The 66,698-nt window shown below is 61.8% G+C and overlaps 6 protein-coding genes across 6 annotated transcripts in view; 2 read left to right on the top strand and 4 right to left on the bottom strand.

Moving 5' to 3' along the window:
- CADM4 (cell adhesion molecule 4) overlaps positions 1 to 489 on the top strand; it is an 8,716-nt gene extending 8,227 nt beyond the window's left edge. Inside the window, exon 9 of the mRNA XM_065419962.1 lies at positions 380 to 489. Within this exon, the coding sequence (XP_065276034.1) occupies positions 380 to 489 (110 nt within the window). The remainder of the gene's footprint in view (positions 1 to 379) is intronic.
- Positions 490 to 3,287: 2,798 nt separating this feature from the next.
- On the bottom strand, positions 3,288 to 7,692 carry LOC135892839 (cell surface glycoprotein MUC18-like). Its single transcript, XM_065420634.1, has 7 exons — positions 7,620 to 7,692; positions 6,779 to 6,906; positions 6,110 to 6,311; positions 5,487 to 5,629; positions 4,738 to 4,903; positions 4,516 to 4,648; positions 3,288 to 3,378 (listed from the first exon to the last, which is right to left on the bottom strand). Exons 1-7 carry the CDS (start codon positions 7,678 to 7,680, stop codon positions 3,288 to 3,290), a joined length of 924 nt encoding a protein of 307 aa, XP_065276706.1. The 5' UTR covers positions 7,681 to 7,692.
- A 14,844-nt stretch (positions 7,693 to 22,536) lies between these two features.
- LOC135892524 (guanylate-binding protein 1-like) lies at positions 22,537 to 31,896 on the bottom strand. The gene is made up of 9 exons (XM_065420317.1): positions 31,713 to 31,896; positions 31,478 to 31,605; positions 30,636 to 30,745; positions 30,286 to 30,479; positions 28,520 to 28,762; positions 27,657 to 27,931; positions 26,866 to 27,078; positions 24,199 to 24,301; positions 22,537 to 23,637 (listed from the first exon to the last, which is right to left on the bottom strand). The coding sequence occupies exons 1-9, from the start codon at positions 31,885 to 31,887 to the stop codon at positions 23,207 to 23,209; spliced, it is 1,872 nt and encodes a 623-aa protein (XP_065276389.1). The 5' UTR covers positions 31,888 to 31,896; the 3' UTR covers positions 22,537 to 23,206.
- A 10,531-nt stretch (positions 31,897 to 42,427) lies between these two features.
- On the bottom strand, positions 42,428 to 49,465 carry LOC135892523 (guanylate-binding protein 1-like). Its single transcript, XM_065420316.1, has 10 exons — positions 49,279 to 49,465; positions 48,906 to 49,033; positions 47,347 to 47,456; positions 46,767 to 46,969; positions 46,147 to 46,389; positions 44,338 to 44,618; positions 43,846 to 44,058; positions 43,184 to 43,286; positions 42,870 to 43,063; positions 42,428 to 42,643 (listed from the first exon to the last, which is right to left on the bottom strand). Exons 1-10 carry the CDS (start codon positions 49,463 to 49,465, stop codon positions 42,428 to 42,430), a joined length of 1,878 nt encoding a protein of 625 aa, XP_065276388.1.
- Positions 49,466 to 56,602: 7,137 nt separating this feature from the next.
- On the top strand, positions 56,603 to 59,706 carry ZNF428 (zinc finger protein 428). The gene is made up of 4 exons (XM_065419961.1): positions 56,603 to 56,654; positions 57,790 to 57,886; positions 58,708 to 58,806; positions 59,129 to 59,706. The coding sequence occupies exons 2-4, from the start codon at positions 57,805 to 57,807 to the stop codon at positions 59,704 to 59,706; spliced, it is 759 nt and encodes a 252-aa protein (XP_065276033.1). The 5' UTR covers positions 56,603 to 56,654; positions 57,790 to 57,804.
- A 4,134-nt stretch (positions 59,707 to 63,840) lies between these two features.
- On the bottom strand, positions 63,841 to 65,970 carry ZNF576 (zinc finger protein 576). Its single transcript, XM_065419960.1, has 3 exons — positions 65,877 to 65,970; positions 64,678 to 64,895; positions 63,841 to 64,358 (listed from the first exon to the last, which is right to left on the bottom strand). The coding sequence occupies exons 2-3, from the start codon at positions 64,886 to 64,888 to the stop codon at positions 63,841 to 63,843; spliced, it is 729 nt and encodes a 242-aa protein (XP_065276032.1). The 5' UTR covers positions 64,889 to 64,895; positions 65,877 to 65,970.
- Between the last annotated feature and the right edge of the window lie 728 nt (positions 65,971 to 66,698).

The raw sequence follows: 66,698 nt of genomic DNA, 5'->3' as shown, positions 1-66,698 counted from the left end.
GGGGAGGATGAAGGGAGAGGGGACGGGGACAGGATGGGCGATGGGACAGGGTACAGTGGGTGGGGTGGGTTGGGGAGGGGAAGGGGACAGGGCCAGAGGGGGGGGCGGGGCAGTGGGGGAGAGGACTGGGCTGGAGGGGGCGGGGGAGAGGACTGGGCTGGAGGGGGCGGGGCAGTGGGGGAGGGGACAGGGCCAGAGGGGGCGGGGCAGCAGGGAAGAGGACAGGGCCGCAGGGGGCGGAGCAGCAGGGGAGGGGACAGGGCTGCAGGGGGCGGGGCAGGGCAGTGGGGGAGTGGACAGGGCAGCGGGGGGAAGGGAGGGGGTGGGGCAGGGCCGCAGGGGGCGGGGCAGCCCCTCACCTCTCCCCGCCCCCCCGCAGGCTCATACCTGACGCATGAGGCCAGTGGGCTGGACGAGCACGGCGAGGCGCGGGAGGCGTTTCTCAACGGCGGGGACGGCCACAAGCGCAAGGAGGAATTCTTCATCTGAGCTGGAGGGGGGGGGAATGGGGGCGGAGCCGGGGGAGAGTTTGGACCAACCCATCGAGCCGCGGCCGAACCACGGGATTTTGGGGGTGGGTGGGTTTGGTTTCATTTTTGAAACCAAGGCCTATGTGCCAGCAGCCTGGGGTTCAAGCCCCGCCCCTGGGCTGTGAGGCCCTGCCTCCTACAAGAAGCCCCGCCCCTATGCAGTAAGACCACGCCCTTGTGTTGAGGCCACGCCCACCCTGTGTGAAAGTCCCTGCTCCAGGGACCCCAGGTGCCCTTTGCCCAGGCAGATAGAGGGTGCGGGGGGCAGAACCAGGGGATTCTGGCCTCACCCACAATACAATTGGGGTGGCCACGCCCCTCTGATGGGGGCGGGGCTCCAGGGAAACAGGCAGGGGTGGGGTGGAGACCATGAGGTGCTTTTGTAAACAGCTTAACTGGGCTGTGACTGGATGGGGGCTGGAGCCCCTCCCCCCTGTGGGGCCTGGACCCCTGGGTTCTATCCCGGCTCCAGGAGGGCGGTGGGGGGTTACCGGGGTGGAGGGGGGTGGCTGGAGCCAGGACTCCTGGGTTCCATCCAGGGCTCCCATATTCCTGCTGTGGGCCTTAAAAGCAGGTTGGACTCTCTTTAAAGCCATGATTGTTGGGGTGGGGGGCGGGGGGTGTCTCTCTGTCCATCAGTGTCTGTCCGTCCTCGTCATGTGACGTCCTCACCAAGCACAAGAGCCTGAGACGGGGCCGGGGGGCTGGAGGGGGGGCATCTTCCCCCCCAGGAACTCCCCTGCCATGGGGCACCCATGGGGCCAGAGGGGGTGAATGGGGCAAATCCGATTTCACCCTCCTGCCCCCAATGCACCAGCCCCTCGGCTGCCCCCAGCGCTGGGGGTGCTGCCGGGGTGGGGGTGGGGCTCGCTGGCTCCCCCAGTCAGTGCCACGCCCCACACCTCCACCCCGGGCACTGAAATTCCCCCGGTTACACTGGGAAAGAGCTTCCCCGTCACGGCCCCCCATTCCCCTCCCAGCGCCAGGCCAGGGGTCCCCCCCATAACCCGCCCCCCCACCCCAGAGGGGCCGTGTCCTGCGCCGGGCGAGGGGTCCTCGTATAACCTGCCCCTGCCCCGCCCCACCCCAGAGGGGCCGTGTCCTGCGCCGGGCGAGGGGTCCCTGTATAACCGCCCCCCCCATGCCCCACCCCACAGGGGCTGCGTCTCCAGTGTGGGCATCTCCTCCCCAATCCCCTCTGAGCCCCCACGTCCCTGACTGCCCCCCAGCCCCCCCTCTGTCCAGAAGAACCCCCCGGGGGGTCCCAGCCCCGTCTCTGGCTCGAGGTTAGTTTCTAGCGTGTGTGTCGCGGGAGGGGAGAGGGGAAACGAATGGGAGATATAATTATTAATATATAACCGGGGTGCGGGGAGGGGGCTCTGTGGGGGGGCCAGCCCCCCCACCCCGAGACTGTTCCCCCGCCCCCACCGCAGCCTGAACGTTAATATATATGTAAATATCTGTCGCCTTTTAACCGCCTTTGATACTTCAATAAACTCCCCGATTAATTCTTTTAACCTGAGTGGGGGCAGAGACCTGGTCTGTGGGGTCCGTCCCGGGGGGGCCCCCTGTCACCCCCCCTTTCAGAAAGTGTCAGTCAGGGGCCTAAAAGTCACAGCTTGGGGTTGAGTGAGATCCTGAGATTCTTCGAGGCAAAATCCCAAGGGGACTGAAGAAAAATCACGCCCCCCCCGCCCCCCCCAATCACAGGACCTCCCTCCAGACTCGCAGCTGAGAACAGGAGCAGTGGGACCCACACCCCCGCAACCTCCCCATGGCTGGGACACAGGGCAGGGCCCCAGATAGCAAGGGGGGGGGGCTGGGAGCCAGGACTCCTGGGATCTCTCCCCTGCTCTGGGAGGGGAGTGGGGTTTAGGGGCAATGACAGACTCCAAGGCTGCCCCACAGCCCTGCTGGTGCCCCTCAATCCCGACCCCCAGCCCCATGGCAGGGAGGAGGTTATTCAAACGGCAGCACTCGGGTCCAGAGTTTTAAAGTATCATTTTAATCCCGTTTAAGCTGGGGGGCTGGCCCATGCTCCCCCCCCCATTTAAAGGGCCAGCCCCCCCCCCCCCACAGAACTACAATACCCAGATTTTAAGCAATAGCCCTAAGAAATCAACCCCCCCACCCCCGCCCGGAAATAACACTACAGCCCCCGGCCCCACAAGGATTTACACACGCAGGGGAGATGAAAGCAAAGGGGTGAGAGCAGATTGCAGGGAATCGGCATTGGGGGGTCCCAGTTTGGGGGACCCCCCTCAGGCTGCCCTAGCCCCTCCCCCAGCACATTGATTACAGTCTCCCCATTAAAAAAGCAAATTAACTCAGTTTAGCTGTTGGGGGGGAACCAGGCCTCTGGGAGCTGGGCTGGTCACACTGCCCCAGCCCCCCCAAGATCCACCCCACCCCCAAAATAATGATATCAGCCCCCTCCATCCAGAGCATCTCCCCCCCCATACTAGCTCTACCTGCATCAACGAAGTATAGAAACCACCCCATAACAATCCCCCCCCTCAGAAAACGCAGCTGAGCCCCCAGTAATTTCCTGCCCCCCATAACCCCTCCCCCCGCTGATTATAGAAGTGGCTGAATCTCGTCGGCGACGGCTGGTGCGGTTCTGCCTGGGGGGGGAGAAGAGAGATTTCAATGGGGGGGGGGGTGAGAAATCGGGGTCCCGTGGGGGGTGGAGCTGCAGTCCCCAAAGGATCATGGGAGGAGCGAATCCCGTACCTGTTCCAGGCGGCAGGGCCCAGCTCACAGCACCAGGGGCTGCTGGTCCCCCGCGGCCGAGGGCACCGACTCCAGGCTGCCTTTGTAGATCGGGGTGCGCTGGCCGGGCTCCTCCCTGAACGGGGGACAGACAGCCCGGGTGAGTGACACCCCCAAAACCAGCCCCCAGGATCCCATCCCCCATTCCACCTTCTCTGCGGGGAGACCCCCATTAGCTCCCCCCACGCCCCCCAAATTTTCCTGGGACCGAGCTGGGGGAGGGGAAATGAAGAGCGAAGAACCCCCCTCCTGTGAACCCCCGGATCCCCCCCCCGTCCCTTCGCCACGAACTACTGAGGCGCCGAAGTCGGGCGCCAGCGGCCGGGGATTCAATAAATCAAAGGGCCCAAAGAGATGGGGAGATTCAGCCCCATGTCACATTCCCTGTCCCTCCCCCCAGCCCCCGCTATGGGGCTGGATCAGTCCCGGCGCCCCCTGGTGGACAGACCCCATGCCCGGCCCCGTGGGCGGATCTGGCCCGGCACCCCTGGAGGGCAGAACCCATGTCCAGATTAGACCCGGCGCCCCCTGGTGGACAGACCCCGCGCCCAGCCCCATGGGCAGATCTGGCCCGGCGCCCCCTGGAGGGCAGACCCCGCGCCTGGCCCCGTGGGCAGATCTGGCCCGGCGCCCCCTGGTGGACACACCCCGTGCCCGGCCCCGTGGGCGGATCTGGCCCGGCGCCCCCTGGAGGGCAGACCCCGCACCCGGCCCCGTGGGCGGATCTGGCCCGGCGCCCCCTGGAGGGCAGACCCCGCACCCGGCCCCGTGGGCGGATCTGGCCCGGCGCCCCCTGGAGGGCAGACCCCGCGCCCGGCCCCGTGGGCGGATCTGGCCCGGCGCCCCCTGGAGGGCAGACCCCGCGCCCGGCCCCGTGGGCGGATCTGGCCCGGCGCCCCCTGGAGGGCAGACCCCGCGCCCGGCCCCGTGGGCGGTTCTGGCCCGGCGCCCCCTGGAGGGCAGACCCCGCGCCCGGCCCCGTGGGCGGATCTGGCCCGGCGCCCCCTGGAGGGCAGACCCCGCGCCCGGCCCCGTGGGCGGTTCTGGCCCGGCGCCCCCTGGAGGGCAGACCCCGCGCCCGGCCCCGTGGGCGGATCTGGCCCGGCGCCCCCTGGAGGGCAGACCCCGCGCCCAGCCCCGTGGGTGGATCTGGCCCGGCGCCCCCTGGAGGGCAGACCCCACGCCCGGCCCCACACCCGGCCCCCCGACTCACCCGGCCGGGATCTTGGTGGCCTGGCGGCGCCGCAGGACGAAGACGCCGAGCGCCAGCACCAGCAGCAGGAGCAGCAGGGCCGGCAGCCCCACGGCCAGCAGCAGCATGGGGGCGCTCAGCCCCAGGCCCGGCTCTGGGGGCAGAGAGAGGGGTCAGCGTGGGGCGGGCGAGACAGAGACCGCGGGGGGGGGGGGGGCGTGGCGGGGGGACCCCCCGACTCACCCAGCCGGTAGCTGCTCTGCGCCCCCTCCACGTCCAGCCGCACGGCCCGGCTGCGCGCCAGGTGGGGCAGGCTGGGGTGCTGGGCCCGGCACACGTAGGTTCCGGCCTGCTCCCGGCTCACGTGGGGCAGGGGCAGCGTGCTGGACGCCACCACCCAGTCGTCCCCCTGCAACGAGGGCAGCCGCTTAGGGGGCAGGGACCCACACGGCACCCCTGCTGACCCCCTGCCCCACGGTGCTCCCTACTGAGCCCCCCGTTCCCTGCCCCACAGCGTCCCTGCTGACCCCCTGCCCCACGGTGCTCCCTACTGAACCCCCCATTCCCTGCCCCACAGCGTCCCTGTTGACCCTCCGCCCGCTCCCTGCCCCATGGTGCTCCCTACTGAGCCCCCCGTTCCCTGCTCCACAGCGTCCCTGCTGACCCCCTGCCCCACGGTGTTCCCTACTGAGCCCCCCGTTCCCTGCCCCACAGCATCCCTGCTGACCCTCCGCCCTGCTCCCTGCCCCACGGCACCCCTGCTGACCCCCTGCCCCACGGTGCTCCTTACTGAGCCCCCTGTTCCCTTCCCCATGGCACCGGCTACTGACCCTCCGCCCCACTCCCTGCCCCACAGCGCCCCCTGCTGAGCCCCCCGCTTCCTGCCCGCTGGCACCTCCTGCTGGGTCTACTGTGTGACACCCCACATCCATCCTTGATATTTTGGGGTATGATCCCCCCCCCATTGCTTGGGGGTCTGCCCAGCCCCTCACCTGGCGGCTCCACTCATACTGGGGGGGCTGGGAGGCGTCGGCCGAGCACTGCAGCTCCAGGTCCTCGCCCTCCAGCACGGTCACGGCGTCGCCCACGGTCCCGCACCACGTGTGGACACGGGTCACGAAGACGCTCCGGAGATCTGGGGAGGGACACATTGCTTCAGGCCCCGCTGGTGCCGCGCCCCGAAATCCTTGACCCCTCCCACCCGCCCAGCTGGCGGAGTGTAACCCGGGTTACAATTGGGGTGTCCCTCTGTACCCCACTTCTAGCTGTGGGGAGCAGACACCCCCCATCAAACTGCCCCCTCCACGCTGGGCACTGTACCCCTCTCCCGCCTGCCCCATAGATGCACCCCCAAACTGATGCCATTTCCCCACTCTGGGCTCCCTGCTGCACCCGTGACCCCCCCCGTCCATCTCCTCCCACCCAGCCTGGGGGGGCAAGGGGCAAATTGGGGGGGTGTTATGCTCAAATATAACCAGAGGTAACCCCCCATGGCCCCCCAAGAGACAGACACGTTTGTCCCCCAGATTCATTTGTGTAACGAGGGGCCAGGTCTCAGCGACAGCGGGTGGATCTGGGGGACGGGCGTAGGGGCCACGGGGCGGGCGCTACCCACACTCCACGTGCAGGCGGAGCTCGGCGGAGGCGGTGGCGTTGCCGGTGCTGTTGGCGGCCACACAGCGGTAGGCCCCGGCGTGCCAGGACTGCAGGGCGCCGATGGCCAGCAGGAGGCGCCCGTCCGCCCGCGTCACGTTCACGTCGAAGAACCAGCAACGCAGCCGGTCGGGATTGTCCAGGGAGACCCAGGACTGGAGCCACTGTGGAGAGACGCCCCGGTGTCACCGTTAAACCCCGATAGGCTGCCCCCCACGGCGCCCCCATGGACCCCCCGGCCTGCCCCACGGCGCCCCCTGGACCCCCAGCTTGTCCCACGGTGCCCCCATGGACCCCCTGCCTGCCCCACGGACCCCCTGCCCTGCCCCCCACAGCACGGACCCCCAGCCTGCCCCACGGTGCCCCCTACAGACCCCCTGCCCCCCATGGCACAGACCCCCGGCCTGCCCCAGGGCACCCCCTGCTGACCCCCTGCCCTGCCCCCCATGGCACAGACCCCCGGCCTGCCCCATGGCAGCCCCTGCTGACCTCCTGCCCTCCCCCTGCGGCACAGACCCCCGGCCTGCTGACCCCCCGCCACACCCCCTGCAGCTTGGCACCCCTTAGTGTTGGGTGAGGGGCAGGTTCGTCCCTGGCGGGGCAGGGCTGGAGTGGGGGGGGACATCCTGACCCGACTGTATTTCTGGAAGGTGAATTGGCTCATGTCAGCTCCGGCCTCGTCCGTCAGACACTCCAGGGTCACGTAGCTGCCCTCCAGGATCGGGCCCTCTTGGTCAATCAGGCGGACGGTGGGTATCTCTGGAACAGTCCATGGGGCACAGTCTAAGCGCCCCCCAGAGGGGAAAGGCCCCATTCCCTGCCCCCCTGAGCTGGCCAGTCCCTGCCCTGGGGCCGGATGAGAGCCGGCGCCCCCTAGAGGGGACAGGCCCCATGTCCCGTTCCCCACCCCCCGGGGACAGCCAGTCCCCGCCCTGGGGCCGAGGGGGGGAGCCAGCACCCCCTAGAGGGGACAGGCCCCATGTCCCGTTCCCCACCACCCGGGGACAGCCAGTCCCCGCCCTGGGGCCGAGGGGGGGAGCCAGCACCCCCTAGAGGGGACAGGCCCCATGTCCCGTTCCCCACCCCCCCGGGGACAGCCAGTCCCCGCCCTGGGGCCGAGGGGGGGAGCCAGCACCCCCTAGAGGGGACAGGCCCCATGTCCCGTTCCCCACCCCCCGGGGACAGCCAGTCCCCGCCCTGGGGCCGAGGGGGGGAGCCAGCACCCCCTAGAGGGGACAGGCCCCATGTCCCGTTCCCCACCCCCCGGGGACAGCCAGTCCCCGCCCTGGGGCTGAGGGGGGGAGCCAGCACCCCCTAGAGGGGACAGCTCCCCCAATCGCGGTGGGCTCGCCTGCCCCGACTGGGCCCGTTTGGTAGAACAGGCCTAACGGGGTGGGTGTTGGGGGGGAAGGAGCCCCAGCCCCCCGCGAGGAAGGGAGGCCGCAGGCGGGGCGCGGCTCTGCCCCACTCACCCCCGTGGGCCCAGCGCAGGGCGAGGGCGGCCAGCAGGAGCAGGGGGCCTGGCAGGGCCATGGCAGCAGGCTCCGGGCAGACTCTGGCGTCCGGCTTCCGTGTCGCAGCAGAAGCAGGAAGGCCGGGGGGGGGGAGCCGGGGTTCCGCCTGCCTCGAACCCTGCCCCCAGTGCACCTGCGGGGAGAGGGGGGGGGACCGAGCAGAGACGCCAGGGCCCAGGCCCCTCCCGGGGGCGGAAAGTCAATAAAAAACCGCCTGTAACTGACTCCCAGCAACTGCACCCGATGGTGCAATTCCAACACACATTTGTGGGGGGGGGGGGGGGAGCCCAGGGCTGGGCTGGCAGGGGCTGCGGGTCGGGAGTGAGGGGCACCGGCAGAGCTGGGGGGGTCAGGGCTGGCAGGGGGCTGCAGGTCGGGAGTGAGGGGCACCAGCAGGGCTGGGGGGGGCAGGGCTGGGCTAGCAGGGGCTGCGGGTCGAGAGTGAGGGGCACCGGCAGAGCTGGGGGGGGGTCAGGGCTGGGCTAGCAGGGGCTGCGGGTCGAGAGTGAGGGGCACCGGCAGGGCTGGGGGGGGTCAGGGCTGGGCTAGCAGGGGCTGCGGGTCGAGAGTGAGGGGCACCGGCAGGGCTGGGGGGGGGTCAGGGCTGGGCTAACAGGGGGCTGCGGGTCACCGGCAGAGCTGGGGGGGGGCAGGGCTGGGCTAGCAGGGGCTGCGGGTCGGGAGTGATGGGCACCGGCAGAGCTGTGTGTGGGGGGGGGGGGACAGGCTGACCCAGGCATTTGGGGCAATCCTACGACCCCCCCCCCCATGGGAATTTCTGTGCCGGGGGTGACCCAGGGGAAACCGCTGTTGCAAAAATCACGCCCCCCCCCCCGTGGGGAAGGGGAAGCGGCAGCTGCGGTCACCTCCTGCTGAGAACTGGCGCTGGGGGGGGGGGTGCGTGTGTAAATCATCCCCTCCCCCCAGCCACCTCCGTCGCGGGCGGGGCCCCGGCTGGGCCGGTCCGGCCGGTTCCGGGCCCCACGGGGAGCGTTGGGGGCGGGGCGCTGGGGAGGGGGGGGCTGCGGGCAGAGTCCGGACAAGCCGGGAGCTGCTTAAACAAGAGACCGGGCGGGGGGGGGCGCTGGCCTGGGGAGCACTGGGCGGAGGGGGGGGGTAATCTGGGGGGCGCCGGGCGGGGGGGGTAGGGAGACACCAGGCGGGGGGGGGGCTGAGCTGGGGGGCGCCGGGTGGGGCAGGGAGAGGGGACGGGACACCCAGCTATTGGGGGGGTTCTATCTGCAACTCTCGCCCCCCCCCCCCGATTTCACACTCGCTCTCTGGGCACCTAGTGGGGCAGCAGGGACCGGGGGGGCGGGGCCAGAGGAGGGGACACTCTCAAGGCCCCCCCAGCCCGTTGCGGTCCCTGGAACGTCGCCCCCCGCCCGCTGATTGGCTGAGCGCCCTTCCGCTCGGAAACAGTGTAGCAATGGGGGCCAGGTGACCCCCCCCCCCCCGCCGGGATGAGGTCATGCCCCGCCCCAGGGCCCCGCCCCCGCCTTAAAGTGACAAGAGCAAAGAGGGAAAGGGGCGGGGGGGTTCCCATGGGGCTGGGGAAGAGGGTGAAACTCACTATAGGGGACTTGGATGCGGTGGTGGGGGCTGGGAGCCAGGACTCCTGGGTTCTCTCCCCGGCTCTGGGAGGGGAGTGGGGGCTGGTGGGTTAGAGCAGGGGGGTTGGCTCCCAGGACTCCTGGGTTCTCTCCCGGGCTCTGAGGGGGGAGTGGGGTCGAGTGGTTAGAGCTGGGCTAAATTAAGAGATTGGGGATTCTCTCCATCCTCTGGCAAACTGTCATGTTTCTGTTAAACGCCCCCGCGCCCCACCCCAGAGGTGGCTGCATCTCGGCTCTGTACGTTTCCCTGGGATCGTGAGGCAGGAGCGAGCTGTGGGAATGTTTGTCTCGGTTATGAAGACAAACGCCTGGACATCTAATGAGTGAAGCTTTTCTCCTGTCCTCCGCGTCACGCCTCATCACCGGCCGCTTACAGCCCGGCCGAGGAATTGATCGTTTAAGGCTAATAGAGCAAATGGGAAATTAAAAGCTGATCCATTGAGTGGGTTGAAGTGTCGCTGGGCTGGACTGGAGCCAGGGCTCCCCATACGCTGCCCTGCGGCAGGGACCCCCCCCCCCAAGGATCTCCCCGGGGAGTGGGAAGGGGAAGGCCGGAGCTGGGTGGATGCAGGGCCGGATTAACCCTTTGTGGACCTGGCACCACACATATTTGTGGGCCCCCCGCCCCATGGGGCACTGGAGCCTGGTGTGGGGATGTCGGTCCCCAGAGCGAGGGGCTGGCCAGAGGCATTGGGGCGGGGGCGGGTGGCCCCACTCCGCCCAGCCCAGCCCAGCCCAGCCCAGCCCAGGGTACTAGTAACAAACCGGCAGTTGTCAGACGCACACTGGCCCACCCAGCCCTGTGCTGCCAGCCTGTCCCTTCCCCTCAGGGGCGGGCCCATGCCGCACCACACAGCCCCCCCCACCGGAACACCCCCCCCAATTCCCTATAGCCAGAGCCCCCCCAGACCCACTATGCCCAGTACCCCCGCCCCCCCGCCCACAAATGCACAGCGCCTTGCACAACACCACTCCTGCCCTGCACCCCCTGCCTACAGCCCCACCACAACTGCCCAGCATCCCCCACAGAACCCCCACTCCCTAGTGCCCCAACACCCAGATCTCCCCCCCCCCAGCCTAGCACCCCCCAGAGACCCACTCCCAACCCCCTGCCGCCCAGCCGCACTCACCGGCCCTGCTGGGAGGCGACTGTCTGTCGGGCTGAGCCGGCAGCGCAGCCAGGGCTGGTCCTGGGGCCGGGAATCGCTCCGGCCCCTCAGGAGTGGTGTGATCAGCCAGGCCAGAGCCTGCCCCGCCCCCCTCAGGACCCACCTGCCTAGAGGGGCCCAGCCAAGCCCCCCACACTGCCTCCCCCCCCCCCCCCCAGCTGAGACTGGCCAGGCTTCTGCACCAGTCCCAGGCGGCTCAGCTCCGGGGAGACAGGCAGGGCCCCACAGGTGGTGGGAAGCAGAGACTGCCCGGAGCCGGGGGGGCACTGGGGTCCGGCCAGGAGGCTGAGAGGAGCAGAGGGTGGGGCCAGGGTGCGGAGAGGAGCCCTCGGTGGGCAGGCCGAGAGGAGCAAGCGATGGGCGGGAGGAGCCAGTGGGGTCTCGGGGCGCAGGGCAAGCGGAGGAGGCCGGACCCTTCTGGGCATGGGCCCGGCTCCATGGCGCCACTGGAGTGTAAACCTGGCACTGGGTGGATGCAAGACATTCCTAGGAAGCCCCCTTGAAACACCACCACTCCAACCCACCCAGACTTCACCCCCCACCTCCCAGAGCCCAGGAGTCCTGGCTCCCAGCCCCCCCATCTCTAACCACTAGACCCCACTCCCCTCCCAGACCTTGGGAGAGAACCCAGGAGTCCTGGCTCCCAGCCCCCCCATCTCTAACCACTAGACCCCCCTCCCCTCCCCTCCCAGAGCCGGGGAGAGAACCCAGGAGTCCTAGCTCCCAGCCCCCACTGCTCCCTAATTTACCCTAATTGTGAGCTGAACTGTCCAAGGGAAGTGAAAGTTCGTCACCCCAAGCTCCGTTGATGGGGAAGGAGCCCCAGGGAGGCCAAGCCGGAATGAGTAGCAGTCAGGTGGCAAGTCGCCGCTAACGCTCTGGCCGGACCTGCCTTGTCCCGTTGGCTGTTGGGGTCCAGCCCTTTCGCCTTTCCCCGTCTGTCGGGACAGACCCGCGTGGTGTTTCCAAGGTGCGACGCTGTCTGACGTCTGCCTCCCAGCGCTCGCCTTTAGCCCCCTTGGAAGTTGGACGGTTTTGGGCTTGTGTGAACCCCTGGAACGTGGGGAGGCTGCTGGCCAGCAAGGGGGGTTCTGCCCCCCCCCCGCCCCCGGCCGCACGGGTCCAAGGAGCAGTCTCAGCGGCTGGTGTCCGGCCTATGGGCAGTCGGGTGAGCTCCAGCAGCCGAGCGGCCGCCCTGGCGCTGCCAATGTACCCGGGTCGGCTAACGCGAGAACACGGCCACGCAGCTGCGCTCGGGGGCTGGGCTACAGCCAGGGTGCTGGCCTGGAGCTGTCTCCGCTGAGTGCCCCGGATAACGGAGCCGCCTCGAAATGGGGACTCGGCCTGAGCGGGGTGTTTCCAGTGGAGCCGGGCTGGGCCCTTCGCTGGTTACCATCTCAGGGAATGCCCTGAAAACACACAGAGTTGGCAGCGAACCCCAAAACTGGGGGAGTGGGAAACCTTGACGAGGACACGGCCCCGAACCCGAGCCAGGCAGGTCACTTGGGAGGGAAACGGGGCGCAAGGGCTGATGGGAAGGAAACCAGCATCATCCTGTCTTTAGCACCAGCGGTTCCCCCGCTCCCAACAACCCACCCAAGGGCTTTGGAGACCCCCCACCACCACCTCCAAAGCCTGGGGCCCGATCCCTTAAAACCCCACCCCTGCCGGAAGCTGTCAGCTCCCGTAAGACCCTCCCCCACCCCCTCCGAAGACCCACGGCACAGGGGGACCGAGCTCAGACAAAGCCAAAGGCTCAGGGCTGGCAAGGGGCTGGGGGGCTGGACAAAGAAGGGGGCTGGGTCACAGCGGCAGCTGCCGATCTGGCCTTGCCCAGCTGGTGTGTGTGAAAGAGTCGCTGTCGCTGGAGCAGCAGGTCCTGTGGTCACTGTGGCGAACGGAGAGTCTGGCACGGTGAATATTGAAGACGGGAGGACAGGGGCTGTAGATACGGATGGGAGGAAAGATCCCGAAGGGCGGCCCAGGGGGAAATGGGTCAGGGGCACGGAAGGGAACTATGGGGCCACTGGCACGGGAGGCGTTGGCTGAACGTATCTCTTCCCTGAGGTCCGAGATCTCGTCCTCGATCAGCCTGGCTTTCTCCACAAAGTCCTTCTGCATCATGGCCTCCTGCTCCTTCAGCTAATAGCCATTGATGGACCCGTCCTCCAGGAACTGATCTAGTTCTTTTCTGAACCCTGTTATACTTCTGCTCTTCACAACATCCCCTCGCAGTGAGTTCCACAGGTTGACTGTGCGTTGTGTGAAGAAATACTTCCTGTTGTTTGTTTTAAACCGGCTGCCTGTTAATTTCATTGGGTGACCCCTGTTCTTGTGTTACATGAAGGGGTAAATAGCACTTCCCTAGTCACTTTCTCCACACCCGTCAGGATTTTATAGACCTCAATTCTATCCCCCCTAATCGTCTCTTTTCCAAACAGAACAGTTCCAGTCTTTTCCTCGCATGGAAACTGTTCCATCCCCCTCATCACTTAAGTTGCCTTTCAGTGCACTTTTCCCAGTTCTAATAGATCTTGTCATCGACCAGAATGAGTTGCCACAAATTGACCTAAATTACCAATAGCTTTGGTTGCCCTGAATCTGTGGAAAAAAACGTTGCACAAAACATTTCTTCCACCTCTACTAATGTCTGTTAGCAAGAGCGGGGGTTTCCCTGGTTGCCGGTGACAGGAGATCGGCTGCTGTAGGGAGTTCGACACGGAGAGTGGAGAGATTTTCTTGGGCACAGAGCCTGCCGGAGAGGCAGGCGTGGGGATTTCGGAGGAAGGGAACTTCCTGCTGCTGTACTGGCCCCTGTGCAAATCCTTTATAAATAAGCAAGATGACACCAAAGAATACCCCTGCAAGGTCGGGAATTCTGGTGAACCCCTGGGCCCAAAGGGGCGACAATCTCTAACCTAGCTCCAGAGATCCTCCTGTGTGGAGCTAAACATTGATGTGTTATCGCTGAGGCGTGACCGGGGGTTCAGACTATGTACAATGATGATGTAGCACATGGGACTAAGCCCCAAGACCTACCTGCGCGGGGCATGTTACCTGTGGTTGTTTGATGGAATGGCAGTTGCCGGTTGGCTGGAGTTTATCAGACTCTGGGCTGGGGTTATCAAAATAGGCCCCTAAATCATTTAGATGCTTTTGAAAAATCTTACCCCAGAGCTAATTCTGGTTTTGATTTTTTCCCCTGTACAAGTATCAGAGGGGTAGCTGTGTTAGTCTGGATCTGTAAAAAGCAACAGAGAGTCCTGTGGCACCTTTAAGACTAACAGATGTATTGGAGCATAAGCTTTCGTGGGTGAATGCCCACTTCGTCGGATGCATGCTGTACAAGTGAGCAGTGTTTTGAAGTTGCGACGGGAATCTCGCACCATTATATTAGTTCCTGTGGGGCCTTACATTAAACAAGGATATTTTTTCCCCGATTTTTCTTTTAAATTCTCCTGAGGTTTGCTTCTCCTTCACGGTATTTGAGTCTATGCCCCACAGTTCACACACGCTAGACTGCCTTGTGACAGACAGCAAATAATTCAAGGATGAAGAGGTATTTAAATCCAGTGCAGTATTGATTTATAGTAAGTGAATTTCACATGGGTGGAAAATACTGGGTCAGCGATCCCTAAGAGACAGAATCGAGGGTAAGTGATGGGGAGCACTTTTTTTTCCTCTCTCTCTCTCTCTGTCTCTCTCTCACTCACACACACACACACACACACACGCACACGCACGCTGGAGTGTTTAATCTCTTCATTCCAGCTGCAGGGTTTTTTCAGCATGTTATTAGAGGTTTAACTGCCACCCTTTGTTTCAGATAGCTGCAAGAGACAGATAAGCACCAGTCATTGCCTCAAGCAACTCACAGAAATTGCAAACATCTGGGCGAAGGTGGCGTCACTGAATATTGCTTTGGCTTAAGAGTCTGTGCGTAAAACACGGCAAAGGGGGAGAGACACTCAGAGACAGAAGGAGCAGAAAGCGAGACGCAGCCTGAACAAGCAACTGATAGCACAACCCTGAGAGAAGCCCAGAGAGGGAGCTTTTGGGCACGATACTGGCTGAAAGAGGCTTCGAATTGTGAGCAAGGAAACTGTCTCCTGTTAGAATCATAGAATATCAGGGTTGGAAGGGACCTCAGGAGGTATCTAGTCCAACCCCCTGCTCAAAGCAGGACCAACCCCAACTAAATCATCCCAGCCAGGGCTTTGTCAAGCCGGGCCTTAAAAACCTCTAAGGAAGGAGATTCCACCACCTCCCTAGGGAACCCATTCCAGTGCTTCACCACCCTCCTAGTGAAAAAGTTTTTCCTAATATCCAACCTAAACCTCCCCCACTGCAACTTGAGACCATTACTCCTTGTTCTGTCATCTGGTACCACTGAGAACAGCCGAGCTCCATCCTCATTGGAACCCCCTTTCAGGTAGTTGAAGGCTGCTATCAAATCCCCCCTCACTCTTCTCTTCTGCAGACTAAACAATCCCAGTTCCCTCAGCCTCTCCTCATAAGTCATGTGCTCCAGCCCCCTAATCATTTTTGTTGCCCTCAGCTGGACTCTCTCCAATTTGTCCACATCCTTTCTGTAGTGGGGGGCCCTGTTTTCCGAGTTGCCCTGTGTTCAGGAAAATTGGACTTGGTCCCTGCTTGGTAAATAAACGGGATTGCACCAAAGGCACCAGACTCCATCCTCCATTTCTCCTCCCAAGTGGAACAACCCAGAAGCCCCCAAATTCTGGCGAGCCACTTGGGTCAGCGAGGGTAACGCTAGGGCCACACCGAACCATTCATTCCCGTGCGTGGGGATGGCACAAGCACCGTCCCCACGCAATGGGGTATGAGTCTCTCTGCCTTTGTGCTGCTAAAGAACGTCTCCTGCCCGATCTTTGAAATAACCTCTCTTCATGGCACGGAACAATTTCTTCCTAAGACGTCGGAGGAAATTAGGGAATTTTTAGGTCCGGTTCGATCGGAAATCCTCCAGACTAGAGCAACGTACTGGCTTTCTCTTGCTCTGCCTTTGTCAACTTTTTATCCGCTCTGAGGATGGCGTCTGCCGCCGCCTTCTTACTGGCCAGGAACTGGTCCAGTACCTCCTTTGCCTGGGAAGAAGAGCTCACAGTGTTGAATTATTCATGAGCTCTTATGAATATGCTAATCACCCTCATCTCCCCGGGGACTGCGGCCAATACACGTTTCCTCTTAGCAAGGGCTGTTGCTGTAGTTTGAAACCAAACATCGGGGGGATGAGGTAGGAAAACCCCACTGTGGCTACAGGGGTGAGGGAAGGGCCCTAAAAGTGGGGGAGCCACCAGCGCGCGAACCGCGGCCCTGCCCCCTGCACTACCCTTCCCCTGAGGCCTTGCCCCCGCTTCACCCCTTCCTTTGAAAAGTGATGGGGTTATGGCCCCCCGGCCCTCCCGTTCCGCCACCCCTGTGTGGCTAGTTCCGCCCACCGGTCCCCTTTCCAGTGAAGGGGTTGTCAGCCACTCACCTGGACCCTTTTGTTCTCCACCACGCGGCTCTGGTCTCCGAGGTCGACTTCGGAGCCGCCAGGTCGCGTGTAAACCCCGTCCGTGTGCGTCTTCCGCACAGTGGCCGAGAGCTCCTCCCGCAGCACGAGCAAAGCTCCGTGGAGATGCTTCACTTCTGCCGAAGACTTTGCCAAAGCTTTCTGCTACCTCGGCCTAGCCCACAAAAGGAAAAAACTCATGTCTGTCCTCTGCAGCCTCCTCTCTGCTCTAGCCTATAGCGTCAGGGCGGCCCCTGCCCTGCTGGAGAGAAGGAGACAGTCCTGGCGTTTCTAGCCCTTTCGCCAGCAGGTAACTTACTCCCACTGCTCAAGCCAAGCTCACCTCGATCTTAGACCAGCCCTGGCACGGCTGCCACAAGGGATTGAACCAGGGACCTCTAGAGCTAGAAGCGCAAGCGGCGACAGTGCGTTACCACGAGCTCCTGCGGAGACCGTGGCTTCTCAGCCTTGAAGGAGTGCGGCATGGAAAGCTCCAGCGAAGCCACCAAGCTCCGAGAGCTCCATCATGGCCACCGGGAACGTCACCCGCATCTCCATCTCAGCCACGTAGTGAGCCAGCACCTCCGTGACGGCCGCCTCGTTCTCCACGGCCGCCAGCAGTGTCCCGGCGTCCTCCAGGCAGGGCACGGTCCCGCGGTGTGTCGTGTCCACGTAGCTTTTGACCAAGGCGCTGAACACTGGGAGGAGGAGAAAGGAGCAGAGGGTTGGGGGGCTTTTTCTGGGCCCTCCGGGTCTGACAGTCTATGCAGGGGGCTGGTCCCTTCCTCTTTTGTCCCTGGGCCAGACAAGCAGCCCTTCGAAGACAGCACTGGACAGTATACAACCGGCCCTTGCAGGGTGGGAAATGATCATGCGATTAGGAGCGGAGGTGATCTCACTATCAGCTGCCAAGCCACTGGTAATCTGGCCCAAACAGGGGAATCTCGAGTCTCTTCCTGGAGAATGGACCTCACGCTTCACACCAACGTTAGCTGTTCTTAGCCTGAGTTCCGCTGCCTGGTTCCATAAAAGGAGCTTAATTGCTTCTTTGATACTTATCCTGATTGAAAGGCAGCTGCCCACGGGTTTCACCCTATATATAATTTGCTCCTGGGGCAGCCCCTGGGCACTCGGAGCAGGGAGCTTAGCTGGGGGCGGTCACTAGGAAGTGCCGGAGAGCAGAGCTGGATGTGTGGGTCTCTGGCTTTCAATGGGGCTGCATGTGAATTTGAAGCACCCTATTGATCCCTTTTCTTTCCCAGTCCGTTACTCGATCTATTAACCACCTGTATTAGCACAGCTCCTTGAGTCCCTCTGCCGTGCTGCAAACAGACCACTGGCGCCTTCTCTTTGCTGGGACACGACGCCGCTTTTTGCACCAGGACACTGATTCCCTTTAACAGCTTCAAGCCAGCGGGGGCTGCGAAAGTCCAGGGGAGATTTATTTGCTTCTCCTTTCTGCTAAAAATGGGCAGGGACGGGACTCGCGGCCGGTAGCAGTGGATTAGATTCCAGGCGACGGAGTTCGGGCATGTGGAAGTGGCTGGGCCCGAAACCCCCCACTCAGTGCAAACAGCTCCGTGTCGAAGGGAAACTGAAAGCGGCCAGGACAGCAGCCGCCCGTTGTGTAACAGGAGCTGATGCCAGGAATTCAGCGTCACGCCGACACAAAGCCCGTCTTGTGTTTCACGCTAAGCTGTGGGGAAAAGGCGCGGCACCATCCCAGCAAGGGAAGAGTAAACAGTACCCTCCCCTCCCGCACAGGGCTGACCCTCTCCCGCAGGGGTTCCTGGGTCGCCCTCTCCACCCTTTTAAAATATTGACGTAAGAGCTTTTCCCAGTCCTCTGGGACCTCCGTTGAATGAGAAGATTTGTTGCATATCAACACCAATGGTTCAGGGAGATCCTTGGCCAATTCTTTTGCGACTCTTCCGTACAGGGTACCCGGTCCTGCCGATTTAGAGATGTGTATCTTTAGCATCTGGTATTTAACATCCCCCCGGACACTGGCCTAACAGAAAGCCTGGTCCCGCTGCTAGAGCCGAATGCCTCGGCCACTTCCTTCCGATCCAGGGCGGGAACATTCACGGAACCCGTCTGCCTTCGTCGCGTCCCTCGTGGGGCTTTTCCCAGCTGGGCCCTGTAACAGCTGCGCCCGCGCTGGGATCTCGGTTAGTCCTGAGATGTGTGACAAGGGCTTGTGGTCCTGAACCCAACTGACCACCAGGCTTTGCACTGATGCCTGCAGCTCCCCATATTAACGGTCTGAATCCCCTGGGTCACACCCTGTGAGAGCATTGCCAGGGCTTGCAGCTGCTCCAGGCCCAGGGGGGCTGACCCAACCCTGGCCACTGCTCCGTTGGCACCGGGACTGGCTGCCAGACACCGGTTCTGGTGGCCACTGCTCCGGGTCTGAGAGCTGCTCCAGCCCTGCCCCCAAAGACGTCCCGGACAGTCCTGGAATTTGTGACCTCCGTCCGTGACAGAATCGTATCCTTAATCGCGAGTCAGGCTCCCCCAAAATCACGAGATTGGTTTGAAAATCACGAGATTATGTAAAGATACGAGCTCTGGGGGGCTTGTTATTTGCTGTCTGCTCTTTGAGTCACTAGGGTGCCCGGGGGTCACATTTTGTCGCTTTCTGCACAGCCACGAGGGTTCAAAGCTTCCTTTTTATTTAAGCCTGAAACCAGCCCAGACCCACCTGACTCCAGGAGCTGGGGCTTTATGGAAAATGATTCCACTCATGAGCGTCGGCAGCTCTGGTCTCCGCTGCCCCCTGGTGCGACGAGCCGGGTGTATAATGGGGCTGTAGCAGCCAGGGGAAGACCTTGAAAAGAACAGGTTCAGAAGGACATGGCATCCAGCAGGACATGCTTTGGGGAGGGTGCCAAACTCGGGAGCTGGCTCAGGAGATGAGAAGTGGCTCTCTGGGGAAAGGGGCCTCGCTGTGACTGAAGGCGGGTGTGGGCACCTGGCCAAACGAGCCGATGGGAAGGCTAGAATTTTTTAAAATTGAACAAAGACTCCCCTTTGGTCTGTCTGTGGTTGTTCTCCCAGGGAGAGGGGACAAGGCACAACTGTGCTGTAAGACGCTTGGGGCCAGGTATGAAAAGTATCATACCTAGAAACTACTCATTGAAACCCCAGATATGTAAGTAGATCAGGGAATGTCTAGGAAGACGCAATTAGGTTTCTCTCTTTTATTTCTTTATGGCTTGTGGACTCCTCTGTGCTAACCCCAGGTGCTTTTGTTTTGCTTGTAACCTTTAAGCTGGACCTCCAGAAAACTATTATTGGTGCTGAATCCTTGTAGTTACGCTTTTACAATCTAGCAAATGCCTAAGTTCCCAGATGAATTTTCTTTCTTTGATTTTTTTATTAATAAAATTTATCTTTTTTCAGAACAGGATTGGATTTTTGTGTCTAAGAGGTTTGTGCACATGATGTTTAATTAGCTGGTGGCAACAGCTGATTTCCTTTGTTTTCTTTCTCAGCTCTTCCCCGGAGGGTGTGTGTGAAGGGGCTGGAGGGCACCCCAAAGAAAGGAATTCCCAAGTGCGCCTTCCTGGGCTCTCCAAGGGGTTCTGCACTTGGGTCGTGGCAGCGTTTACCAAGCCAAGGTCAGAGAAAAGCTGTAGCCTGGGGAGTTTAATACCAGCCTGGAGTGGCCAGTATTAATTTTTAGAGTCCTTACAGGCCTCCACCTTCCGCACTCGAAGTGCCAGAGTGGGGAATTAGCTTTGACATGGTGGCAGCGGTGGGATCATTTTGAACCAGAGGCACAGAGCTCAGGATTTGAAAAGGACACATTTTTCCTTTCGGCAGCCTGCAAAGCCAGGGAGGTTTTCTTTCTTTCTTTGCTTTGCTGCCTGAGGAGGAACAGGCAAAGGGTTCGGCCTGCCAAGCCAGGGAGCCCAACAAGCAGTTTATTTTTTTCTAGCTTGGTGGCAACGAAAAAGCTGGACTAGAGCAGGGCAGCCCTGTGCACGAGGTTGCGGTTGGGCACCGAAACCCTAGAGCAACCAATCTTCCCAAAGCGGCATGCCACGGTGAAGACAGGCCCAGATCAAGCCCAGACATCCATCTCCAAGACGGAAATGCAGGGAGGGGATGGGGGAACGGAGATCCCCCCGGAGGGAATGGTCAGCCCTCCTCTACCCGGGATCCAGCTGCCAAGATGGAGCTGAAGCGCTTAGAGCTGGGAAGGGCTAAGCTGGGTCAACCAGGTAACCCCAGCAGTCCTCCTCCAGGTACTGCTCTCAGCCTTGACAGCGGGTGTGATGGGCTGTCACCCCAGGGTGCAGTCTGCCCCCAGCTGGGCAGGCCTCTCCCACACTGCTTTGCTGGAGATTCAGCCAACCTCACCAGGCCCTGTTATCACCCAACACGACAGCAGGAGGCGCCACACACCCAACTGAGCTACCTGAGTGCTTTATCGAAGCCACTCCAGGACAAACAGCCAATTTCCCAGCTCCCCCGCCTTGCAGCCTTGCTGGAGTCTGACCCCAGAATTAGACCGTCTGGCACTGCACAGGGATCTGTACAATGTAAACTCATTAATAATCCCCCACCCACCCTCCGAACCCCTCATCCCAGCCCGGAGCACCCTCCTGCACCACAAACCCCTCATCCCCAGCCCTACCCCAGAGCCCGCACCCCCAGTCGGAGGCTGCACCTCTTCCCGCACCCCGACCCCTTGCCCCAGCCCAGAGCCCCCTCCCACATCCTGAACTCCTCATTTCTGTCCCTACCCCGGAGCCCACACCCCCAACCAGAGCCCTCACCCCCTCCCGCACCCAACCCCAGTTTTGTGAGCATTCATGGCTCCTCCATACAATTTCTGTTCCCAGATGTGGCCCTCGTTTGCCCACCCCTGGGCCAGGCTGTCCCTCCGCAGACGGACTCGGGTTTCACGATTCCTACGGGGGCCCCGACCTGCCACCAGGCCCAGGAACCCGCCCGAGGATATAAAGCTAACGCAGCGCAGTACGAACTGCCTGGGCCGGGTCTGGCCCCCCAGCTGCCGTCCCAGTGTAGACGGACCCTGAGTGCGAATGGCGTGTGCTGTCCAGGGAGCTAACACAGCACGGTACGAACTGCTGGGTCTGGTCTGCCCCGGCACGCCCAGCGAGATCAAGGGGCGTTTGGCCCCAAACGCCTCAGGCCGGGCTGAGCATCCCACTAGGTGCCTAAAGCCCTTTGGCAATTTGCCCCCTCGGCCTGGTTTAGGGGGTGGGACTGAGCCCCCACAGCACCTGTCCAGTCTGAAAATCAGCCCCAGTGTCTCAAGGGGAGAGGGGTCAGAGATGCCCCCGGCCGCCCGCAGGCCAGCAGCTGGAGTGAATTGACAACTTGCGAACACCACAACGGATGCTGTTATTTCATTGTGCCGGTAGATGCGCACACACAGAGCAGGGCTCAGCCCCTCCAGCAGGGGGCGGCAGGGACACACACACACACACACACACGCCTCAGCCGTGCAGAGCGTTCCGTTAAAAGCGGATTTCTCGTCAGGCTCGGCAGTGCCCGCGCCCGGCTCTGCAGACAGAGCCGCTGGTGCACATTCGGGGTGTTCTGGTCAAAGCAGTTGGAGTTAAATGCCCAGACTCCGCCCCGCCCCCGCTCAGGAGTGGGCGTCCTGCCGTCTGACGCCCCCGCGGAGTCCCTGCCTGGGAGCGGGTGGAGAAAGGCAGGACAAGAACTGCCGGCTGGGGGTTAAAGCCAGACACGTTCCAGCTGGAAATAAGACCAATATATTTAACTGGGTGGGTGATTAGCTGCGGGAACACGCGCCCAGCGCTGGATCTTTGCAGGACCCCAGAGCCTGCCAGGCTGCCGTTCAGAAAGCTGCTGCTGCCCTTCTGGGCCCGTGGGGTTTGCTGATAGTTGGGGCTTTGCAGGGTGTTTCCAGGAGAAGGAGAAAATGAAGCTACGAGTCAGGTCTGTCCTTGGGTGCGATCCTGTGTCTTTACAACGAACGCCCACCCAGGCCTGCTGCCCGGCCCGCAGTGGAGACGTACAATAGTGGGCAGTTTCCTTGCTCAGACATCCCCAGCGTCTCTCTCCAGCTGGATCTGTGCCCAAGAAGCTGTCCCTTTGCTTCCCGCTTGGGGTCACGCTAGCTCGCCATTGCTTTTTTCCCTTTCTCCTAGATCTTCTACTCTAAACACCCACGGACACATCAGCCTGAAACCTCAGCTGCTGCCTTGGCAACCAGGGGAACTACCTGCCTTTAATTTTTGCTCTAGCCTCGCCTGTGGCCCAGTGCCTTGGACAGTGGCTTCTCTAATTTCTGACAATCTCACTCCATGAAGGGGCTTAATTGCTCCTTCCATTTAGCCTCTGATTGTAGAATCTTCTCCATATCAATATCTGTTTATGTCCGAGGGGGATCTAATGCTGCAAAGCCTCATGGGACAGCTGCGTGCTTCCACTGGAGGAGAAAAATAGCCCCTCCGGCTCTCTTTTCTCAGATTTGCAGGTGGAGGGAGAGTGAGAGATGTCATTAATAAAGACAGTGGCACAGGGCTGCTCCAGCTCATGCAAACCTGTTTAATTCCTACCTGGGCTGCAGGGCGCAGCGTCTCCCGGCGCAGGGAGATACAGGCGTTGGGGAGTTTGTAGCCACCTGCCGGCCCCTTCCGTTACAGACGGGGGGATAATGACCCAGCTCTCAGCATGCTGAGCCGGGGAAAGGAGACATCCCCACAGCTGCCTCTCCCTAGACACCCGGCAGCCCCGTTACAGCGCCGGCAGGGATAGGGCCCTGGGAGTGGGGTTGCATTTACACGGCCATAGGGGCATGCAAGGAAATCGGAGCCGGTCGCTGGAGATTCCTGTGTTAACACTGTGCGTGTAGATAGCACCAGCCGCTCAGCACCTAACAAACACAACTTGGTCCTCCCAGAGGGAAGGTCCCCATTTCACAGAGGGGAAACTGAGGCACAGAACAGTGATGTGACCAGCACAAAGTTACACAGAATTATAGTGCAGGACATGGGGACAGAACCCAGGTGTCCTGGCTCCAGCCCACCCGCTCTGACCACTAGACCCTGCTCCCCTCCCAAAGCTGGGGACAGAACCCAGGCATCCTGTGATTTCCTTTTGCAGACAGCTCCGGGCCCTGTGTTAGTAGCTGTGGGATCTGGCAGATCGCAGGAATTAGTCAGCAGAAGCTTTCGGTTGTGCAGAGAAGCAGCGTTTGTGGGACCTGCCGCCGGGGGGGACCCCACAGGGGCCCGGCTACTTTCGTCTCTGGGTTTTACTTGGGTTACTTGTCCCCTTCCCCCGCTGGCGCCTGGATGTCAGATAACCAGACACGTTGGCGACGGCTCTCAGTGCCTCCCTGATGGTGCTGAGAAGGCCTGAATGAAACTCAGTCCTGTTGGCCGAGCTGATTTCCCGCCGGAGGCCCGAGATCTCGTCCTCCATCAGCCTGGCTTTCTCCGCGAAGCCCTTCTGCATCATGGCCTCCTGCTCCTTCAACTTGCTCTCCAGCGCCCGCTCCGCCTCCTGCCGGGCACTGGCCAGCTCCTCCGCCACCTTGGCCTCCAGCTGTTTCACATTCTCCTGGTAGCTGCGCTCCTGGTCCTTCATCAGCTGCTCCGTCTGCAGCTGCTTCTCCTCTGCCGCCTTCCGCTGCTGCTCCAGCATCTCAGCCTTCTGCTTCTCCTCTTTCGGGGGGAAAGAAAGGGGGAAATAGAGGCACAGCCCCTCCCCCAACCGCCTGGAGCAGCCCCCGGGTACCACGCAAACCCGCACCCCCGACTCGGTTGGCATGAGACGGGGCGGGTAACTAGAGAGCCAGCCCCTGACACCAGCATCTCAGCATGGGACCTACCTAACCACGGCTCGAAGGGCAGTTTGGACAGGGACCCACAGAGCCCTGGGCATGGGGGGCAGAGAGGGGCATTCAGAGCCCTGGGCATGGGAGGAGGGGCAGGGGGTTGCAGGGAGTCTCTAAAATAAAGGGGGCTGGGAGGGGGCACCCGGGGAGTTTGCTGGGGAGGGTGGGGGATGCAGGGAGCTCCTGGTGGGTGCAATGAGTTTGGCCGACAGACACTCTGCAGCGTGTGACCCTGGTATTATTTGCCATCTGCATGGCCGTAGCACCCACGAGCCCCAGTCCCGGCCCAGGGCCCCGCGGCGCCAGGCGCTGCACAGACACGCTACAGCGACGGAAACTGGGTCTGCTGCAAAGAAAAGGGGGCAGGGGCTTGTTTGTGGGGTCTCACCGGCCACGTGCTTCTCCGCCTCCGTCAGCAGGTTGTCGGCCTTCAGCACGGCCTCCGCCTCGGCCTTCTTACCGGCCAGGAACTGCTCCAGAGCCTCCTCCGCCTGGGACCAGAGATGGCCAAGCGCTGGATTATTCGTGAGCTCCAATCAATATGCTAATGAGCTCCCTCCTTTCTCAGGGGAGCAGGCCTCACCGGGGGACGTTTTTCCGCCTCGGGGCAAAATGTTCCCCCCATGAAGACGGAGGATCGCAGGGGCTGGAGTCAGGGGTGGGGAGATGGGAGCTGAGCTGCAGCTCAGGGGCTGATCCCACCTCTCTGCCGCCTCATCCCCTCGGGGCTGGAAAATCGACGCATTGGAGGGGGCTTCCCCACGGTGCACCAGACCCCCGGGTTAGAAAGCAAGCGACCGGGTCGAGAGGAGCTGCCGGCCCGCAAGGCAAACGCTGTCACCCGCGGGGGAATGTGGGTGTTTCTCTATGAGATCTGCTCTCGTTTACACAGGAATCACTTCAGGGACGTCCTACGCCCGGTGCTATGCAGGAGGTCGGACCCGCTGATCACAGGGGCCCCTCGTGCGCTGAGAATCGATGAACCGCTGATGCATGTGGTGTCATTTCACACAGGGCCCAGTCGCTGTTCATACAGGGCCGGATCCAAAGCCCATCGCAGCCAATGGAAAGATTTGGATTGGGCCCAGGCAGAGCGGGCCGGGATCCTGGGGGGAATTTGCCCCCGGCACTTTCCTGCTCCGTGACCAAGGGAGACGTTTCCAACTCCCCCCATGGGATCGGAGTCCATCACCATGGGCCACAGTGACTACAGGTCACAATTTACCATGAAACACACAGTGCCCGGGCACTTGGGCAGCTCAGCACCGGCGGGAGGGGGGCTGCGGGGGAGAAGCTGTGGGGGGCAGGGGAGCAGGGAGGGAGACTCAGCCACAGCCTGGGGGGAGCAGGCAGGCGGTGCGGGCGGCAGGAGCGCCGCGAATGCTGCTGGAGGACTCAGGAGGACATGGGGCGGCCGTGCAGCCGGCCGGAGAGAAGCGGCGCTTTGAAGGGGAAACTGATGCTTCTCTCTGGCCGCCGGCTGTGCCCTGGGCTGCAGCCCCCAAAGCCCCCGCGTTCCGGGCAGCCCTGCCTGGCGGGGGGAGGCGGCTCCGAGAATCGCAGCCAATGGGAGCTGCGGGGGGCGCACGGAGCCACTTGCACCCTCCGCACCAAACAGGAGCTGCCCCAGGTAAGCGCTCTGCACCCCAACCCCCTGCCCCATCCCTGAGCCCCCTCCCACGCCCTAACTCCCTCCCAGACCCCCACCCCCAGCCTGCTTCTGCCCCCTAACTCCCTCCCAGACCCTGCACCCCAACCCTGAGCCCCCTCCCGCACCCTAACTCCTTCCCAGACCCCCACCCCCAGCCTCCTTCTGCACCCTGACTCCCTCCCAGACCCCCCACCGCCAGCCCTGAGCCCCCTCCCACATCCTAACTCCCACCCAACCCCCACCCCCAGCCTGCTTCTGCCCCCTAACTCCCTCCCAGCCCCTGCACCCCCAGCCTGCTTCTGCCCCCTAACTCCCTCCCAGACCCTGCACCCCAACCCTGAGCCCCTCCCGCACCCTCCTTCCCAGACCCCCACCCCGAGCCTCCTTCTGCACCCTAACTCCCACCCAGACCCCCACCCCCAGCCTGCTTCTGCCCCCTAACTCCCTCCCACACCCCCACCCCCAGCCTGCTTCTGCCCCCTAACTCCCACCCAGACCCCCACCCCCAGCCTGCTTCTGCCCCCTAACTCCCTCCCAGACACCCACCCCCAGCCTGCTTCTGCCCCCTAACTCCCTCCCAGACACCCACCCCCAGCCTGCTTCTGCCCCCTAACTCCCACCCAGACCCCCACCCCCAGCCTGCTTCTGCCCCCTAACTCCCTCCCAGACCCCCACCCCCAGCCTGCTTCTGCCCCCTAACTCCCACCCAGACCCCCACCCCAGCCTGCTTCTGCCCCCTAACTCCCTCCCAGACCCCCACCCCCAGCCTGCTTCTGCCCCCTAACTCCCACCCAGACCCCCACCCCCAGCCTGCTTCTGCCCCCTAACTCCCTCCCAGACCCTGCACCCCAACCCTGAGCCCCTCCCGCACCCTCCTTCCCAGACCCCCACCCCGAGCCTCCTTCTGCACCCTGACTCCCTCCCAGACCCCCCCACCCCCAACCTGAGCCCCTTCCCATGCACCTAACTCCCTCCCAGACCCCCCACCCCCAAACCTGATCCCCCTCCTGCACCCTAACTCCCTCCCAGACCCCCCACCCCCAGCCTGAGCCCCAGGAGAATGGAGAAAAAATGAAAAACGGGGGGGAGGGAGATAAGAGACAATGCTCCCCCCACAGGGGGGGCCCCCCAAAAATGAAGCTGAGCCCAGGGCCCCACAAACTCTGAATCTGTCACTGATCAGACCCCGGTTCCCCCCTGGCCTTTCCCTGCCGTCGCCCCTCTGCTTTGTCCTCAGCGAAGCGGGGAAGCCTGACTCGGCCGCAGGGGTTTAGGCACCAGCTCTGCTGGCGAGACACAAGCCGGAGCGGAATCCGGCTCCTTCTCCCGGAGCTGCAGTCGCTGTTGTAGCTGCCAGGCTGAGACGGGGGGCGGAGGGGGGGGGGGCTAATTTCAGACACTCACCTTGACCCCTTTGTTGGGCTTGGCCCGGTAATTCTCCACCACCTGGGTCTGGTCCCTGTCGTAGGCCTGGTACCCACCGGGCTGGGAGTAAAGCCCGGCGCTGAGTTTCTGCTGCATGGCGGCCGAGAGCTCCTCCAGCAGGGCGCGGCAGGTCTGCTCCGAAACGGCCTCGTTTTCTGCGAGGATGTCTGCGTATCGCTCCGTGATCCCGGCCTGGGCACGGAAAGGGAGAAACCCCATCGCAGAGCTACGGCTGGGGCTGGATTCCGGTGCCCTCCCCGCCTCCCCTGGCTGACGCCTGCGCCCGAGTGTGGGTCACTGGCCAGTCGGGGGATCAGCGGGTCAAAGGCTCATTGGCCAGTTGGGGGATCAGCGGGTCAAAGGCTCATTGGCCAATCAGGGGATCAGCGGGTCAAAGGCTCATTGGCCAATCGGGGGAACAGAGGGTCAAAGGCTCATTGGCCAATCGGGGGAACAGCGGGTCAAAGGGTCATTGGCCAATCGGGGGAACAGGGGGCCAATGATCCACTGGCCAATCAGGGGATAGCAGGGTCACAGATTCATTGGCCAATCGGAGGATTGGGGGAGCCAATGGTCCATTGGCCAATCAGGTCACCTGGGGATTGGACGGTCCCTGGAGCAGGGACCAGGTTTCGGTCGGGTATCCGTACAGCGCAGGGCACAAAGGGGCCCTGACCCACCACTGGTGCCCAGCGGGCCCCCCGCAGTGCAGATCCATCCCAGCAACGCTCTCCTTGCCGCTGGGCCCGGCCCGGGACGCCCCCACCTACCACCAGCTGCTTCTGGAACTCCTGCCCCTCGTCCTTGAAGGAGCGCTGCATGAAGAGCCGCAGGGCGTCCGCCTCGTGTGTCCCGTGCGCCGCCGAGAGCTTGGCCAGCTCCGCCGGCAGCCGCAGCCCCCCCATCCCGGCCGCGTAGTGAGCCAGCGCCTCCCTGAGGGCCGCCTCGTTCTCGATGGCGGCCATGGCGGTCACCGCGTTGTCCAGGCAGGGCACCTGCCCGCTGCGGATGGTGCCCACGTAGCTCTGCACTAAGGAGCCGAACCCTGCGCGAGGGAAGGGGGAGGGGTAAGAGCTGGGGGGAGGGGACTGTATATTTGTACAGCACCTGGCACCCCGGGGACTCCGCTGGGGAGCGTGTCCCAGATTCTCCTCCGCGCTGATCCCCGGGGGATAGGGGTTATTCCCGTCGCAGACACAGAGCTCCTGCTCTTAGCTCTGCAGACTCCGGTCCAACGGGGCTCATCTGGGATTTGAACTGTCAGAGGCTCGGAACGCGTATCCTCTGAGCAGAGCCAGGGCTCCGTAGCCGGGCCTGGAACGAGCTCCTCTCCCTGGTGGGTCGGCCCAGCGGGGGCACCCGTCACACCCGCCCGCCGGTGGGTAACGCCAGCAGGATCTCAGCAGGGCTCCCTGGGCCTTTCTGCAGAGTTGGGACCGGGCTGGAGCCGTTTTACCCACATATTTCCAAGGCAGGTGAGCGTCGTCCATCCGAACCTGAAACTGGGCGGCTCCCAGGATCCCTGAATGCAGGACAACCCCCCGTTTCCATCCCTGCTACGAGACCAGGTGCAAGAGCCCCTGGCAAAGTCATCAATCTGTGTCTCCTCCGAGCAGCCGTGGGACTGACGTACTTTTCCCATTGACTGGAATCCCTCCTTTGACCGTCTTGACGTGGGAGCACTGGAAGACGTAGTCACAGAACCGGCGGGTCTGGTCCAGGAACTGCGGGTCCAGGGCACTGGTGGGTAGCGAGTCCAGCTGGCCCATCTCCTGCCGCGATGTCGGCTGGACAAACACGAAGCACTTGCGGGTGGGGAAGAAGTTGTGGATGCACTGCCGCGGCAGGTTGTATTCCATCACCTTCTTGTTGATGCCTGGAGAGCCAAGGAGAAGCAGGGGGCTACACCCAGCACTGCGCTAATAATGGAGGTTTGGGTCGTTGGCAGCTTCCAAACGTCACAGAAAAATTTGGCTTAGGTCAGGTGGAAAACTAAAAGTTTTGGAAAATTGAAAAGCTGAGAAAAACCTACTTTGGAGCTGAAGGAAACGTGGTGTTTTGATTACGGCCATTTTTAAACACGCCTGGAGTTGGGATGCTGAATAAAGTCAAATGGAGATTTTGGAACCAAAAGTTGTTTAAAACCAAAAAGAAAAATATCCAGATTTTTGGATTTTTTATTATTTATTTTCTTCCCAAGTCAACAAACCCAACCGGAACCTGCAAAATGGCGCCTTAAACCGCAGGTTTCAACCAAACCCAAACGGTCGGCTGTGACTACACCTCGTAAGCCGGGTCTGAATGAATTGTCCCCTGACAACCAGCTGGGAGGGGGAGAGACTTCAGGAGCAAACTGTATTTACATGGACACACCTACTCTGCCTAGGTATCCAGCAGACAGGAGCGGTGTTGCTCAAAGTGATCAACTTTGGCTGGTGTTGGGTTACAAATCACTTTAGTGCTGAATGCCGGGTGGGGAAATGTTATCAGTGTTGTTGTCTTTATTGTATGAATAAAGGGGAGCAGAATTGTGCTTAACCTGTCCCAAATGAGGGGGCCATCCTCAGCGGAAAGGACCTTGTTAAGCCAGGGACTCAAATGCCAGAACCCTGTACCAGTAAGAGGTGGGGTGACAGGTGTTCTAGCCAAGAGGTGTGGACTCTTCCTACAGTTCCCTGGACTGGTTTAACCTGTTCCTCCCCACTGTTAAAAGAGCTAAATAGGTTTCATTAGGAGCCTCTTCATTATTTCAAATGCTCGGTCAGAGCTGAAATCAGTTGTGATGGGACATGTTTTCACCCAGCCTGTTAAGAGCTAAAAATCAGTAAGAGACTGACCAGCAGAGAGGCAGGTAGCAGCAGAAGGTGACTGAGGGGTGGGCAGAACGAGCGGCTGGCGGGATGCCCAGTCAGATCACGTGTTCAGATGGCAGAGCCAGCTGGGGCCGTCTTCCCTGGCTGGGAGGGGAACTCACATAGATGCACCAATGAACCCAGGGTCCTCACTGCCCAAGGACGACCCACGTAATCAAAACACCACATATCCTTCCGGGGGGGGAACGCAGAGACCTGGTACCCAGTGACGGCTGCAGAGCTCACAGATAACCCTGTTCCATGTGCCGAGAAGGGCCGTTTGGATCACATCGCCCTATATTGTCCCCGTGTTCCCAGGCGCCTCCCATCTGTCTATCCCCACCGCGTGTCTCTTACACCGTCGGCTACTTGGAGCAGGGCCTGTAGCTTTGATCGGTGTTTGTGAAGCACACTAGGCTCCTCGGCCTCAGTGGCAGGAGCCGGGACGCCGGGGTAGATGGGCCCATGGGCCTGATCTCGGGGGCAGGGAGGAGGCAGGATACCAGGGGTGATGGGCCCCTCCCGCACACAGCGGACCCCAGCTCACCTTTCTTCAGGGCCAGCGCGTGCTCCAGGTACTGATCCTCCGTCACCAGCTGCCCCTCGATCCTCAGCTCCAGCGTGAAATCCCGCACGGCCCAGACGAAGCTGGGGAAGAAGCGGACGAACTCGGTGTCCTCCTCCGTGTCGTCCCCTCCCTGCGCCTTCACCTTGATGTGCTCCGTCAGCTCCGACACGAAGCTGGGCCGGGGGCTGAGGACTCAAACTGGGGCCAGACCTGGGTGCTACCACCCAGCATGGGACTGAATGGGGGTGTTCCAGCCCCACATTCCCAGGGGCCACCCCCCAGGACCCCCAGCCCCATGCCCCCCAGGGACCACCCCCAGGCAAGGATACTGCAGCTGCTCCATGGCGAACTGGTCGATGGCCCCTTTGCTGTTGTAGACCAGGGTGCTGCTGAGTAGCACGGCCAGCGCGAAGATCCACACGTCGTTCTTGGTGTCGCCCTGGGCAGCGAAGGGGGGTTGGATCTGAAACACGAGCCCGGGTGCCCAGCACAGGGCCAGAGGGGGCTGCTCCAGGGCCGAGCGCACCGGCCTGGGCTGCACAAACAGGGGGCCCTCCAGTGGGATCAGGGAGGGGATCTCCCCGCTGGGGTTGGCCTGGATGCATGCCTGGTTCTGGGCCCGGCGATCCCTGCACCCAGTCCTGGGCCCCGCGCTCCCCACTGGCTGGTGATACATTGGGGAGGGGCCGGAGAAGAGCCCCGAGGACGATTCGAGGGTTCGAAGCCCTGCCCCAGAGCGAGCGAGACCAGGGTTCCCGCTGTTCAGCTGGGCCCAGGGAGGGCTTTGGACTCCCGTCTGTCCAAAGGGAGCAGAGGGTCGCCCGGGCTCCTCACTCGAGCGGGGGGAAGCCAACGGCTGGGAGGTGAAGTGCGGCAAATTCAGCCTGGAAATCAGGCACCGGTGTTGACCGGGGAGGGGAATGAACCCTGGGAGCAGCCGGCCCAGGGACCGCGGGGGATTCTCCGTCCCTGACAGTGTGTAAATGAAGGCAGCCATTCCTCTCGATCCGTTCCAGGAATTCCTGGGGGGCTGGAATCTGACTGGTGTTATCCGAGGGGCCAGGCTAGACGGTCACAGGGTCCCTCTGGCCTTGGGGGTCTCAGAACCTGCTCCCCAGGCAAGGACCGCATGGCCCCTTTCTCCAGCCCCCTCCCGCCGTCCCCCGCTCACCTTCTCCACGTCGCCCAGCCCCTCGGTGTCCAGCAGCACCAGGGTGTGGCCGGGCCGGCGGGGGTGGGGCAGGCACCACATCCAGATGCCCTTGGTGTGTGACTGCACCGTGGAGCCCAGCGAGAACCCTGGGGAGAGAGGAGACGGGGTAGAGACCCAGTGCCCGGGCACGCCTGCCCCCTCGCTCCCGGCTCCAGCCCGGGGCCCACGGGAAGGGGGCTGGGAAAGCTCTCACCTCTCTGCTTCCCGGCCAAGGAGTTCATGAGATACGACTTGCCGGTGCGGTACAGCCCCACGATGGCCACCACCACCACGGGCTGGGCCACGCCGCGCAGGATCTCCAGCGCTGCGGGGTTCACCTCCAGCTCCCCGTCGGCGCCGTTCCCCACCAGGCACACGGGCCCCTCCATGGCCACGGGCTAAAGAGAGGGAGCGGCAGAGAGACCGTGGGAGGTGGTAATGCCGGCAGGGATAACACCGAGGCGCTGGCTCTGGTGCACAGCGCTGCTCACCCAGGCACAACAGCTGGAGTGGGGCCAAACTTTACAGGCCAATCATTTAGTCGCTAAAAAATGCCCTTTCAGGTGATCCGATCAGGACTCATCGATCATTCATAATTCGCCCACCACCAATAACCAGTGAATCGATCGTCAAGCACTGACCCAACGTCCTATGCTGAGTGAGAGGGGCTCGCTCGGGCTGGGATGGGTTGAATATCTTGATGAAGTCGCTTAGATTGGATCTAGTGGTGAAGAGGTAGCAAAGCCAGCAGCACACACAGAGGCTGGGCGAGACCTTCCCTGGCGTATTCGGACAGTCTATGTCCAGGCTGCAGGTGGGGTAATTATATCCTTGTGCCCCTTCCTGTATCCGGGGGACGTGACAGAGGTTGACATCATCATGACTGGTTTGGAGACAGTGACGAGGGAAGTGTTATTTCCCCCTTCACATGACACAAACCCAATGAAATGAACAGGCAGCAGATTTAAAACAAACAGAAGGCAGCATTTCTTCACACAGCGCCGTCAACCTGTGGAACTCCCTGCCGGGGGATGTTGTGAAGGCCAAAAGTATAATGGGGTTCAAAAAAGCATTAGCTAAGTTCCTGGAGGACAGGTCTGTCAATGGCTATTAGCCAAGATGGTCAGAGATGCAACCTCACGCTCTGGGTGTCCCTAAACCTCTGACTGCCAGAAGCTGGGACTGGACGCCAGGGGCTGGATCACGGGATAATTGCCCTGTTCTGTTCATTCCCTGCGAAGCACCTGAGCGCCGCCACCCCACCTGGAGGAGCCCCGGCCGGGCTGGCCACAGCCCCGAGCTGAGCCTCCCCCTGCCTGGAGGAGCCCGGGGCTGGCCACAGACGCGCCTCCCCTCCCACCCGGACTCTTTTGCTACGCCCTATGCAGGTTCCGGGGCAGCCGAGGAGGCGGGACGTGCCTGCATGGGGCATAATAAAAGCAAAACCTTCGCCACCAAACCCCGCAACTGGGGATCCAGCGGCCGTGGCAGCGCCCGGGGAGGCAGCGTCTCCTCCGGCCTATTATACCCACCGCCCATGCTCAAGAGGTCACCTAGGCCGACGCCCTGTGCTGAGGTGGGAGGAAGTCTTGCCTCCTGTCCCTAGAGCAGTGGCCACAGCCCCCTGGGGGGCCGCAGACGGTGTCTACGATTTCCAAAGGGGGCCGCACCTCCAGCCGAAATTCCCTACGGGGTCTGCAACCGAACCCCCCCGAGGCACAGAACAGTTCGGAGGGGAAATATTTGGTTTGAAAAAGTCGAAACGTTTCATTTTGACATTTTCCGAATGAACCATTTTGACTTGGTTTTGAAATTTAGAATGAACCAAAAGGATTAAAAAAAAAAAATGAGGAAAAAAATGAAAATAAAATAACCGGAGGCCAAATAAAACATTTCAATTGACCCCAAATGAATTCTTTTTTGTTTTTTCATTTGCATCTGGCGTCGACCCGAAATGAGGCGTTTTTGTGATTTTCAGCCACTGACCTGAAAAATCAATTACTGGCTCGGCTCGAACATCAGCAGCTTTTATGCGCAATATATGTGTGTAGCGCCACCTACTGGCGCATTCGCTGTGCGCTAGCGATTGACACCTGTCCCGGCGTCTCTTCTGCAGAGCGTTCCTGTAACATAGTTCTGCCCTTGTCCGTGTCAAACACCCACTTTCCGCTTCTCGAGATGCTTCGTGCAGAGGGACCCCAACCCCCATGACCTACCGCATTACAAAACCCAGAGTTATACCAAGAATCTCCCCGTTATTTCATCTCGAATATTATTTCTTATTTTTCACCTCAGTCAGTTTCATTATTACTAATGACACTTTGCTCTTCTCGTCTGAGGGGCTGAAAGAATTTCACACACAAAACAATTCATCCTCCCAGCCCCTGGTGGGTTTGGTCTTCTCTTCAACACAGAGAGAAACTAAGGCACGGATGTAGGAAGTGGAATTGTTCAAGGTTAGTTGCTGAGCTGGGAATAGAACCCAGGAGTCCTGGCTCCTCCCCTCTCTGCCCCCCAGTGTTATCCCCAGTTCAGCAAGTTGACATGAAACACCGCGACTTTTCCTCCTCTCCCTTTTCCTGCCAGCTCATCCCAGAGCAATCTCCATACGACCTACCAGGCTCGCTTCCACCTTTACCTCTTTGGTCATTTTGTCCCCAGCTCTCATGGTCCTGGCAGCTCAGGTTAAGAACATAAAAACAGCCTGACCGGGCCAGACCAATGGTCCATCTCGCCCAGTGTCCTGTCTTCTGACAGTGGCCCAAGCCAGAGCTTCAGGGGACGTGCACAGAACAGGGCAATTTTGGAGAGACCCACCCCCCGTCTTCCCCTCCCGGCGTCTGGCCGTCAGAAGGCCAGGGTGGGGCCGTATCCCTGACCATGTTGGCTAATAGCCATTGATGGACCTGCCTCTCCTCTAGCTTCTGTTCCACCAGCCTCGCTCTGCAAGATAATGATGGACAGTCCGGCCCCCCCACGTGCCGTGAAAAGAATCTTCCGCCATGAATCACGGCGCTGTGGCTAAAGCCTTCTCTGCACAGAAGGGCTGCACCGGCAAACCCTGCTGGTGGAGACGCGGCTTCTACCAGCCAACGAGTTCTTGTACCCGGACAGCCTGAAACGTTTGCTGCTAGAGCCGCGTCCACACGGGGAATTTGGCTGGCACAGCTCTGTCAGCAGGGGGGCGATTCCACTGACCTGATGTACCTACGCCAGCAAACCTTTTCAGGGTAAACTGGTGCTAATGATGTCCTGGGGCGCGGTGGGGCAAGCCGAAGGCAGAGCACTTACGTTCTTTACCTGTCTGGTGTTTCTCTCCGAAGTAGGGACAAGTCCCACGCTTTGCCACTCTCCTCTGTGGCTTTCTGCCTCTCTCTGGGGTTGATGTGAAAAGTAAAAGCAAAAGCAGGCAGCATCCAATATAAGGCGTGAGCTTGGAGGGTGGGGTCGAAAACTTCTCATTGTTCAGCCTTGCCCAAGTCCTCTGATTGGTTCAATGTCTTCCTCAGGTGGGTGCCTCTAATCTGCAACCCTTGAACTTCCTTCTCACGCTGACATCTCAGGCAGTTCCTCTCTCTTAGCAAGTTCCAAGGTGGCCAAAGTGTCCCTGGCCTCCCCTCTTGCATAGAAAACTTCCTGGCCCATGTTCGTTACCTCACTGACCCGTCTTGCCGTTCCAGCCTGGGGTGTAGCCGGATGCGGCCCCGGCCATGGCTTGGCCTTCCCCGGACAGCAGCAGCTCCTGCTCCATGGGGAGGGGGGGCAGCCCACGGTCCCCCCGCCCCTGCCCTTCCAAGCATCTGAACGGCTTCCTGTTGCGCTGCTACCTTGCTCTTGCAAGTGTGGTGTGCACAGTTTCCTGTTAAGACGTCACAAAACCACGAGCAGCGAAAAATCGCCAGTGATGTTAAGTGTTCGCTTAAAGCCAGACGCGGGGTCGGGAAGGAATTTTCCCCCAGGACAGACTGGCAGAGACCCGGGGGGGGGGGGGGGGGGGGGGGTTCACCTTCCTGTGCACTGGGCCCGGGTCACTGGCAGGTTTGAACTCGTGTCCATGGTGCAGTCTCTGTCACTCATCTGGAACCCGCGATCTGGGGCCGTCGGTGACTCAGCCGGAGTCGGGGTCTGGTACCGGGGGGGGGGAAGGTTCTGGGCCCTGCGCGGTGCCGGGGGTCAGACGAGACGATCGCGCTGGGCCCGTCTGACGTTAAACGCGATGGGTTTAAAACCAGCTGGCAGTGCAAACAGCTCTGTGTCAAATGGAAACTGGGAGCGGCCAGGAAAGCAGCCGCCCGTCGTGTGCCGGGAGCTGATGCTGGGAAATCAGCGTCGTTCCGACCCAAGGCCCGGTCTGTGTTTGGGGAACAGGCACGGCACCATCCCAGAAAGCAAAGGTTAAACACTCCCCTCCCCCGCCCAGACACCCCAGCCGGCTGACCCCCTTCCCGCAGGGGTTTTCCCGCCCCTGGGTTCCCGGGTCGCCCTGTCCACCCCTTTTAATATTGGCGTAAGAGCTTTCTCAAATCCTCTGGGACCTCGTGCGTGTGCCAAGGTTTGTTACACATCAACCTCAGGGGTTCAGGGAGCTCCTCAGCCAATTCTTCAGCTACTCTTCCCTACCCGGTCCTGCCGGTTTAGACATGTCGACCTTTAGCATCTGGTATTTAACATCCCCCCAGTCACTGGCCGAACAGAAAGCCTGGTCCCGCTGCTAGAGCCGAATGCCTCGGCCACTTCCTTCCGATCCAGGTGGGGAACATTCCCCGAACCCGTCTGCCTTTGTCACGTCCCTCATGGGGCTTTTCCCAGCTGGGCCCTGTAACAGCTGCGCCCGTGCTGGGATCTCGGTTAGTCCTGAGATGTGTGACAAGGGCTTGTGGTCCTGAACCTGAACCCGACTGACCACCAGGCTTTGCACTGATGCCTGCATTAACGGTCTGAATCCCCTGGGTCACACCCTGCGTAGCTTGTACCAGCTCAGCTCATTCCACTCGCGGGGTTCCTGGCGTCCCTTCGTCCTCTCCCGCGTGCTCCCTGGGTGCCACCCGCCCGCCCCTGCCATGCCAGCAGCTCTGTGCCCCCCATTCCCCATTCATAGATCATAGACTCCAAGGCCAGAAGAGCCCACGGTGATCATCTGGTCTGACCCCCTGTGTCCCACAGGCCAGAGACCTGCCCCACACTAACCCGAGAGCGGATCTGTCGGAGGAACAGCCCGGCTTGATTTAAGAACCGTCCGTGACTGAGAATCCAATGCGCTTCTCAGGAAATTCTTCCCACGGTTCATTCCCCTCCCTGGTACAAATGGACACCTGGATTCCAGTCTGAACTTGTCCAGCCCACCCCGTCCCGGGGCCTTTCTGCCATGGGGCTTTTCAGATCTAGCCAGAGAGGTCTGTCCCGACTGTTACTAAAAATACCCTGGGGGCAGGGGGGCAAACACAGCAGAGCATTGCCAGGGCTTGCAGCTGCTCCAGGCCCAGGGGGGCTGACCCAACCCTGGCCGCTGCTCCGGCAGCCCCGGGACTGGCTGCCAGACACCGGTTCTGGTGGCCACTGCTCCGGGTCTGAGAGCTGCTCCAGCCCTGCCCCCAAAGACATCCCGGAGGTCCCGGAAAGTCCCGGAATTTGTGACCTCCGTCCGTGACAGAATCGTATCCGTAATCGCGAGTCAGACTCGGGTTTCACGCTTCCTACGGGGGCCCCGACCTGCCACCAGGCCCAGGAACCCGCCCTAGGATATAAAGCTAACGCAGCGCAGTACGAACTGCCTGGGCCGGGTCTGGCCCCCCCAGCTGCCGTCCCAGTGTAGACGGACCCTGAGTGCGAATGGCGTGTGCTGTCCAGGGAGCTAACGCAGCACGGTACGAACTGCCTGGGCCAGGTCAAAGGGTCATTGGCCAATTGGAGGATTGGAAGTTCCAATGGTCCATTGGCCAATCAGGTCACCTGGGGATTGGACGGTCCCTGGAGCAGGGACCAGGTTTCGGTCGGGTATCCGTACAGCGCAGGGCACAAAGGGGCCCTGACCCACCTCTGGTGCCCAGCGGGCCCCTCGCAGTGCAGATCCATCCCAGCAACGCTCTCCTTGCCGCTGGGCCCGGCCCGGGACGCCCCCACCTACCACCAGCTGCTTCTGGAACTCCTGCTCCTGTCCTTGAAGGAGCGCTGCATGAAGAGCCGCAGGGCGTCTGCCTCGTGTGTCCCGTGCGCCGCCGAGAGCTCGGCCAGCTCCGCCGGCAGCCGCAGCCCCCCCATCCCGGCCGCGTAGTGAGCCAGCGCCTCCCTGAGGGCCGCCTCGTTCTCGATGGCGGCCATGGCGGTCACCGCGTTTTTCCCCTGGTTGTACACATCCTGCTCCCTGTCGGCGCCGTTCCCCACCAGGCACACGGGCCCCTCCATGACCACAGGCTAAAGAGAGGGAGTGGTGGAGAGCCCAGCAGGAAGAGCGGGGTGTGTATGTGAACAGCTGGTGTCCAAAGCGCTCCGCCCCAGAGGCCCACGCGAAGGGAGCATTTATCTCACATCCCCCCCAGCAATGAACGGCTCCAACCTCAAGTGCTACACGCAGACTGACCCATAGCTGGAGCGATCAGCAAAACAGGTCATTGTGTGATCATTAGGGTTCAGAGTTAACAGACTATCACTAGAAATGGAGCAGTTCACACCACTCGCATGGCTTTCAGTTCAAGCTCTCTGCACACTGAGGCAGAAAACCCTGCCCAGAAGAGGTCACATTTGGAAGTTTTCTTTGCAGCCACAAGGGCTGGTGGAGCAGGGCTGGAGTCTCACTGGTGCTAGGGCCCCTTTACACACCTCAGGAAGTACAGAGGCCCCATGTTATATTTTCACCCACTTCCACAGGGCCCCAGTGTTGGTGAGAATCCAGCCTCGAGCTTCTACAAAACCTTCCCAATGTGACCGGAATCCACCTGGTTTGCTGCCTGTGTCTGCAGAGAGCCTGACCCCAGTGTGAGTTGTGTCTTTCATAGCAATGGCAGGTTACCCCTGGAACCTAACGATTGCTTCATTATCTGTGTCACTGACGATCATTTCAGCAGGAACACCCAGCCCGGGTGCTTCTTCCGTGTCATTGTGGGAAATGGGGCAGATCTCGGAGCTGTGAACGGAGCCAGTGAAACAACACCTGGCCAGCTGGTGACAGCAAGATCACACCACCCCGCAGGGCCCTGACCGGGTCGGGATTTCACACAGCGGGGGGCTTGGCTCCATGTCCATTTCCTGATGCCCCCGCTGGTGCCAGCCAATCCCGCTGCTTAAACTGTCCTCCAGCGTTTGTGCTGCCAGGACCTCCCTGGGTATTTCACTAATGAGCGGGTGAGAGCTCTATGCCCTGACAGGCCCTATCCTGGCTCCCAGCCCCCTGCTCTAACCACTACACCCCACTCCCCTCCCAGAGCTGGGGAGAGAACCCAGGAGTCCTGGCTCCCAGCCCTCTCTCCTGTAACCACTCGCCAATCTCACAGCACTGACCCTGCCTTGGGCAGCCAGGGCGGGTTAGCAGCTTGTCCCGGTGCGCCGGAGTCCGTCCCGCATGTTTCTTAGTTCCAGGGGTGTCGATTCACCTCACCAGAGAGCAGCAAAAACACCCAGACATGAGAGTGAGGTTTGTGGGGAGGTTTATTTAATTGCAGAGTTTAAAGCTTTCCGGCTGCAAGGCAAGGAGAGAGGCGCCCCCGTCCAGCGCCAATACCAGCTCCCATCCCTCGGCCCGGGGCTGGGGAGGTACCCGGGGCAGAAGGCTGCCTCAGCTCCAGGTATGGGCAACGTCTCACTCCCCCTGGGGGTGACATTCTGGTGGCCACCTCACCTGGGTCCTGCCCCACAGATCCGGCTAATAGCCCCATCCATCCCGGTATAAGCTCCAACAAGTCCTCTGCATCTTGGGGTAGCACGTCTCCCACAATGCACCCTCCCTACAAGGACCTGTGGGGTGAGATATTCCTCCCTGACTCCACCAGTGGGGGGGGCCAGCCTAGGCCACGGCGTTGCAGTCAGAACGACCAACGCTTTGCTGGACCTTACTAAGCTGCTCGCCGGCGGAGTGTCCTGTGGCAGGGGGTTCTGTGGGTGAACAGGGCGCTGGGGTATGAAGGTGAGCGGGAGGCCGGAGGCCCCATCAGAACTTGCGCCGGACACGGCTGGTGATGAACTTGGCGGCCTCGCCAGTGAGGACGGGTAGCATGTGGAAGGTCACATCGCCCAGCATCCCCAGTGCCGATTGGATCCACGACGGCTTCCTGATCTCCTCGATCTGCTGCTGCAGGTGCCGGATCTGGTTCTCCAGGCGTCCGGCCTCCTCCCGGAACCCCTCCCTCAGCAGGGCCTCCTGCTCCTGGGGGGCAGCGAGAGCGTGAGGTGGATCCCCAGCCTGCCCCATGGGACAGCCCCCACTCCACGGGACAGTCTCTTCCCCATGGGTGGGGGTATCCCACCCCTTGCCTGCCATTTGCCACTGCCCTGTGTGACGAAGTGGGGGATTTTCTTGTTTGTTTTCTTGTTTTCGGTGGGGTTTCAATGGTTTGCATGCGGAGGGGGTGGGACTCCATTTCCCTGGGTGTTATTGGTTTAACTAGGTGAGGGGAGAGGGAGTTTGTTGTTACAGAGGACCGGAGAGGGAACGTGGGACCCCAGCCAATGGCCTGAAGGATGGATACCCCAGCGACCGGTGACCTGAGACCCCGACCCGGAGGCCCAGCTCAGGAGTTGCAGCCGGTTCTGGCCAGTGGGCGGACAATGGGCTGCAGAGTGAGGACCCAGTGACCTGACCAGCCGGTTCCAGCCAGAGGACAGAAGCGAGGAGAGGAGGCCCCGGTTTACGGCCCTGTTTCCCTGGAGAGAAGACAATGGACAGAGGCGGGGCCTGGGGCCGGGGATCTCAGATGCCCAGCTGGGAGCAGGGGGCTCTGGGCTGGAGAGGGGGAGCAGGCAGAGCCCACCTGGATGCAGAGAGACTGGGATGTGCTGGGCTGAGGGAGGCCAGGCCTGAGGCCCTGAGAGTTTCCTGTGCTGTGTTCAACTCTCAATAAACCCTCCTGTGTGTTACGCTGGCTGAGAGTCGCTCCGGGCTAGAGAACAGGGTTGCATCAACCCCTTCGGGGGCCCACGGCAGAGACAGACGTGCTGAGGCTCAGAGAGGTGTGGCTCCAGGAGGTGGAGGGGCCTGACCCTGTGTGACGTTATTGATATAATCTGTGACCATATAGATCATTGTTGCAACCAAGGTCCTGTAGTGGCACCCAAATCTTGTATAAAGGGGGTCAAATGGGGTGTCTAAGACAAGGTTATGGTTGGCTGGTTATGATTAGGCTGTCTATATGTGTGTATCAATTTTGTAGTTGAAGTTATGAATATTGGCTCTATAGTGTATGTATTTCAAACTTATGCTATGCTGCTGGGTGACATCCCAGACAAACTGGTGTTAGCTCTGCCTAGCCTGCTTGATGGCCCATTAAGGACCATCAGCTATACAATGGACCCATTGAGAGAAGGCAAATATGCCTTGAGACTCAGCAAAGTATGCAGGAACTTGCCCATGTGACTCCAGACTCCATTTTGCTGTAATTTTCCACAGTAAGGACAAAGAGGTGTTCTTACACCTGGAAAAGACTATATAAGGCTGATGCCTCATCTCCATCTTGTCTTCAATCCTGCTTCTTACCTCTGGAGGGACTTTGCTACAAACTGAAGCTCTGAACAAAGGACTGAGGACCCATCCCAGCTGGGGATGTATTCCAGAGACTTGATTTGAACCTGCAGTTTATTCTATCACTGCTACAAGCCTGAACCAAGAACTTTGCCATTCCTGTATGTAATTGATTCCATTTAACCAATTCTAACTCTCATCTCTATCTTTTTCCTTTTATGAATAAACCTTTAGATTTTAAAGGATTGGCAACAGCGTGATTTGTGGGTAAGATCTGATTTGTATATTGACCTGGGTCTGGGGCTTGGTCCTTTGGGATCAGGAGAACCTTTTTCTTTTACTGGGGTATTGGTTTTCATAACCATTTGTCCCCATAACGAGTGGCACTGGTGCTGATACTGGGTAACTGGAGTGTCTAAGGAGATTGCTTGTGAGACTTGCGGTTAGCCAGTGGGGTGAGACCGAAGTCCTCTTAGTCTGGCTGGTTTGGTTTGCCTTAGAGGTGGAGAAACCCCCAGCCTTGGGCTGTAACTGCCCTGTTTGAGCAGTTTGTCCTGAGTTGGCACTCTCAGTTGGGTTCCGCCAGAACCGCATCGTCACACCTTGACAGCCCAAATTCAGGGCAGCCAGGGCGTGTTCGCAGCTTGTCCCGGCGCGCCGGCGTCTGTCCCGCATGTTTCTTAGTTCCAGGGGTGTCGATTCACGTCACCAGAGAGCAGCAAAAACACCCAGACATGAGAGTGAGGTTTGTGGGGGAGGTTTATTTAATTGCATAGTTTAAAGCTGTCCGGCTGCAAGGAAGGGAGAGAGGCGTCCCCATCCGACGCCCACGCCAGCTCCCATCCCTCGGTCCGGGGCTGGGGAGGTACCTGGGGCAGAACGCTGCCTCAGCTCCAGGTGTGGTTGTCTGGTGGCCACCTCGCCTGGGTCCTGCCCCACAGATCATGCTAATAGGCCCAACCATCCCAGTATCCCTCTCCAATAGCACCTGTGCATCTTAAGGTAGCACGTCTCCCACAATGCACCCTCCCTGCAAGGCTCTGTGGGTGAGATATTCCTCCCTGACCCCACCAGCGGAGTGCGGGGGGGGCAGCCCAGGCCATGAAGCGTGGGGGTTGGGAGCTCTCGGCGTTGCAGTCAGAACCACCCAACGCTTTGCTGGACGTTACTAAGCTGCTCGCTGGCAGAGCGTCCTGTGGCAGGGGGTTCCGCGGGTGAACAGGCCGCTGGGGTAGCGAGGCGAGCGGGAGGCCGGGGGCCCCTCAGAACATCCGCCGGACGAGGCTGGTGACGACCCCGGCGGCCTTGCCAGCGAAGCCAGGTAGCACGAGGGTGGCCACATCGCCCAGCACCCCCAGCGCCGATTGGATCCATGACGGCTTCTGGATCTCCTCGCTCTGCTGCTGCAGGCGCCGGATCTCGTTCTCCAGGCGTCCAGCCTCCTCCCGGAACCCCTCCTTCAGCAGGGCCTCCTGCTCCTGGGGGGCAGCGACAGCATGAGGGGGATCCCCAGCCTGCCCCATGGGACAGTCTCTGCCCCACAGGCGGGGGTATCCCGCCCCTTGCCTGCCATTTGCCAGCGCCCTGGCTGCCCCATGCATGGGAGTCCCACCCCCGGGCAGGCTGAGGCCGGTGGCAGGGGCGCCCTTCCCTGGGCTGTGCCTATCCTGTCCCCTCAGCACCAAGCACCCCCCCCTCCGGTACCTTGAGTTTCTGATCCATCATCTTGCCCTGCTCCTCCAGCAGCTTCTTCCTCTCGTCCTCCAACTTCTCCTCCAGCTGCCGCAGGTTCTCCTGGTAGCTGCGGTCCTGGTCCTCCAGCTTCTGCTGCAACTCAGCCTCCTTCTGCTGTAGGACCTGCTGCTCCCGCTCGGCCGCCTCGGCCCGGCCTCGCTCGGCTGGCACGGGGAGAGAGAGGTGGGTCGGCATGGGGAGGGCCATGGGGACTCTGCCCACCAGGGCTGCAGCCCAGGCACCTTCTCCCCCTCCCCAACGGCGTGACGTCCCCCCAGTGGTACCTGCCATCTCCTTCTCCTTCTCCGTCAGGGCCTCGTCCGTCTGCAGGATGGACTGGGCCACAGCCTCCTTGGACTGGAGGAACTCCTGCAGCACTACCTCGGCCTGGGGATGGAGAGTAGGAGACACCAGGTCGGGGGGGGTTTGTCCTGTGGGGCCGGATCCGGGTCGGGATTCTGGATCACAGCACCAGAGAGTAACTGGCTGGCTAGGCAGGCGGGGGCTGGGAGACAGGACCTTTCCCCTCTAGGGTTGCTGGCCCTGATCCAGTCCCAGGGCAGGGGACTGGCTGGCTCAGGGGGGTTCGGAATGGGGCATGGGGCCTTTCCCCTCCAGGGGGCGCCAGTTCCAGAGTTAGCATTTCATTCCCACTCGACACCCTCGGCGCCTGTTCCGGATGAGCTGGGGACTGAACCCGTTTTGTAACAGAACAAACAACCTCTTCACACGAGCGCTAAGCGGCCCCCGCCAGCAGCCCCAGCAAAGCAGCTGAGGACTGGGTTGGCCACGGGAACCTGGCCCGGGGCAGGCTGACAGCGGGGAGGTCTGTGCGGGTGGGGTAGACACATTCTGATGCTGCCCCTGATGTTCTCAGCAGGGCTTCCCGGGCTGCACAATGAGGGGACGCACAGACAGACAGAGCCAGGCACCAGCCCTCTCCTACCTTTGCCCCCTTCCCTGGCACCTGCCAGTATCTCTCCACCACATGCCACTGGTCGTCCTGGAAGCGCTGGTAGCCCCCGGGCACCGAGTAGACCCCCGCGCCGATCCGGTCATCCAGCTCGTCCGACAGCTCCAGCAGGGCGGCCGTGCAGCGGTCCGAGGACGCCACCTCATTGCGCCGGCAGAGCTCCTGCTTCTGCTCCTCCAGGCGGCGCTGCCAGGTTGGGCACAGACAAGGCAGGGGTGAGCCAGGGGGGAAGGGGGGAGTACAGATGGGGCAGGGCCAAATGGGCAGAGATGTGAGCCAATCCGCATGCACCCGGGGCTGGAGATTGGGCTAGGTCCCTTTGGCCTTGCATCTTGGGTCTCCCAGCTAAGCAAGGGCCAGAGCTGGGAGATACCTGGGGTAAGGGGATCAGGGGAGCCCCATCCCCCCCATCCCGCAGAGGGGCAGCTATCCCATAACCCCCGGGGCCGGCGTGACGGGCCGTACCATGAGCTCCCCTTGGAAGCGGCGGTCGTCGTCCTTGAAGGCGTGCACCATGAACGCCCGCAGCGCCTCCTGCTCGCACTGGGCGTGCAGATCCAGCAGCTCCTGCACGGTCTCCGTGGGCAGCGCCGCCCGCCGCTCCAGCTGCTCCTCGTAGACAGCCACGGCCTCCCCCACCGCCGCCGAGTTCTCGATCTGCGCCAGGGCCAGCACCGCGCTCTCCATGCAGGGCACCGCCCCGCTGCGGATGGCGTCTACGTAGGTCACCGCCAGGTTCCCCAGCACTGCCGGAGGGGGCAGGGTCAACCCCAGGAGGCACAGCGTGGCCGGAGGGGGGCAGGGGCAGCGCCAGGTTCCCCAGCACTTCCGGAGGGGCAGGGTCAGCGCCAGGGGGCCCAGCACAGCCGGAGGGGACAGGGCAGCGCCAGGTTCCCCAGCACTTCCGGAGGGGCAGGGTCAGTGCCAGGGGGCCCAGCGCGGCCGGAGGGGCAGGGTCAGCGCCAGGGGGCCCAGCGTGGCCGGTGGGGACAGGGTCAGCGCCAGGGGGCCCAGACCCTCCCCACACCCTCCAGGACCCCGGCTGCTCCCCGCCTGTCCCTGCACCCCTTGACCTGCCCTCCCACTGCAGGACAGACGCTGAGCCTGGGACATGCCCCCCTCCCAAGCCCGGATTCGACCCAGTCCCCCCATCCCAGTCACAAATGCACCCCTGTCCCCCTGAGCAATTGGTGCCTCGTCTCTCGGGATGGGCCAGGCTTCGCCCCCCCAGCCGCAGGGCCCTGCTCTGCCTTTCTCTGGAGCTCAAACAGCCCTTTGGGACCCGGGCATCCCTCCCCGGGCAGACGCGCCCACCCTGCCAGCCAGGCCTCTCCCCATCTCCCCTGGGATCCACTGACCAGATCTGCTCTGTTGGGCTCCCCCCACCTGGCCTGTTCTCCCCCATGGGTCATTTCCACAGCTTTGTTCCATCCCTTGACAATTTTCCAGCGGCCCTTCGAACCGTGCACCCCAGAGCTGGGCGCAGGCTGCAGCATTGGCCCCACCAGCACTGGCCATAGGGGACCCCTCCCGGCTTGGTTCATCCCACCCAGCACCCCACGAGCCCCGTTGGCCCCAGGATCGCATGGGGAGCCGGTGACCCCCTGTGACGAAGTGGGTTTTTCCTCATTATGTTGTACATGAGCCTATGTGAGCCTGACTGTTTTGCATGAATGCTGTGTGTGCCTCAGTTTCCCTGGGTATTGCACCAAAGCCTGGGTGGTGGGAATGGGGGGGGTGACTTTTGCTGAGACCTTCGTAGGCGATGGCCAGGAGAGGGTGCGACCAGGTGACACTGTGCCCCGGGAGTGAGACAAAAGACCGGAGGCAACGGGCATGTTGGGGCCCGGCAGCTTGAGGCCTGGGGGCGGGGGGAGGGAGGACCAAGCCCTGTCTCTGGGCTCCCCTCCCACCAAGATGGACTTCACTGAATGTCCCCGCTCCCTGTGCTCACAAGCTCTGTTCTACGCTGGGTTCCCCACGACTAATAACCCGTCTGGGTCACTCGCTGGCTGGGAGTCGCTGGCTGCAGGGGGGGCAGGGCCCTTTGGCTGCCCCAGGGGTCCCCCCCAGGGGGACTCGCTGCGGGGAGCTCGGGGAGAACAGGGGGCTGAACGCTCCGAGGTCAGACTCAGGAAGGCCGAAGCCGTGTAGGCATCTTGCCCTGGTGAGAGAGGCTAAACCAGAGTCCTGGCTGGCTTCGTTCGGAGCAGTTCCAGGCCATCGGCCCTCTGACTCCGTGACCGCCCCAGCCCAAGGGCTATGCACACTTACTGGCCCCAGTCACCACATGGCCGCCCAGGAGGGTCTTGGGCTGCGACGTCTCCCAGATGTGGTGGCAGAATAGGACCACCTGCTCCCGGAACTTGGAGTCCAGCTCATCCTCCCGCAGCTCCTCCAGCCGGGGCAGGCCGGTCCTGTCAGCCGGCTGGACGAAGACGAAGCATTTCCGGGCCGGGAAGAACTGGCGGATGCACTCGCGGGGCAGGTTGAAGAGCTGGGCTTGCCGGCTGCTGCCTGGGGAGGAGACGGGAGCTGGGCAGCAGCCCTGCGCCGACATGTGGCTGCTTCTGGGGGGCAGCGCAGAGGCTGTTGGACAGATTCCCCTGGGGGGAAGAGACCCCGATATCCACAGGGGATTGAGGGGAGCCGGGGAACCATCCCAGCTGGAACGTGGCCGGGACAGCAAACGCCCCAACTCCCAGGGACCGGTAACCCCTGCAAGGTGTCAACAGCTTGGGTTTGTGTCTCGAGCAAAAGTCACCCCCTCTGCAAGCACAGCGTGCCCTAGTGCACCCTGGGGCCAGCCCTGACAGCCAGGGGAGAGCCCCCACCCTGCCTCCTGCAGCACAGCGCCCCCTAGTGCCCCCCTGGGGCCAGCACCGCTCCCCTACCTGGCTTTAGTTTCAGGGAGTTCTCCAGGTACTCATCCTCGGTGATCTTCCGCCCGTCCAGCTCCAGCTGCAGCGTGAAATCCCGCACGGCCCACACGAAGGCCGGGAAGAACCGCATGAACTCGGCTGAATCCTCCCCCTCCTGCCGGCCGCCCCTGCCCGCCGCCTTCACCTTGATGCGCTCCGTCAGCTCCGTCACGTAGCTGGGGGCTGGCTAAGGAACTGGAAATGCAGCCCCCCCGCAGTGCGGTTGTGCTCCCACAGGGCCCCCCAACCCACCTGCAACGGGGGCTCAGAAGGGACCGGGGGATGGGGAGGATATTCCATTACGACACCAGGAAGCAGGGATCGAACCCACCACCCCCAGCACTGGAGCTGAAGCAGCGACTCCGCCAGCTCGTGGCAGTAGTGGGTTGTTACCCACCACATGGAGCAGCCACTAGAGGGGGCCGTGGTGCACACCCTGCGCCGTGGGTCACGATTTCGCTGGGGGTCAAGAATTTGGATGGAACCGTGGGGCCCTTCCTCGGGGACATAGGCCCCCCCAGCTCCCCCAGCCCCGGCCCGCAGGCAAGGATACTGCAACTGGTCCATGGCCTGCTGGTTGATGGTGCCCATGCTGTTGTAGACCAGGGTGCTGCTGAGTAGCACGGCCAGCGCGAAGATCCACGTGTCGTTCTTCGTGTCGCCCTGGAACGACACCCACCGTCACCGTCCTGAGCGCGTCCCAGCCGCAGAGCTCAAAGGCCATCGGAGAGCAGGGCAGGATTGCCAGCCCCACAGCACAGATGGGGAAACTGAGGCATGGGGGCAGGGTGGCCAGTGGAACAGCCCCCCAGCTCTCCGGAGTCCCAATTCAGGCCACAATGAATTCCCATTCTTGGAGCCAGGAGAGTCGCTATTTGGGGTTGGCGTATTCCCCTCTCCCACCCCGTTAAATCCCCAGCTCCCAGAGGCACGGGATAGGGTGGGAGTTCACATTGCTCTTCTTTTACTGAAGTAAGTTTATAACCCACGTGGCTCTATTTAAACTTTGGGAAGGCGACAATCCCCTCCCCCCCCCGTCCCATGGGGTCCAGCTGCAGCAGCCCCCACTGCAGGGCGTGGGGTTTGCAGCTGCTCTCGTGCATTTTTCAGGTCCCGACTTTTTTTTGCCCCCTAGTGGCTGGCGATACCGGCTCTTGCCTCCACCTAGCGCAGAGCGAAGCCAACATATGGCCAAGGCTGCGGGATCCTTCTCCAAGGATCCATCTTATCGGCCATGTCTGAGCCCCTCTCCAGAGTGAATGTATTTATCGTCACACTCCCTCTGGCAGGCGGGGTGGGGAAACTGAGTCCAAGGTCACACAGGGGGTCTGTGGAGCAGGGATTTGAAGCTGGCTCCCCCAAATCTCAGGCCTGCCCTTCACTACTAGAGTGGGTCACGAAATTGTCACTGAAGAACACTGAATTGTTGATACCAAAATCACTGGTGAAACAGGGTCGGTTAAGGTGAATTTCCCGACTTGAAAAATTATTGGGGGAAAAGTTTCAGAATTGTGGAAATAGCCCGACTGGCCGTTTGTCTAACCGGAAACTTGCTGTTTTGCAAGGCAAAGCGACATCTCGTTGCCAACATTTTGGTAAATTTAGACCCAGTTAAGAAAGAAAATAAAAAGGTGGAAAATCAAAATGAAATGGTTGAAAATGATCCAAGTTTTTGGCGTGACCCGGACCCAGGACACGTTTCTGATTTTCAGGCCCTGGCACTTTCCCCCCATTTTAACTTTTCATCACGATTCGGGATGGGAAACATTTTCGATATCTCAACAGTTCTCCCCGGACAGGACAAGCGTTTCCAGCCACGCCCCTGGGCGTCCCGTTCCAGCCCCGCCACGGCATCCCCAGACCTCCCAGAGTTGGCACTGCCCCCCTCAGAGGGCGTCACCCCACATCAGACAGCGCCTCCTTCCCCTACATGGGGCTCGCGGAGTCTGTCCCTTCGCAGAGGGAGCTCCTTAAATACCCCATCCCCTTTCCCAGCATGCCTTGCCCTGAACTACAAGTCCCAGCAGCCCCTGCGTGCCGAGGGGCCTTCCATCCTGCTCTGCAAATTGGCTGATTCTCATACACTGTGTCCCCCCCCCCCCCCCCACTCACCTTCTCCACGTCGCCCAGCCCCTCGGTGTCCAGAAGCACCAGGGTGTGGCCGGGCCGGCAGGGGTGGGGCAGGCACCACATCCAGATGCCCTTGGTGTGCGACTGGATGGTGGAGCCCAGCGAGAACCCTGGGGAGAGAGGGGCGGAGCTGGGACAGACGCAGAGCGAGGGAACCCAGGAGTCCTGGCTCCCACCCCTCCCCCCACACTAACCACTAGACCGACCCCCGCTCCCCCAGCATCAGGGAGAGAACCCAGGAGTCCTGGCTCCCAGCCCCTCCCCCTGCTCAGACCACTAGACCCCACTCCCCTCCCAGCGCCAGGGAGAGAACCCAGGAGTCCTGGCGCCCGGGGGCAGGGCTCACGTCTCTCACCCGTTCTCTTGCTGGCTAGTTTGTTCATGAGGTAGGACTTGCCGGTGCGGTACAGCCCGGCGATGCCCACCACCACCACGGGCTGGGAGATCTCCGCCAGCACCTGCAGCGCCTCCTGCTGCACCCACAGCTCCCCCGCCGGGCTGTTCTCGATCAGGCAGATGGGGGCCGGCATGGGGATCTCCATCGCGCTGGGGGGGCGGCCTGCGGACACAGAGTGGGGAGGGTCAGCGGGAGGGGGTGAGACATGGTGGGGCAATGAGACTCAGAGCCAGGCCCTCAAACTGTGGGAGACCCTTCCACCCACCCCGGGTGCAGCGTACGAACCCCAGCCTTGCCCGCGGCTGCTCACCCCGGGGCAGACAAGCCCTGGCGCTCCCGGGCATCGCTGCAGACCCCCAGCCGGTGCCCCTTGAATCACACCTCGCGGGGCTGCTGCTGGACAGGCAGGACAGTCCAGTGGTTAGAGCAAGACTCCCCGCCACTTAGGCCAGGGTTTGGAAGGTGTTTCGTTGTTGCTGCACTCAGCACTGCAAGGCCTGACTGTCCCTGGTCTCAGCTGCTCCGTGCCTCAGTTCCCCCATCTGTACAATGGGGATAACAGCACTGCCCTGCCCCCCCAGGGGGAGTGAGGGTCAATACATGAGGCTGTGGTGATGGGGCCCCTAGAAGGACCATATACAGGGCAGCCAGAGCCCCTGGGATGGAGCCATGGGGCACGCGGAGGCCTCTCGCCTCGATTACACCCCGTCTCCGAGCTCGTTCCGGCTGCCCGGAAGCCGCGGGCTGAGCGGAGGTTGATTTGTTTCCATTCAGTGGCCGGAAAATCCAGGGGAAAGAATTGTTTCAACTCCTCCCAAGAGGGGAACGTGTCTGGTGGTCTCGTCAAAGCAAAACCCCCAAAATAAATCTGCTTGGGGGCTGAACATAATGTTTAACCTTCGTAAATTTTCTTTTTTTAGAAGAATCTCACCACGTGTGCGAACTTCGGTTCCAAATGAACCATTCGACCCCAAACTGCCCCCGCTCCCTTTTCCATGGCATTTCTAGGCAGATTTTCACCCTTTCTGGCTCTGTGGTTTTAACACAACCCAGCTCCATTTTGACACAAACCGGCCTTTGGAAACGAAACGCTGCCACCGCTTCCCCTCTGGTTTTCTTCCAGCCGAAAATCGTTGGTGACCCTGTGACACTGCGCCCCATAGTCCTCACCGTGAGATGATGATGATAGGGTTATGGCAGAATTCTGCTGCATTTTCTACAAGTCATGTGAGGGATCATTGGACAAGGGATGGTTTGCTGAATAGGATCATCCTAGGTGTGTGCATGGAACATTTTGGTATCTGAAGTTATGAATATTGACTGTGTATCTGTACATCATAGGTAGTTACACCTGGGGAACACCATGTTTTCAGTCTAGATAGCGGGTGGGGAATGGCCTGTTCAGGGCAATGGGCCATTAGGAAAGAACACCAGGCCTTAGGAGAAGCTCATCTCCCACCTGGGGAGCCTCCCTGAGAACCCCACACACAGCCTGTGAGTGACGCTGCTGTGACGCTACAGGGACATGCGATGAGACCACATGACTCCAGCCTCCATCTTGGGGTGTCAGTATTTTCCCACAACCCAGTCTGGGAACCAAGCTTTGGAACAAAGGGCTCCCGCCAGATGCTAAAGCTGTATGAAGTGGGGAGTGACGTCACCTGGGGTTCTTCGCTCCCCACCCAAAGAGACCCCTGGAAACACCCGAGGAACAAAGACTGACCGGGGGGAAGTGCTGGCTCCAGGCTAAAGGGATTTCTAGTCTGTGTATGGAACACCCGGGGGTTCCAAGCTGTCAGCGAGGGCAGCTTGTCCCTTAAGGATCTGCAGCCGGCGTGTATCATCCATCAGGGTGAGAGTCTGCGAATTCACATCCAATCTAGTTAGTGTATTATCTGAGTTTGCGGTTTGGTGTATTTGCTGGGTAATCGGCTTTGGTCTGTTTGCTATCCCTTATCATCACTTAAATTTGATCTTTTGTAGTTAATAAACTTCTTTTATGTTTTAATCCAAACCTGTGAGCTTTGCCTGGAGTCAGGGCCGGCTCCAGCATTTTTGCCGCCCCAAACAGCGGGGGGGGGGGGGGGGGGGGAGGGGGGGGGAGATAAAGCCGCGATCGGCGGCACTTCGGTGGTAACTCTACCGCCACCACTGCATTCTTCGGCGGCAATTCGGCAGCCGGTCGTTCCCTCCGAGAGGGACCGAGGGACCCGCCGCCCAAGACCCGGACGTCCCGCCCCTTTCCGTTGGCCGCCCCAAGCACCCGCTTCCTGTGCTGGTGTCTGGAGCCGGCCCTGCCTGCAGTGCTTGGGGAAGCTCTCGGCTTGGTTCGCATAAGCGTGCATTGTTCTCTTCACATTGAGGGAGAGGCGGACGGGGTGTTAAACCCATGTACTGGACAGCTTTGACCAGGGCCGGAGGGCGCTGATCTGGGGCCCAGGCTGGGAGGCTGGCGGTCAGAGAGCCTGCGTGTAACTGCAGCTGGGTGTGGCCCGACCTGTGTGATGCTGGTGGAAGTGCAGCTGGGGGGTTTTGCAGCGTGTCACAGCAGCACAGGGTGAGAGGGAGCCCAGGCTGGTGGGTCAGGGGGCTCTGGGGTACCCCAGTTCCAGTGGAACCCAGGGGGAACCGGTCACAACCCCATCGGCAGAGGAAGGGCACTGGGGTCTGTGGGCCCATTCACAGCCGCGGTGACGGAGTTAGGGCTATGGGGTAGAGTTATGGGGTTAGGGCTATGGGGTGGGGGTAATTATGGGGTTAGGGCTATGGGGTGGGGGCAGTTATGGGGTTAGAGCTACAGGGTAGGGTAGAGTTATGGGGTTAGGGCTATGGGGTGGGAGTAGAGTTATGGGATTAGGGCTATGGGGTGGGGTAGAGTTATGGGATTAGGGCTATGGGGTGGGGTAGAGTTATGGGGTTAGGGCTATGGGGTAAGAGGTAATTATGGGGTTAGGGCTATGGGGTGGAGGCAGTTATGGGGTTAGAGCTATGGGGTAGGGTAGAGTTATGGGGTAGGGCTATGGGGTGGGGGTAGAGTTATGGGGTTAGGGCTATGGGGTGGGGGTAGTTATGGGGTAGGGCTATGGGGTAGGGTAGAGTTATGGGGTTAGGGCTATGGGGTGGGGGTAGTTATGGGGTTAGAGCAGGGGTCAGCAACCTTTCAGAAGTGCTGTGCCAAGTCTTCGTTTATTCACTCTAATTTAAGGTTTCGCGTGCCAGTCATACATTTTAACATTTTTAGAAGGTCTCTTTCTATAAGTCTATAATATAGAACTAAACTAGTGTTGTATGTAAAGTAAATAGGGTTTTTAAAATGTTTAAGAAGCTTCATTTAAAATTAAAATGCAGAGCCCCTCGGACCAGTGGCCAGGACCCGGGCAGTGTGAGAGCCACTGACCCCTGGGTTAGAGCTATGGGCTGGGGGGGTAGTTATGGGGTTAGGGCTATGGAGTAGGGGATAGAGTTATGGGGTGGGGGTACAGCGAAGAAGGCAGGTGTCAGGGGTTAGGGTTGAGGTCTTAGGGCCAGGGTCAGACCCTGCTCTCCACCCCTCCCCCGGTGCCGACGCGCCCTGCCAGCCCCCCCAGCCGGGATCGCCCCTGGTCCCAGCCCCGCGTTAGCAGCTGCTGCCTTTGCTCTCGCTCCACACCCAGGCGATGGCCCCTGCCCGGGCCCGGCTGCCCTGTGCCCCGACCCCAGTCGCTCCGAGCCCTGGGGGGTAGGGGAGGAGCCGGGACCCACCTGCCCTGGGGCAAAGGCAGCTCGGTGTCCGCTCGGTGTCCCTCCCGCGCCGTCCGTCCGTCCGTCCGTGTGGCTCAGAGCTGGGCTTTTGCTGCACCTGGTCCAGGAAACAGGGGACGAGTCAGATGGAAACTGAAAGCAGAGGCTGGAGCCGGCTTAACTGCTTCAGACTCAGGGATGGGCACCCACACAGGGACCCTGACCCCCTGCGTGGCACAGCCCCTCGCCCAGCCCCGACGTCGGGCCGAGTCGCTGCTGGCCCCGAATCAGGGGTTATGGACTCCAAGTGACAGACTCCACCATGGACACCAGTTCAACCTGCGAGTGCTCCCTGCTCCCTGCCGCAGGGGAAAGCAACCCTCCCCCCGGCCCCACACACACCGGGTTTCCCGGAATCAGCCCTGTGCTACGAAAGGCTCCGGCTGCTTTCGGTTTCTACCTGCCTGAGCCATTCAGGGACTGGAGGTGCCAGACCCAGCTCGCCCCCCGGCCCCGGGATGTGGGTCGGCACCATGGACAGTTCTCTGACAGAGGCGGTGTCTGGGGATAGATAGATAGATGTGGGGTCTGGGGATAGCTAGGTGGATGGTCGCCCACTAGCCAGCACACATTGGTCCCGGCCGCTCTCGGTTCCTGGCCCTGCCTCCGCGCCGGGGGCTGCACGTGATGACCCCGCGAGGTCCCTTCCAGCCCCACGTTCCCGTGGCTCGATAACAGACTCACGCGAGCCGGGGGATTTCACGGCTGGCCCAGAGGGGGAGGTGAAGCAGAAGGTCTCTCACCCGTTCTCCTGCCGGCCAGCTGGTTCAGGAGGTAGGACTTGCCGATGCGGTACAGCCCGGCCACGGCCACCACCACCACGGGCTGATCCACGCCACGCAGGGCCTCCAGCGCCTCCTCCGTCACCTCCAGCCCCCCGTCGGCCGGGTTGGCGATGAGGCACACGGGCTGCTCCATCACCCACCTGTGGAACAGCAGACGCAGAGCTGGAGCTGTGGGAGAGTGGGGGAAGGGCGGCTCCGGCGTTTCCCTCCACCCCAAACCCCTGTTCTCAGGCCGCTCCGCAGGGGCCGCACCCCCCAGCGTGAGAATCACTGTCAGACACGCGACCGCTGCCTCGCCACCCTCCCAAGAGAGACGCCGCCGAGGGGAAGTGACTCGCTGAAGGTTGCGTATGAAGTCAGTGGCACAGCAGGGATAGAACCCAGGAGTCCTGGCTCCCAGCCCCTCCACCCCCGCTCTAACCACTAGACCCCACTCTCCTCCCGGACCAGGGGACAGAACCCAAGATTCCTGGCTCCCACGCTTCTGCTTTATCCACAAGACCATCCTACCTTAGGAAATGTAGATGGCAAGAGATAAACTTTCCCTCCCTCTAGTTCTTTATTCCATCCGACTCCCCCAGGGAAATCTTTATTCCAGACACTTCTCTGCACTTCCCGCTTCCTTCGCTTTCCACCCCACCAGCTCTGGCCCTGCTACACAAGCGTTCAGCTCCGTGAGCTACTGAGCGGCCCGGTTGGGATCCCGCAGCTCGCTCAGGACAACCCTCGGCCTTCAGCCGCGGCTGGCCAAACACTGGAGCGCGACTGGACCAGCCACAGAGCCAGAGATTCCCCTGCCTTAGGAGAGAAGCAGGGTCTAGTGGTCAGAGCAGAGGGGCGGGGCTGGGAGCAGGACTCCAGGGTTCTCTCTCTGGCTCTGGGGCGGGAGTGGGGTCTAGTGGGTTAGAGCAGGGGGGCTGGGAGCCAGGACACCTGGGTTCTCTCCCTGTCTCTGGGAGGGGAGTGGGGTCTAGTGGGTTAGAGCAGGGGGGCTGGGAGCCAGGACTCCTGGGTTCTCTCCCTGGCTCTGGGAGGGGAGTGGGGTCTGGTGGTTAGAGGGGGGGGCTGGGATCCAGGACTCCTGGGTTCTCTCTCCAGCTCTGGGAGGGGAGTGGGGCATAGTGGTTAGAGGGGTGAAAGCCAGGACTCTGGCCAGCTGCTCCAAGGCAAATGGGCATGCCAGAGGCGCCAGGCCCAGCTCAGCGCTGCTGCCAGCACACACAGGCCCCCCAGTGGCAATGCCCTCGTCGCCCGGCCGGCCCCGTGGGGCGGGCATGTTCCCTACTGGTCTGGAGCCAGGCCACGTTTGTATCTGGCAGCCAGGGCACAGCACAGCTGTGCCCCCTTTCCCGGGCACCGCCGGGTTCCCCACAACCCCTCCTGGGCCAGGGGCCAGACTGCTCCAGACGGACGTTGTGGAGAGCACCGGCGCAGTGCTTCTATATCGTGATGCCAACTTTTCCCAACCTACACATTTCCCAAAGCTCGTGAAAAATTCCCAGATAAAGTTTTTGTACAGTGCTTCTATAGCCTGGGAAATTTCCCAGACCCTGGGAAGCTGTGAGTCAAATGTTTCCACTTGGGAAATTGGGAATTTTACTCACAACTTCCCCGGGTTTGGGAAAGTTCCCAGGCTATAGAAGCACTGCAGCGGGCACAGGGCTCGTGGCGCATCAGGCCCCCGAGCAGGCGCCCGCCTCCCACCCTGGCAGCGCATCACAGGCCCCTGGAATGGGGGGTCCCCCCTGTGTGCATTTGGGACCCAGGCACCAGCTCCCCATAGTTTACAGACTGGTCCATTGCACAGCCATGCATTGCACTAGCCCCGCCCCCAGTGTACGGACCGGACCATTACACCCCCGTGCATTGCACCAGCGCCCCCCCCAGTGTACAGACCGGACCATTACATCCCCGTGCATTGCACCAGCGCCCCCAGTGTACAGACCGGACCATTACACCCCCGTGCATTGCACCAGCGCCCCCAGTGTACAGACCGGACCATTACACCCCCGTGCATTGCACCAGCGCCCCCAGTGTACAGACCGGACCATTACACCCCCGTGCATTGCACCAGCGCCCCCAGTGTACAGACCGGACCATTACACCCCCGTGCATTGCACCAGCGCCCCCCAGTGTACAGACCGGACCATTGCACCCCCGTGCATTGCACCAGCGCCCCCCCAGTGTACAGACTAGACCATTACACTCCGTGCATTGCACCAGCACACATCCCCAGTGTACGGACCGGACCATTGCACCCCCGTGCATTGCACCAGTACCCCCCCCCCCCGTGTACAGACCGGACCATTGCACCCCCACGTGCATTGCACCAGCTTCCCCTAGTTTGTGGACCGGTCCTTTGCACCCCCAGTGGTGCATTGCACGAGACTCCAGATCTAGACCATACCAAGGGGAATAATGAAAACGAGGAGCATTATTCCCCTCATAGCAACGGTAAAAATGGCACACTCCGTCGCACATGCGCAGAACCCTCCATCGGGACCAAGTCGCCCCTGCTTCGCCTCCTCCACTCGGCGCAGGCGCATCAACTCAGGAGAGGAAAGCCCCGGAGTTCGACCTCCCTCATCACTGCGCATGCGCAATACCTTGCGTCCACGGCGCAGACGTGAATGGGCGGCCCGCGCACGCGCAAAGACTCACGTCGGAGGCGCTGCCGGGGCCCCGCCCCCCGCCTCGCTCCCACTGCGCCTGCGCAGCTCGGTCCTGCCGCGGCGGCCAGACGGGACCGGGTCAGGCCCGGAGGAGCCGGTGAGCGACGGGCGGCGCGGTGCATGGCGGGATAGGGCGGGCCTCCCGCCTCTCCCCCCGGGGTATAGCGCCCCGGTGCATGTGGGGTCGGACCCCTCGACACTCCCCCCCCGGTCCATATAGCCCCCGCCCGGTGCATTGTGGGATGGGACCCTCCTCCCCCTGGTCCATATAGCCCCAGCCTGGTGCATTGTGGGATGGGACCCTCCTCCCCTTGGTCCATATAGCCCCAGCCTGGTGCATTGTGGGATGGGACCCTCTTCCCCCTGGTCCATATAGCCTCAGCCCGGTGCATTGTGGGATGGGACCCTCCTCCCCCTGCTCCATATAGCCCCAGCCTGGTGCATTGTGGGATGGGACCCTCTTCCCCCTGGTCCATATAGCCTCAGCCCGGTGCATTGTGGGATGGGACCCTCTTCCCCCTGGTCCATATAGCCTCAGCCCGGTGCATTGTGGGATGGGACCCTCCTCCCCCTGCTCCATATAGCCCCAGCCTGGTGCATTGTGGGATGGGACCCTCTTCCCCCTGGTCCATATAGCCTCAGCCCGGTGCATTGTGGGATGGGACCCTCTTCCCCCTGGTCCATATAGCCTCAGCCCGGTGCATTGTGGGATGGGACCCTCCTCCCCCTGGTCCATATAGCCCCCGCCCGGTGCATTGTGGGATGGGACCCTCTTCCCCCTGGTCCATATAGCCTCAGCCCGGTGCATTGTGGGATGGGACCCTCCTCCCCCTGGTCCATATAACCCCAGCCCGGTGCATTGTGGGATGCGACCCTCCTCTCCTTGGTCCATATAGCCCCAGCCCGGTGCATTGTGGGATGCGACCCTCCTCCCCCTGGTCCATATAGCCTCAGCCTGGTGCATTGTGGGATGGTACTCTCCTCCCCCTGCTCCATATAGCCCCAGCCTGGTGCATTTTGGGATGGAACCCCCTCCCCTTGGTCCATATAGCCCCAGCCCATTGTGTCCCTCATCCCTTGGTCCATATAGCTCCAGGGCAAGGTAGGTTTGGAGCCTCACATTTCTCCTAATCTGTATAGTCCTGGTGCATTGTGGGATCGTGGCACATTGGGGGGTCAGCTCCCGTGTGACAGAGCAGGGACCCCATGAGCGAGGCTCTCGCCCCAGCCAGGCTGATCGCCGAGGGATGATGTCTGAAACACACAAGCACACGGACGTGGGGGGGAGCGAGGACGTGATCTTCGAGGAGGAGGATGGGACCTCGACCGGTGAGGGCAGGGCAAGGCAGTGGCTGGTGGGGAGGGGCATTGGGGGGGCTGGGATTCCCCCTCCCCCTCCCCTTGGTCTTTATAACATCAGGCCAGTGCATTTCTCCTTGCTCTAGTCTGTAAAATACTAGGCCTAGTGCATTATGGGCTTGGAATTCCCCGTCCCCTGGTCAATATAATGCCAGTCCCAAAGCATGATGGGATTGGAATTCCCCTTTCCCATGGTCCTGAGCTGCTGGGGGGTGGTGGCACACAGGAGAGGGGCCCAGTGCACTGTGATTGGACTAGATTTCATGCTAAATAGGGTCAGGCCTGGTCATGACTGGGCTGGGAAATCTGCCGTTAAACCCAGGGCGATGCCGTGTGTGTGTGTGTCTGTCTTCAGTCCTTTGTTTTCGGTCCTAAATTACTGTGCTGTGTGGTGGTTAAACACCCACCGTGTCCCACCCCAGAAGGGCTTCATCTCAGCACTAGGTGAATAGATGTTTCTCTCTACCCCTTTCCCTGGCTCTCTTTTGATTGGTCCCTATGCTGGAAGGGGTGGAGCCCAGGGTTTGCTTGGTGTGTGTAGCTCTCTGGCACCGTTAACCGTTTGTGCTCCCTGAGGCTGTGGGGAGAAGAGGGATTAGCTGCATCGTACCTGTGCATACTTTCGTGCTTCCCAGAACAAGGGGCACTGGGGAAAACTCCTGTAGCTCAGGGACTGAGGGGCACCAGCAGAGCTGTGGGGAGCCTGGGGCTGTGGGTTGGAGTTGAGGGGCACCCCCAGTGGCTTGGGTGAATGGGAAAAGGCAGCCCCTCACCTGCAGTGGATGTTGCAGGCGTCTCCACGGTGCAGGAGGAAGAGGATGAATCGGAAGCAACCTCGGTGTCATCTGGAGAGAGCCGGCCATCCACGCCCTCTGCCAACGGGTACCCAGGTAGGTGGGCGGCTCTGCCTAGCGCTGGTCATCTCACGCTGTGGAGCTGGGAGTCAGGACTCCTGGGTTCTCTGTGCAGCTCTGGGAGGGGAATGGGGTCTGGTGGTTGGAGCAAGTGGAGATGGGAGCCAGGACTCCTGGGTTCTCCTCCGACAGAGATTCAGACCCCTGTCCGGCAGCCCAGCTGGCAGGCTCAGGGCTGGATAGGCCATGCAGGTCAGCCCCTTCTCTGTGGTTGGGGGTGCTGGGGTGTGTGTGTTCTGGGGCTGCCTGTGGATCAGGGACAGTTTGCTGACACCCCCCACACCCCATCTCTCTCTAGGTCCCAGGAGCAAGGAGCTCAGGTCGGCAGTATCGGAGCCCCAGCAGGAGGTGGCGGCAGAGGAGGGGGATGCCGGCCAGGGTCGCTTGGGCTCCCCGCAGGCCCCCAGCCCCGAGTGGCATGAATGCCCCGAGTGTGGGCGCGGCTTTGGCACCTCACGGGCCTTGAAGGTCCATCGCAGCTACCATGTGGGCCGGAAGCGGCCGCACACCTCCTCCTCCAAGCCGCCCCCGCCCCGGCCGGCCCCACCCTCTGCCGGGGACCCAGAGGGCCGCGACACCAGGCCTGTGCCCCCCTCGCCCCGAGCCGGAGCCTTCCACTACATCTGCGCTGAATGTGGCCTGGGCTTCGCCTCGCCTGCCTCCCTGGAGGCTCACCGCTGTGAACATGGCTGGCGCCGCAGCCCCCCGGCCCCGCCCCGCAACAAGGGGCCCCCCGCCCCGCCCCGCGAGGCCAATGGCGCCCGGGACGCCGAGGGAGCGGACGGACCTTACCACTGTACCGAGTGCCCGGGCGAGTTTGGCTTGGTGGCAGATCTGCATGAGCACTACATGCTGCATGCCCGAGGGGAGCTGTAGCCCCCTACCTTGCTGTGGGGCCGGGGGGTGGGGAAGGTGGGAGTGAGATGGATGGTGGCAGTGGTGTGATCTGTGGGTTGGACGGTGGCGGCAGTGGGTTCCACAGGCTGCGGGTTGGCGTTTGCGGTGGGATTTGTGGGTTGGATGGGGATCTGTGGGAGGATATGAGGGAGCCAGAATGGTGGTTGCGGTGGGATCCACAGATGAGGATTGGTGGTTGCAGTAGTAGGAGAGAGGATGGTGGGTGTAGTGGGATCCGTGAGTTGGGTGATGTTCGCAGTGGTTTCTGCAGGCTGGGGGTTGGTGGCAGTGATGGGATCTGGGGTCCTGAGACAGAAATGGGGGCCGGGGACCCCCCCCTTCCTTTATTCTAGTTGATTTGTAGATTCACATGAATCTGACCAGGGCCCCAGCCAGCCTGGCCTCATCTTTGCCTCCCCCCAGAGCGGGGCCTGTTATTCCTCCCAACCTGCCCCCCAGACCTCAGAGAGGGGAGCCCTGGCAATCTCCACACACCCTTGGGGCTGCAGGATTGTGGAGCTGGAGGGGCCCGGGCCGCCATCCCCACTGCTGCCCGCGAGGGAGGGGAGAAGGCCCTGTCACCCATTTGCTGCCCCTCTGCCCCACGCAGATTAGGCCGGCAGCCACTAAGGTGCCCCTTCCACTAGCCCCGGGCGTGTTTGGAACCCACCGCCCCCAGGGGGTCGGGTGGGGCAGATCCCGCCCGCGCACCCTGTCTGCTTCGCCTTGGAGAGAGCGGGTTGTGGGCGGGCCAGCCATCCGCAGAACGATGAATATTAACGAGCTCATTGAAATAGCTGGGGGGTGGGGACCTTGTTTAATAATAAAAGTGATTCTGTATCTCTGCCGTACTCTGTCCCCTGCGCCGGTGTCTGTCTGGCCTGTGCTGGGTGGGCCTGTGCTTGGGGAGGAGGGGGGCTGTCTCCCAGGATGATCGGGGCAAGGACCCGGCCTGTGCTGTGATGGTTGCACTATCATCGTCACGGCCTCACCCTGCGGATGGGTGACATCACCCCATAGTTGTGTGACATGGGTGGGGACGCTGCACCTGGCCGTCCCCCTGCCAAGCTGGGTGACAGGTGGGTGACATCATGGTGCAGGCCTGCGCTGTGGGGGTGATGCCATGCCCGTGACAGCAGCAGCGTCGCGTGTTGCATATTATTTAGGTGGGGGGGCCCCGGGCCCTTCCTAGCACTTGGCCTGGTGTCCTGTGGTGCCGGAGCTAAGACTGTTAACAGCTTTAGCCCCTGGCTTCACTGAGAACTACAACTCCCAGCATGCACCTTGCTGGGGTATTGTTCTGTGGTGAGAACTGCAACTCCCAGCATGCAGCTGGCTGGGGCATTGTTCTGGGGTGAGAACTACAACTTGCCACTCGCCCAGCCTTTGCTCCTCTGCAAGAACTTCAACTCCCAGAATGCATTTGGTTCGGTCATTTCTCCACTAAGAACTACAGCGCCCAGCATGCATGTGGTTGGGGCATTGTGCCTGAGAATGAGAGCTTGTCGTGGGGGTGGGTGTCAGCCCCTCAGTTGGGGCGAGACTGCCCTCCGGGGGGGGAGGGGAATACCTGCCCCAGGGGGCCCTGCAGCACCAGCTCGAGGTACAAGACAGAGGGGCCGGAGAACAGGACAGGGGCCCTTTCCCCTCTAGGGGGCGCTGGCTCCCATCTGGGACACCATAGGCTGTGTGTCTAATTCATCTCCGTCCGGCCCAATCCCAGGACTCCAGCCAGCCCCCCACCCCCCCTCCGCTGGATGAGCCCCTGGCCCAGGATATGCCCTGGAGATAGCGGCTAGAGGTGGCCCTGGGTGAGCCACTTTATGGGGGGGGGGGGGCGGGGAAGGCTGGATGGGACCGTGGGGCAAGACATGGGGCCAAGGCCACGCATCTGGGGCAGAGCTTCCAGCGAGTGAGCCACCCACTGCTGGCCCCTCTCAGCTTGTCGCTCTTCTGCTGGCTGCCCACCCCATGGCCAAGGTGTCCTCTGGGCTGCCCCATGCCCCCAAAGGGAGGAGGAGGGACTGAGGGGGCTGGGGCTAGGGCTTGTCGCTCTGTGGGACTCATGCAGGGCCCGGGCCCTACAGGAAGCCCTTGGTCCTATATAGCACTTCAGGGTCGAGGCCCCCCTGCACTATAGCCCCAGTGCAAGGGCAGGGCCTGTGGGTGCAGCAGCGGGGCCGGGTGCAGTGACCAAGTCATGAAACCCTCCCTCATGGTTACGGAGGGGCCTGGGGCCCGTCCGCACACAGTCTGGGAGCATCACAGCCCTGGGGCTGCAGCTCCAGAGAGATGGAGGTGGGAGAAGCTGGAGTCACAGCCCGGAGGCCCCCCGGATTGTGGGGGGAGTTTCAGCCCCATTACAAGGTCAAGAACGAAAAACAAACGGCCCCGAGATTTTTTCTTTAGGGGGTAGAAGGTGGGTCAACTGGAGGGGCACCAGCTGAGCTGGTGCGGCAGGGCTGGGATGGCAGCAGGCTGTGGGTTGGGATTGAGGGGCACCCACAGGGGGTGGGGGGCAAGGCTGGGCCTGATGGAACATTTTGATTGGCTGCAGTTGAGATGGTACCGGGGGGGGGGGGGGGGGGGGAGAGCAGTTTGAGACAGAAAGTGAAGCTGCATCCTGGACCATCCCCATTCCTCAGCAGCTGAGGCCATTGTCTCAACACGCTGATCAGCTGAGTGGGGTCCTGGTGCCCTGGCCCGTGTCACTGCCACTGCCCCGCTGTGGGGCAGGAGTTCTCGCTGCATCCCAGCCCCCCCCCCTGCGGCCAGCTCCCCTTCCTCTGATTTTGAAATCAGGCTTTGCAGTTCCTACGCGTCCCCAGCAGCTGAAGGCAGAGCCTTTCCAATTCCCCCAGCCCTGGGGCTACGTGCCCATGGCTCCTTGTAGCCTTCCCCTGCCCTGCGGCCAGCCCCGCCTGGCTCCAGCCCGCCCCAGGAGACAGACACCCTATCCTGTGCTCAGCTTCCAACTCTTTATTGTTTCCATATGAAAAATAGGACCGTCTCCTCCCCCCAGTGCCCCCGCACGGCCCCGCAGCCTGGTATGGGAGCCCGACTCTCCTCAACACCCCACATCTCCCCCCTTCCGCTCCAAACTGCCCCCGAAAACTTCCTTCCCATGGCTGCCCAGCTCCGCCCCAAAGCAGTGAAGATGCACGCCCCCTTGGGGAGCAGGCAAGTGCCCCTGGCAGCAGGTCTGGGACCCCTACAGCACTGGGCAGTTATACTGGTACAACTGGGCTTATAGTGGCTGTAGGGGCAGACTGGTATAACGGCCCTTTGTACTGGATTAAGTGCCTCTGTGCCAGGGGCTGCACTGGGATAACTCTAACAGGGTGAAAGTCACCCCCACACTGACACGGTTTACCGGGACAAGATCTGGGCCCAGCTCAGCTCGGGAAGTCAGAGAGATCACGCCACACTGCAGGGTAACAGCCCGGGGACCAGACATGGGCTTTGGAAAGCTCCCCCCTGCCCCCAACACAGAAAGAGGACGTGTTCGGGTTAGGTCCTCTCCCGCCAGGACTCCAGCGCGGGGCACTGCAGCCTCCACCCGGGCTAGGGAGTGATGGTCGGTGCCGTGGAGCGCTCGGTGCGTGGCTGCAGGGGAGGCGCGAGGCGTTTATGGGAGGAAGAGCAGGGTGTGGAGAGAGATGCTGTGGGGTGCGTGTCGCAGACGGACACGGACACAGGGGGATGGGGGGGTGTTTCAGATGGCAGCCCCCCGAGCCAGCCCTCCTGCCCTGGGACCGGATAGGAGCCCATGCTCCCTAGAGGGCACAGGCCCGGTGCCCCATTCCCCGCCCCCCTGAGCTAGCCAATTCCCCACCTTGGGGCCTGATGGGAGCTGGCGCCCTCAAGAGGGGAAAGGCCCCATGCCCTGCTTCATCCAATCCGCTCAGTTCCATCAATGTCCTTCCAGTCCCATTCTAGCTCGACTTCCTGCCAGGCGGCGCCTGCTGTCCCAGCGCCCGGAGCCGATCGGAGTGGGCTTGGTGGCAGAAGAGGGGGGCATTCTGCTGCAGTCCCAGCTCTCCCCACTGGGGCTGCAGGGGGCGCTAGAGCTCCTGGGGCGGCGCCAGAGCCCCCAGGCCGCGGCGCAGGGCGCTAGAGCTCGCCACGGGCGTGCCGGATGTAGTGTTCGTGCAGGCCGGCCTCCTGGGCGAAGCTCTCGCCGCACTCCGTGCAGGAGTAGGGGCGGGAGGGCAGCAGCTCCAGGGGGCGCTGGTGGGAGGCCTGGTGGCGGCGCAGATTGGAGAGCTGGCGGAAGCTCTTGCCGCAGTCGGGGCACTGGTGGGGCAGGCTGCGGCCGGCGGCGTGGCCCAGCCGGTGGCGTTGGTAGTTGGCCAGCTGGCCGAAGCGGCGGCCGCAGTCGGAGCACTCAAAGGCGGGGCGCAGGCAGTCGGGGCAGTCGGGGGGCGGGGCGGGGGCGTGCCCGCGCTGGTGGCAGATGAGGGCGCGGGAACTCTCGAAGGGCTTGCTGCAGATGAAGCAGACGAAGAGGGCGTCGCGCAGATTCTCCTGCACAAAGTCCTCGGGGTGCTCCCGCTTCATGTGCCGCTCCTTGAACTTCTCGTCCGGGAACGTGATCAGGCAGTGGAAGCACTGGTTGGAACCCAGGCGATCTGGGGGGGCGAGGGAGAGCTCAAGGCTCCAGCCTGGGCTGACCCCCACCCCCAACTCCGTGCCCAGCCTGGGCTCCCCACGCCACCCGCCTCCCCCCACTGCCGGGATCCCTAACTCCTTCTGAGCTGCATACTCCAGTGCTGGGGAGGGGGAACGGGGCTGCCCTCCCCGAGGGAAGGGCCGGGAGTCCTGGCATTGGGGGGATCTGGAAGGCGGGGTGCAGTTCCCCAAGGGAAGGGCCGGGAGCCCCAGTGCTATGGCGTTTAAAACCCTAGAGAACAGACACAGGAAATGGCCGTGACCACCTCCGGTACTTACAGACAGGGCTGTTGCTGGAAGAGGCCTTGACCTTCCCCTCGGGACTGGGCCGGGCGGGTTCGTCCTCGACGCAGATTGGCTCCAGGTCAGAGCTGGGGCACCGTGTCCGGGCTGGGGTAGCCTCCTGCTTGGCAGGGAGTGCAGGCCGCGCTGGGATCTCCTGCGGGAGCGGTTCAGCCAGGGGCTGCTTCTCTGCTGTGACTTCAGACATCTTTTCTCTGCGAAGGGAGGAGCGAGTTGTGTGAGAGCACACCCTCCCCCCAGATCAGCCCCATGAGCCCAGCTAGCCACATATCATGTCCCCCCAGCTCAGACCCACCTAGGCCCCTATCCAGCCCCCTCCCTGCCGCCCCAGATCAGCTTGGTATCCCCTTCTTTGGACCAGCCCCATGTTTCTTTCTTTCACTCTAGGTTTCTTTGCTCCACACCATGAAGCACCTCAGCTTCCCATAGGGCCCCTCACTGCAGTGTCTCAGCCCCTCACTCCGCCCACCCCATTTCCTCCCACCGCTCCCCTCAAGGAGTCCCCTCCTGTCCAACCCTCTCTCCATGCAGCCCCCAGCTGTCCCCCCCATGCAGACTCCCCCACCCCCCATGTGGGCCAAAAGCTCCCCATATGAAGCCATTACTGCCTGTGGACTCCTCCCCCCAGGCCCACCCTCCCCATGGAGGCCCCCAACTTCTTCCCCCCCTACAGATCCTTCTCCCTCCCCTCACATGGAGCCCCCAAACTCTCCTCAACTCTTCCCATGGACCCCTCCTCTCCCCCCTCCCAGGGAGTCCTCGTCATCTAAATCCTCATGGAGCCCTTCGCCACCTTCATATAGATCCCCCAACCCCTCCCCCCACAACACAAAGCTACCTCTCCCCATGGCCCCTTTCCCCCCGACCCTCATATGCAGCCTCCCAACCCCCCCCCCAAAGCCAGATCCCCATGGACCCCTCCCAGCCACCCCTCCCCCCACCTCCCAGCCTCCCCCCAATGGAGACACCCTCTCTCAGCCACCCCTCCCCCCACGGATCCCCTCAGCCACCCCTCCCCCCACGGACCCCCAATGGAGACACCCTCCCTCAGCCACCCCTCCCCCCACGGATCCCCTCAGCCACCCCTCCCCCCATGGACCCCCAATGGAGACCCCCCCTCAGCCAGCCCTCCCCCCACGGCCACCCCCCATAGAGATCCCCCTGTCACCCCTCACCTCTCTCCCTCTCTCTTCTCCTCCCTCGCCTGCTTCGCCTTCCTGTTTCCGATGCCCACCCAGCCAGGACCCCTCCCTGTTTCCGCTAGGGCTGCCCCTGCCCGCGCCTGATCTAAACTACCGGCCCCCGGGACTGCTCCCTTCCCTTCCCCTTTCACCCCCATCTGGGCTCCCTCCCCCAACCCCGCCCCCGGATATGAGCAATTTTAATCAGGCATTCATCAGGGCAACCCAAAAGACGGGGGGACGCGGGGTCCTTCTGTCCCCAGTGTCGCGCTACTGCGGCAGGCGCACGCGCGTTGGGAAAGGCGCGTGGCGAAGTGGACTGCGTATGCGCGACCTAGATCGTGTACCACTGGGTCCGACGGTGCGCATGCGTATAGGTTCCGCTCAATGCGTCGCAGCAAAGATGCTACGAGGAAAGGTCTGCGCATGCGTGATACTGGGAGGCGGGGCGCTACAATGATGCGCATGCGCAGGCCGCCGGGACGCTTCCCCAATGAGGGGGGGGGACAATTCAGGGGCAGCAGCAGGTTGCGGGCTCCTGCGGGAGGCGACCCACCATGCTATCCCAGGGTGCACCGGGGCATGGAGAGGCCTCATTCCCAGCGAGCACAGAGGCATCCACCACCCCAAGTTCCCATGATGCACCACGGAGTGGAGAGCCCCCTATTCCCAGCATGCACTGGGGTCTGGAGAGCCCTAACTTCCCAGAATGCACTGGGGTGTTCAGAGCCCCAAATTCCCAGAATGCTCTGGGGCATGGAGATCCCCAACTTCCCAGGGTTGACTGGGGTGTCCAGTGCCTCAAATTCCCATGAT

Source organism: Emys orbicularis, chromosome 20, assembly GCF_028017835.1.
Source record: "Emys orbicularis isolate rEmyOrb1 chromosome 20, rEmyOrb1.hap1, whole genome shotgun sequence".
NCBI classification, from domain to species: Eukaryota; Metazoa; Chordata; order Testudines; family Emydidae; genus Emys; species Emys orbicularis.
This window is presented reverse-complemented; position numbering and strand designations above follow the sequence as displayed.

Bases quoted from the DNA above. Each gene is read 5' to 3' on its own strand.
- LOC135892523 (XM_065420316.1), bottom strand. From the start codon at position 49,465: ATGGAGATCCCCATGCCGGCCCCCATCTGCCTGATCGAGAACAGCCCG. The intron at 46,390-46,766 runs GTAGGGGAGCGG...TCTCCTCCCCAG, and splicing joins CTCCCTGAAACTAAAGCCAG to GCAGCAGCCGGCAAGCCCAG. The intron at 42,644-42,869 runs GTACCGGAGGGG...GCTGCCCCCCAG, and splicing joins TGATGGATCAGAAACTCAAG to GAGCAGGAGGCCCTGCTGAA.
- ZNF428 (XM_065419961.1), top strand. From the start codon at position 57,805: ATGATGTCTGAAACACACAAGCACACGGACGTGGGGGGGAGCGAGGAC. The intron at 57,887-58,707 runs GTGAGGGCAGGG...TGGATGTTGCAG, and splicing joins GGAGGATGGGACCTCGACCG to GCGTCTCCACGGTGCAGGAG. The intron at 58,807-59,128 runs GTAGGTGGGCGG...ATCTCTCTCTAG, and splicing joins CTCTGCCAACGGGTACCCAG to GTCCCAGGAGCAAGGAGCTC.
- ZNF576 (XM_065419960.1), bottom strand. From the start codon at position 64,888: ATGTCTGAAGTCACAGCAGAGAAGCAGCCCCTGGCTGAACCGCTCCCG. The intron at 64,359-64,677 runs GTAAGTACCGGA...TCGCCCCCCCAG, and splicing joins TTCCAGCAACAGCCCTGTCT to ATCGCCTGGGTTCCAACCAG.
- LOC135892524 (XM_065420317.1), bottom strand. From the start codon at position 31,887: ATGGAGGGGCCCGTGTGCCTGGTGGGGAACGGCGCCGACGGGGAGCTG. The intron at 27,932-28,519 runs GTACGTCAGTCC...TCCCTCGCGCAG, and splicing joins GATTCCAGTCAATGGGAAAA to GGTTCGGCTCCTTAGTGCAG. The intron at 27,079-27,656 runs GTAGGTGGGGGC...TTCCGTGCCCAG, and splicing joins AGTTCCAGAAGCAGCTGGTG to GCCGGGATCACGGAGCGATA.
- LOC135892839 (XM_065420634.1), bottom strand. From the start codon at position 7,680: ATGGCCCTGCCAGGCCCCCTGCTCCTGCTGGCCGCCCTCGCCCTGCGC. The intron at 4,904-5,486 runs GTGAGGGGCTGG...CCCTCGTTGCAG, and splicing joins AGTATGAGTGGAGCCGCCAG to GGGGACGACTGGGTGGTGGC. The intron at 3,379-4,515 runs GTGAGTCGGGGG...TCCCCCGTTCAG, and splicing joins GCCACCAAGATCCCGGCCGG to GGAGGAGCCCGGCCAGCGCA.